Genomic DNA, 70,291 nt, shown 5'->3' with positions numbered 1-70,291 from the left:
CATTATATGGAATAATAATTATAAATATTATTGTCTTATAGTTGGAAACCTTAAATGTATTCTTTTAGTTAAAATATTTATTTGTCCGTATTTTTTTATTAAGTTCTATCATTTAATAGCAATAATATTTGTATATAACATTATTATTTTTAACGAAATAATTTTTAACAAAAACAGTTATTTAGTTTTTGTTACAGAATATATATTTTTCGATAAAAAAAAAACATTTACTTCAAAAACAAATGAAACAAAATTATTGATGTTATGTCTCTACCTAAACTCCAGCGGTGTTTCACCCTTTTAGTGGAATTGTTAAAAATACACATATATATATATAAATTGGCTGAACACTATAGTTATTTTACAAAGCACTAGCATCCGATATTTCACTATTCAATTACTGCATACATTGAATTCATCAACTTCAAATAATTAAAAAGAATTTCCACTCAAACTCTCCAAATTTCTTATATTGATTTATATTTTGTGAATTTCAAAGCGAATTATTTGAGAATATAAGCCTCGCGGCTTATACCCTTTGAGGAGGGGTTCAGAACAGATAAAAAAAAACTATAATTCATATATCGCGAGACATCTGAGCAGATCGCCTCCGGGCTTTTCCCAGAGTAATACCGATATTTATTTATCTTTAAGAAGCATCTTCATTTCCCTAAAGTCGATTCAAATCATAAATCAATCTGAAAATACACATATCTCGCAGTGGTTGAATTTCATTAAAAACATATATAAATAAAAATAAATTAAACTTTGTATTGACAGCAAGTAAATACAAACTATTATATAGCTTCTATGAATTATATAATTATGATTATTTTGTTTTCCGTTTGTATATACACATATATTTAAATATGAACAATAATGATGATGTTTCTTCTAAAAGTATACATTAAATATTTCTTTAGAAAATTATCATGAAACTAACATTAGATTATATAATTTGTATTGCATTTGCTGGTGGTTGTATAAATTTCCTAAGTAAATGAAATTAAATATTTAACCGTAAATAATAATAATGATAAGACTTGGGCAGAAAGACCTATGGTCAATAGCCCTTTGTAGCTATGAACTTTTCGTTTTGTTATTACTATTGCTGTCAATAAAGATTGATATTATTAATAAGACTTGTACTCAATGCATATAAATTTTGAATATATTAGTGCAATTAATTAATTAAATTACGAGTTGTAAATACAAATATTATAACGTTAAATTGCAAGAGTTTTATTTACATTTGTCCCCTAAAAAGTTTGTTGCTTTTGACTAAACTCCAATTAGAGCTAGTGCTGCAGATGTATATATATGTGCCCAGCGAGTATTTACAAGTCGCTTAACATAGCGATTATATATGTGCTTATGAATTACTAGTCTCTACGTTAACGGTTCAGTTGTTCAGAACCAGGAATGACAAGTTTCAGTAAAGGCACCGCACATTTGGGATTAGCAACCGTGAGATGAACGAAACCCGGCGCAAAAAAAAATCTCACGTGAACGTACGGATAAAAGCTCTTTTGGGCACACCACCAACCTTCCAACCTTTAAACATCGTCACGACGGAGCGTTCTCTTTTTAAATGGTGGAACGAATTTAATTAAACTGAAATATGGATTTTTCATGACGAAAAGGTTAGCTTAACATGTCACAGTTCAATATAGAAGGACTGGACGAACGATGTTTTGCAGATTTTAATTTCTCGCCTGAACAATTCACCGCATATCCTGAAATCAATATCAGCAGTACCTTCCTAAACACACACTCACAAACACACAAACGACTGCCAGAACGAATTTACGTAGATACCGTACAAAAACGAAGCCGCAAACAGGAAAACAGGAAAAACGTTCCCTTTTCGCAATAAATGTGTTTAAGTTTAAAACTACCGAAATACGTGCCGTAATACCTACTCAACGTATATCATTTAAATGTCCCCCAGGGCGACTCTAAATTCACCCAATCTCTATAACCAGGTGTTCGGATTAAAATCCAAAACCGTGGTTGGATAACATTCCCATATCCACCCTTAAACCTCTACAACCGACAAGCCTATTTATATTTAATCTCAAATGCGCATTTTAAATTTACTACACGCAAATCGCTATATTTTGTTAAAAAAAAACATAAATAATAACACCTTATATATTTTTTTAAATATGAAATAATCAAATATTTCAATTATAATATTGTATTATTGTATTGTAGTAACCTTACTACATAAGAAATAAGGTTACTACAAATTATTTCCAAAAGCCAAAATATGTTCAAAATAATTCAATGTTTTCTGCAAACCAACAAATTTTTGAATGAAATATTATAATTTATTGATTAAATGTGTAATTTAATTAACTATATTAATAACAAAATTTATAGCGCAATTCAAAATTATATAAATTATCACAGTCAAAACGTGTATGAAATCTAAAAAATACACATGAATAGGTCTACTAAAATATGCTAATAATAATAATTATAATATTACAAGAAACATAATACAAAATAACATAATAAGAAAGATATAACTATACTGACCGTAGGTCTTTATTGATTAAAAAATCCAATAATAAGCTAATAATTATATTTTTTTGCAACAGTAAAACAATTTTTTTCATTCACAGCAATAATAAAAATAAAAAGTTATCTTCTTCTGTTATCGTCTATATGACTATAGGTTCTTCTGTCCGGCAATAATAATAATAAAACATTGCAAAGGGCAATGATACTAATATATTTATTATAACTTCTACTATTTGCAGCGCATGGAGGAAAGAAAAACATTATTTTCAATATATTGAAGATTTTTGTTTTGGTATACAGACTTCCATGATTATATTTAATTAGGAAACCTTTTATACTAATGAATTATCTCACATGTCCCGCCACTTTCATCGTCAAACCAATAATCGTTAATTAAATTAAATAATTAATAGAAGAAAATAATGGATCTTAATAAAAAATGTCACATTGGTTGACTTTAAAAGAGTATTTAGTTTACACTACACATCTTTTAGCCAATTACTACATTTAATTATCGATTCATCAAGCAAGACTGAATAATTAGATAGAGAGTTGCAGCATATACGTAATACCATCAAAGATTTTCTAATTATATATACAAAGTAGCTTATGTATATAGTATATTCATAAATATAAATAAAAAGTATCAAATAAAACAATATATAAAATTAATTAATTAAATTAAGTTAATATTCAGTTTCTTTTAGCAAACAAGTAAAATTTCTGTTTGAAATTCACGATGCACGATTTTATGAACTCTCGCATTTTTTATATTTCTGTTTTTGAGAGAATGGCGCAGAATAGTGTCGCAATGAATTGATGTCAACTAATTACTCAAACCAAATTGGAAAATAATATTTTGCGAATAATAATGTTTCCAATATTTAATGATAGAATATATCTAAAATATATTAAATAATGGTAGATTAGAGTAAGGACAATTGCTGGTCGATAAATTGTATGATTACCGTTGATCAGTTTTGCTGAGGCATATTAAATTGTATGATTAAATAATTTAAAGCAAATATAATAATTGAAGAAAGAGAAAAAGAAATGAATAAATGAAAAGTGTAAGAAAGAATGGTGCAGCAAAGTAAATTCAGTTTGTGCGCGATGGCCGCCGTAAAAGCTGCTTTCTATGCAAATAGGAAGTTTCTTTTGTATTGTTTTAATCCTGGGCCCCAGCGTTGAGAAAACGATATAAGCGCTCCTCCGTTCTGGCTACTCACTTTCTTTTAAAAATTCCTTGAAAATCTTTTAAAATTTGTTGACTTTACGCTAATTTGGAAAACGTCATATAGTTTAATGTACAGTTTAGTTTGTGCGTGTTACCTGGACAAGAAAGTGTAGTTTTATTTTAAGACGAAACTTAAAAGATAAATACATTTAAAGGTAGCAGAATAATAGTAAAAATCCTCGTGTAATTCGTTGGAGCTAACGCTAATATCGGTAATACCTTCTCATCCCGTGTATACGGCAGTCGTCGCCAGCCATTTACACTTGAAACAGTCCGCTTGGAAAGATTTATCTAGATTCTAGAAGCAGGCAAAGGGTCTGCCTTAATACAACCTGATTACCATATTTCCGCTATAAAACGAACGCACTCGAAAATTATGCTGCTGCTTTCTTGAGGTGGTTAACAGAAGTGGGAAGAGAAAATGAGCACCAAGTGGATTTACAAGGGAAATATATATATATATAAGATGGAAAAAATGGACGAGGGAGAGACGTCGTCTGATGGATTTGGCGCCGGGGGCGGTCGTTCAATTTATGCACTCAAAGACCGTCAGATATCTTCATTAATCTGCTACCTAAGATGCCGACCTGTTTGGTAAATCTGGCTATGGCTGTGTGTGTGTATTAACAGAAATGGCTCGCTCTGTACGGTTTGCGTAGAATTAGTCGGTCGTTTCGAAGAAGAGCGCAATTAGTCCTATATATATGGGACACGTTGCTTCCTAATTAAACGCACAACTCCTCTGAATATCCCCAACATTTTTATTTCCTATTTCCATCCCTTTTTTTTAATACAAATGTACGCGTCAGTCTCGTATATATATATATATATTTCATCACTTATGTTTAAATAACATTTGGGTTTATTTATTTTAAAAACATATAACAATTATTTGATGGAAATATTTTGCACTAAATATATATTTATTATTCATAATGTTAATATTAAAAAAAGAACAATCCAAGTAGGTTTTACTTTTCTACTGTTATAGGCTGTATAGTTATTAACCATTTTTGGATGTTGGTACATAAATGTATCTACTTATATACATTTTTAATGGACGTTTTATGCTTTTAAACAAACTCCGACCAATATAAAGGAATAGGGTTCTAAATTGGACGTGACATGGTACTCTATTTAGAGAGGAAAATTCAACATTGTAACTTTGTATTTTTTATGTGCCTTCCAGCAAAGTGTTAATATAAAAATAATTTCGTCTCGGCGAAACCCTTTGTTTGACGCTCGTTCGTTGTATGGAAAACACGGCGTCATCGAATGAACGGAGTTGCGACCAAAAACGATTTCAACTTGAAAATATACTGCAATTTTGAGGAAACTTTAAAATAATACTTTTTACACACGATCATTTCAAATCTCATTTAATCCAATTCAAACCACTTTTCATTTATTTGATGATAATTTTTGAGAAAAAATATTAGTCCACCGACATACACCTGCAGACTTTGAGAGTTTAACATTCTGTATTTTGCGAACAATATGTGCATGTAATATTAGAATAGAATTTCGTGTCGAAACGCTCTTGAATAAACGCTGAAATAAATTGAATTCATCATCGAAAAACAACCCTCTTTCTCGCATAGTCCTCGGAAAAACGACGTTCGTATTTAATAAACGCAAGATAATGATCTACAAACAAGTATGGAAAGCTCAAGTGATATGGAAAAGGAGAAATTAAAACCAGCATATTCGAACGGAGCTGTGTTCTTTCACCACCTCTGGTAGTTTATAGCGCAAGAATTTTAATCATTCCAATAATTGAATGCGACATAACAACGAACGAAACTGATGCTATCATCATTCATGCAGAATCCGATCACGTTTTGTTTCAAGTATTGCGAGAATAATTCATAAATAAAATCAAATTCACGTACTGCACAATTCACCGAGAAACATTTATTCGATAGAACGTTTACCGACGATAGAGTGTTTACAGCAGACTGTGAGTTTTGTAAAATGATGTACGTTACATTTTGAAATATATTGAGACCGTACCCACATGTCATCTTAGATTTGCATTTGCAAATTAAATCATGTTGACTTTTTTAAGTTCAGTTTCTTTTATAATATTTATGTGAATCATATACACTATATAATATTTATAACCGGTAAGTTATGTAAAAAAAAAGTTAGTTATTATGGTGGAAAAATTGTGTTATTTATTTAGTTAGAACACGTTTACTTACTAAATTTCTTATATGAGGAGTACAATCTATGGAAATTACATGTCAAAGGGTATGCTAATGAGGGTATGTCAAATTGGGAACCGCTACAATACACTAATGACGCAGTAGAATTATATATTAATTAGTTTTAGCAGTACAATATTTATTCCTAAAAATAAATAAATTATACGAATATTAATCTCTTAGAATATAGATTTTGTGATTGAATACAAATATGAAGACGGTTACTCATCATCTACTACTTATCAAATTACTTATTAGTAGTTTACAGATTCTTGCATAAGTACTGTAAATAAAAATGATTATTTACTCATGTAAAGTGTGAGTGCTAGTGCGCATATCTCGTGTAAAAAATGTTAATTAAGAATATTAACACTGATAACAGTAATATTTTTTTCGAGAATATTCAAGAAGGGGATTTGTAAAAATGCTATAACCCAACAACAATAACAATACACATCAATTACTATTCAAATTATACGAAAACAAACAAATATATAGAACATATACTGTATGTTGTTACTTATACTGGAACAAAATAACATACATACATAAATGGATATATCTAATAAAATTAAATTAATAATAATGAAAATTTCATGGAACGAACTTTTTAAACAGAATCTAGAATATAATGAAATTAACATTTCTATTATAAATATTAATTAAATGTCAATTAAGAAATACCAAAGAGTTTAAAAAAATAATAAGTTGACTAATTTTCCAAATAATGTTATATAGAGACAACAAATATGCGAGCGGTCGTCTTAAATATCGTCGAATTTTCATGGAGAGAAAGTTTCTAAACGACGCGGCGAACGAGAAACCGCGAGAATTTCGAAATTAATTTATTTCAAAGCATTAATTTTAAAGAAATTAGCGAGGATTCATTCCATTCGAAAAATTCGTCATCCCCCAATTTAATTTATGCAAATGTTCCAATTGTTATCTGCGCCAAACTTATCAACTGTAATTAAATTACCCTGACAAATTCTGCCAAATAATGCTTATGCTATATATAAGATAAGTTGACAAATTTTCGTTACGTAAAGACTGCTGCCGACTCCTCGCCGTTTTGCAATGCGCACGCCTTTAATTACTCTGATTAAAGTATTTCCAACCGGGATGCCATTCAACTGAAAACTCGCTGGTCGACACAACAAGTACCTAGTAATGTATTTCAGATGTGCAAATTAGTAACTTGATAAGTAATACGTGACGAGTAACCGACTTCAAATTTAGAAAAATACAAAATATAATGTCAGAACATTTTAAGGGTCCTATAAAAGGTTTTGTAAGACGCCAGTTTATAAGCACTTTACTAAAACTACTTCTTTTTTTTTCTATACATTCTTCCTCGTCTGCACGTGCTTTTTTATCCTCGACAGCAATCTACAAATAGCTTTAGTGCCGTGAATAAAAATCTGAATAAACATCCTTTTCGGCAGATCTGCGAAGAATCTTGGTGAAAGTTGTTTTCGAGTATAACCAATGCACAGGACATTCCTGACAGAAATAAAAAAAAAAATGTGTAGAAGAAAAAAAGGAAAACTTTCGGTGAAAAGTAAGAATTTTCAGTCAACAAACTCGTAAATATGGCCCTTCCCCACATATAAACACGCACAGTTCGATCGATTTCCTCCTTCCCGAATGTTTTGTCCCATTACTGAAAAATGTTATATATGTTTACCAGGCCCAAAGGCCAAAACAAACATCAACTTAAAGGAAAAACGATAATTTGTTTTTAGAATGTATGCACAGTTTAATATTTTTCTTTAAAAACATCACAACCGCAAATATAAAATTATTGAATTCCTTATGAGCTTGTATGTTTCAAAAATCCGTATGCAGTAAATAAGATTTACAATTAATAGTAATGTGCTCCATAGTTTTGTATGTTTTTTAAATGGTTATGCGAACAAATAAATATATTTTCTCTTCACCAATTTTTTTTATTTTTTTCTTTATTTTACCAATACATTGGATGCTGTATTCTAATATTTTATTTTATTATGTCATAGTATATATATTTTAAATCTATTCCTGCAAACATTATTCTAAAGGCGGTAGACATTTCATTTTTTTTTGGTAATCTTCTCAATTGAAGTTTTTACCATTATTTTCTTCTTTCTATTTTGTTGGTTGGCTTTAGTCTTGTAGGTTAACTTCTCTGTATCTGCTGCTATCCTTAACACTGTCATTGTCCATCGACTTGGCTGAAGGTCCATGTGCTGAACCTCATTCATTTAACTGTCCATTTATGATGAACGATGGTCCTATTGCTGCAAGTACCGAGGGAGCTCACAAAGGGATTAGAACCGGCGTTCACGGAACCGTAGGTAGGCCGACTTAACAATTCGGCTATTAGTCGCTCTTGTATTCTAATATATGGATACAATATTATACAAAGCTTGTACATGAAATTTGTATTTACTTTAAAATATAAAAGACCGTGAAACAATTAGTAGAAAGATGCTTAGCATAATAAAATAAAACCTTTTTTTCCAATTTGCGCTAATAGTCCTGAGTGCTCGCAGGAGTTGAAATAAAATAATTTTATTTGAGAAGTTTTATACAATTAGAGTTAATTTTGCAGCTTAAAATAAATTTTCGTGAAGGGAAAATAAAAGTTCCCATCTGACCCTGCTACCCGTATGAACGCGCGATAAGGTTCCGATTGTTAAATGCAGCATACGGGCAATGCTTTTTATTGCCAACCGAACAAGCGAAAAAAAAGACACAAACACGTCTACAGATAGGGTGGATAATCAGATGAGCGTATTACGTTTCAAGTAATATTTGCAATTGTAAACATTACATTAAGTGCCGGAGTAATATGAAAATGGAAATTAAGGTTTTCCACCACCTAAAATCCAGTTAAAACTTCCATCTACCCGACGCCATCACACATATGCATGGAACTTTTGTTCAAGTTGCTTGTAATACACTTAAATTTTATTAGATAGAAAAGGAGAATGATAGAAATTAATTTTAATATTTGCTCCTCGAATAAATAAAATTTTTGAATAGCAGATAATCTACGTTACCGTTTGAATAATTTGTTATAAATAGAATTCATAGCATTTATGCTCAGCAATTTCAATCTCGAGTCGAGAAATTACAACTACTGAATAATATAAATCTCGTACGGTAAACTCACATTTTAACGTAATAAATTACTTTTATTCGCGCAGGGTTGGAATAAAAATAAATATATATAGAGAGAAAGAATTAATATATATATATAACAACATGAAATATGGACTATTTAAAAATTTAAATGAATAAAAATTAATTTCAAACTCATAAAACAATATTTAAACACCGTTCTGTTTATAATTTATTTTCTTGCGCGATAATAAAACGAGTAATTCCTAGTTGCTTTAAATTTGTTCAGCGTAACCAATAACACGTTTTATAGGTTCTTGATTAACATACGATTTTCGTTTTGCTTTTGAAAAATATGTCAGTATGAAAAATTAATTTTATCCGTTTACTATAAAACTGGTCTACGTAAATAAGAAGCTTAATTGCATGTCCGATGTTTACAAAGCAAGCTGTTCTCTATTTGCAGGTAAATACAAGTGTATTCTTGTATACGTTATTGTAAATAGAAATTATTAAAAAGAAACAGTTAAAATTTATAATTTTTGGAATTATTTATTATTTTCAATGGAAAAGCTTAATAAGTTGTGGCCAGTTTCAAAATCATACATCATCGCGTGGAGGTGTCTAAATCGACACACAAAAAAAAACATGTGTTTAACGAAAATGGCGCTGTGCTTTTGAGGGCACAGAGCAATTCCGATGCAAATCGATCTCATTGAAAAATTGTGCGAAATAATAATAAATAGCGTTCGCATTTCTCACAACTTGTTTACGTCTTGTAAAAGTTTTACCGGCTCGGAAAACAAACCATTAATCATGCGCGGATTCGCCGCCCCATGTCGACATGGCCGACCCTGTTCCTCCTACTCCTTTCGATACGGATCATCTCAAATGGCAAACAAACACAGCATCCGCGCTTCTAAGCTAATTCCAGTTGCAAAACTATAATGGCTTAATGAAATATTGGTTTAATTAAGTGACATGAAATCGACCGAACAGTTCCGACGAAGAAAAAAAAAACATTCCGAAACCCTTTTACGATCGCGTTTGCAATATTCTCCCTGTTATCCTTTATTTTCATTGTGCACGGGCAAACACGATGCAAATTTGTATAAATATTTGACGAATTCATTGTAAGGCAGTTCCAGGAGGACCTACGCAACAAAAAATATTTACCTTCCTAACTCCCTCACCATTCTTTGTGCATGTGTGCCTCTTAGTATTATTTTTGTGTTTTATTTAATATTGCTTCTTTTTTTATTTGCAGCCTCGCTTAATAATATTCCCAAGTTTATTTATATTTACAAACAAAAGGAACAATGCACGAAACTTCCCAACGGCAGTCCTCAAAGGAACAGGATTTTCAGTTAATACCGCACGAGCACGCCATATTAAATAATTTCGTAATCATTATTCAAGGAGATTTATTAAGTTAATTTAAGAGTCCCCATTTTTGGGAATTGGATAATGACAGACATAATGACAGTTTTACCATAAAATTTAAATAAATTCGGAGAGAGTGCGCTAATTCGTCTTCCTTGTAATATATTTATGACCGAAATAATATAAATAAACGACGGCCGAATAAGAGATCCTGTCGTCAAATGGAAAAGGGCCGAAACAATTTTCTCGAACTTTAATCAGGTCGGAATTTAAAAATGCGACAGGGTAAAAATGTCCTTTCCCTGGTGCCGCGATACAACGTCCCCAAGATTTATTCAACTTTTTCCGTATTTTTAATATGATAAATTCTTGCCCTTTAAGCACAACTGCATAGATCTTCCTTAAATTTCCCTATATTGCGTCTTTTTAAATTAACAACGCTTCCTCTATTTTTTGTTTATTATTATCTTACGTAATACAACCCCAATTTGTATTAATGTAGTGCAGCAATAACATACAAAATATATATGTTTTCAAAAATTCAATTGAGTTATTGCCGAAACTTTTGTTGATATCTCAGTTCCAAAAGTTTTCTAATATCTGTTTTATAAAGATTGATTTTCAAAATATTCCAATAAATGGGTTTATTTCTTTTCTCGGAAAGGTCTTCAAATCTGTAAGTTAGATATAGATGACGAAATTGAAATTTTGTCTAGAATATTGATTGCTACAATCTGAACCTTATAAATAAATAAACTTAATAATGGAAGAACCTGCATATAATAAACATTATATGTGCAGATACTTCCATTTCGAAAAGGCTACGAAATTTGAATAAATAATCTACAACTATGTTACATTTTGCTGAATGCATTAGTGATGCTGCTTGAACAGTAACTAATATTAATATTACGAAATATTTGGTTTATACATATTATAGATTTGTTCCTTTTTATTTATTGAATGTACTTCTCTGAATATTTATTGCTATCTTTCGTATGGAATGAGCAGATATATTGAAAAGATTCTGCTGATAGTAAATCGATAATAATATTTATATCATTTATCCTTTTAAGTATTCAATAAGTTATCTGTTGCAATAGAATAAATGGCTTTTGGCAGAAATGGTACAAAATAGGGAGAGTGCATAAATTTGTAAGTTTCAGCCCCCCAAGAATGCGAAAGTAATTCTGCATTACAAATCTCCCGATAATGTATTGTAATGGAATCGATCGCATTTTATATACATTTCGCTCATGGCGAATTCATGAGAGCATCGCCGCCCGAATATATTTGTGATATATGATTTTTTTGCGTCTTAGTAATTTATCTTCCATTGAATTAGAGCAGTCTCAAACTGACCATAACCGGGCTTTTAAACAGATATAACTAACGATGCGCATCCGCAATCTGAATAAATGGATCCGGACGAATAAAGGCAACCGAATGAAGATTGACCACAAACTTTTGGTAGCCTTTGATAAATGTACGGCTTTGATGATCTTCGTTCGATTCTTTGTACAAGTTATGACCCCGCAAATCTCCGCACATTTTCCAGTGGATCCATAAATGTTTGATGAGTCCATGACATATACGAGGAAAACTTTTACGGTGATAATTTTTTCTCTTCATTTCCAATCAAAACTCAGCGAAACTTGCCCGAATTCCGTAATCGATCAACGCATGGATAACATTTGTAATTACTGCAAGGCGAATGATTAAAACGTCTAGCATTCTTTACAACCTAACACAGCAGTACGTGAACAAATGAATGTCATTCTCCTCGATTTAATGAAACAAGCAAAAGACGGCGTTTTCATAAATGAAGGAATATTTCCCTTCTAAAATCTCTAGATGCTTTCAGGTGTATGCATTATAGATTAACCACTTCCTGCTACTCACCTGCTGGCCTGCCGGGACCGGATAGCAGGACCATGTTATCCTTCGGGAACGTCATTAAACACGAAATGAAAATTTCCATTGCAGCAAGATTACATAAACATTACATCAAATATTTCACTAACCAACCTACCTAATAGACAGAGTATATATAATCTAATATTAATCTACAGTTTTATCATTGAGGAGTCTCACTAGTTAGGAATGTAAGTAAATTTACCTGGGCTTACAAAACTTTATTCATTAATTGCGAATGTTCTTCTCTCAACGTTATTTGATACGATGTAGTTACTATGATATTCTATCTGAGACTATTTTCTTCCTTAACATTCTTACTGACACTAATTCTAAAAGACATATTCTACTTACTATGGACATCTATTATACAAAAATGTCACAATTTTCATTTATATTATTACTTATAGACAATATAAATATTTTTATATGATCGTAAATATTCTAAACATTTATTTTCTCTGGTTAGTTTATTATTTATATTTGCACAAATATTAATGTTTCAGCTTTTATTTTATTCCGTTTGTAAGTATCGATCACATGTGACGTATACAAAATGTATGAATGCTACCTTTGTATAGTGAAAGATAGGAAATGTGCAGAACATTCATTAAATTTATATTTTTTAGCGAAAAACATGATTTAAATATAGTACCCATACGCAGTACTTCGAAAATTATAATTATGTCTCTTTCCAAATGTTAAATGTTATAACGACTTTCCTTATAGAATTAATAATGTTATCGTAATAAATACATAGATAATTAATGGTTGCCTACATGTTTTTCATGATACATTAGTAAATAAAGTTGTGCAAGTATAAATGGAATTGCGGGGTGGGACAGTTGGTTTCGTCGTTGACCATATATCCATCATAAATGACCGAGATAAAGTGGACACGCTTTCTCACTGACAGTTATATGAACTGTACTTGTTCCATTCGCGATTTTCAGCTCTCAAATAAGTATATATATTCTCATATAACGTAAAGGCGATTCATTATAGCCACCTAAACCAGAATCCGAATTGATATTAAATCCATCGACTTCATTTCTCTCTTTTCTTCTGCACATCCCTTAAAGCAATAATAAAACAAACATCGTTCCTTCTTTTGAAAAACTTTACGTCGTGTCCCCCATGATTGTTCCACAAGTATGTTTGGAATAGGAAATGAGACGTCCGGGACCGATTCTCCCTTTTTTTATTGTCGAATTATTCCGCAAAACTTTTAAGCAAACACGAACCTTCCAAACCGACATTCGTTTATTATAATATAAAAATAAAAATTGTACCAAATTAGATCGCTGCAGTTTTTCAATATTCTCAATAATCGTAATTGAAGTTTAATTAACAAAATTAAGATAATTACTGAACATACGTCATACGTTTATTGCACCAAACAAAACAACGCAATTTTTCCCAAAACTTTCTTATAAAAAAAAATATATTGAGGTATGTATATTAAAAATATTTATATTAATCTAGTTTCAGTACATTACTATTATTTATATAATTCTACGTAAGGATCACAAACCGTTTTACATTATTTTAGATACATAAAAACTGAAATTCACTGAAACGTGATGGCGTTGTTTTATACTCAATGCTATACTGAAGAAAACAATATATGTTGGAAATAATGCACCAATGCAACTTTTTGATTAAATATTCAGTTTCTGGCGTTGTTGTTTTCCATCCATCAGTTATTATTATTTTTGATTCTCGGCAACTCTGTTGACGCAGAATTTTTAATCTGCATTTAATGAATGTAGGGAAAGAACGCTGGGGAATAAATTAAATTAACGGACGAAGCATAAATAGTAAAACGATTGCATAAGCTCGGTTTGCCCTGGGCTGCCGTCTGATTGTGGTAATACGATTTCGTAAATGCATTGAAATGATGAACTTAACTGGATTGTTTCCGAAAGTTGCAGATACGTTGTTCACCCTGACTTTAGTAATGAAACATTGTCATCTCCAACTCATTTTTATCGTTATTTGTTGCTTAATGTAACAAAATGTTATTTATTGTACGTACGTACGTATTGTACGTACATACACTAGAAATCACGTTGGTGAAGATAGTTGCATGTGACCGTAAATTACTACTTATTTATCTATAAACATCATTCTTCTCTTTCCGCACTCTTTCACCGTCGAGCATCGTAAAGAAAGTAAAACTTTTAAGGCCGGTTCGTCCTCTTTTTTACGATAAAATGAAATTCCGTCTTATTGCCTCATAAAATCGCCCTAATTCAGCGTTAAAGATCGACATATAAAATAAATACTTTGACCCTTTAATTACAACTTTCCTAATTTACCTTTACTTTGACGTTTATTTCTAATCGACGTGATACACTATTCTATAGCACTATATTATAATCATTGGATGAAGTATGCTGAATAGCTATATTTATAAGATTTGGGCGTAGAGCTTTGTTAAAATATTTTTTGGGGACGCAATTTTTTGTACATTTTTACTACGTAATATGATAGCAGTTGATATAGAATCCCTTTGGCATGATCTCATACTTTTTAAGAGCGTATTTTATAGAGAAGATAAGAAAAAGGAACATTACCATATTTTTAGGGCTGATTGATCACACGCCTTTGGACAATAGCCAAGAAATTGATTTTTCATAAAAACCCGACGTCTCGAGTACGTCTGAATCACGCCTATTGCAGACAAAACTGTTTTACATTTTAATACATGAATGTGTTCCACCGCCAACATCATTCTTCTCGTCGAAGTACATATTATTTGAATGACGCAAGAGCCTACAGTAATTTTATATTAAGGGCAATTAGGGAAAGAAATAGTGGCTTAAATTAAAAATTAATAATGTTGTCATAACGTAACTTTGTAAATATATATATAGAGTTCGTAGTCTCATATCTTTCTACAATTAATTAGTAAATCAAGTAAATGAATGATATTATAAATGTCAATTAATAGGAAAATCTACTTACTTAGAATTAAATATAAAATATTCTATCAAATTATATAAAAATAATCAGTATCAAGTGTTTTTACTATAAATAAGTTTATTTATATGAATAAATATAAAAAAATATATATTTACATGTTAATTATTTAAAATATTACTTTAAATAAATTATCGTTATAACTGTAAAGCACAATAACTGGATTCGCACGTTTGCTCTTCTCTTCGAAAATTTCTGGACAGATCTCATGTAAATACTTCTTGTGTCGCAGATGCCTGCAAATGTGAAAATAGCAATTACGAGCACATGATATAAAGTATTTCATTCAACTCACTTTTCCTTGACTTCCTCAACAGATTTGTTGAATACACTTTCCGATTCAAAATCCAAAAACGCTACCATAGTTTTAATTACGGCTATCTCTAGGTTAATTACTAAAACGCAAACAGATCCATTAAGTCGTTTGAACAATGAATCCATTTGCGATCGAATCTACAAGGAAAATCGTTACATCTGTGCATGCTTAAATTGACCATAACCATATAGCGCTACCTGATTTTCCAATCGCTTTCTGTTATTTGCCAGGAGCTTTTCGCTAGTGAGAAAATTTATGTTCACATTGATTTCTTGCTCGTTGTGATATACTCTCGAATCGGGGCAAGTGTCGTTTCCTATTTTTAAAATACGCTGCATATTCTCTACTAAATCGCCGATAGTTGCTTTCTTCTCGAAGAACCTGCAACCGGAAAGGTTTGTGCACTTTGTTTAGAAGCAGATATTTCTTACCGCTCCCTATCCCAACTCTTTATTTTAACCTCGCTATCTTTTAAAATAATCACATGAGGGACTTTTAGCTCGTTGCATTGCTCTTGGATTTCCTCTAGGGTGGAGGCATCTATTAACGTACAACGGATGCCAGCACACCACAAATCTTTCAAAACCTGCAAATAAATATACGTTGGACAGTGACATCAAAGAAAACCTAGTAATTGACCTTGGACTTTTCTTTTATAAAAGCATTGGTTCCCAATGAACAAACAGCAACATCCAAATAAGCGAAATTAGTCATGTCATCCTGATTCTTTTGCATTGCGCTTGTAAGTTTATCCAGGGATATGGAAACACCCACCGCCGATTGTTTAATATCCATACTTGACTCATTATCTTGCACCACGGTATTTCTGTATGTGCGTATCATATTGTCATATCTTCCACCCGCTGCTAGTACATCCATTGCGATCTTTTTCTTCTTCCGCACTTCACAAACCAACTGAAACATCATTCCTGAATACTGCTGAACGTTGTACACTAAACCCAAAGACACGATAATATTGAACTGAAACAATTATTTAAGTTCAGAAAATTGTATCAAATCAAAAATCAAAATTTACCGAAACCCCTAAAGCTTCTGCATTAGTTAGGATAATTTTCAGTTCATGTAGCGCTTGCTTTGCATATGTCGATGCATCGGTGTTCTTCTTTTTCGTGATGGTTTGTAATTGGCTGGTTATTTTGTTAATTGTCCCTTCGCTCTCCATCAAATTGAAAAGCGTACCTATAGAATTATTCGACAGCCCTTTGTTAATCAAATGAGTTCTAACTTCCAACTGGGTAATTTTTCCTTCCTGCAACAATACCAATTCATAATAATGTTAGTTCAATGGACATATATGAACAATTATGCCTACCTTAGCTTCCGATAAAACAGCATATAACTCTTTATGCATATTCTCTTTAATACCGCAATGCATAAATATTGCTTTGAGTAATAACGAATGATTCAGTCTAATCAAGAAGTTACGATTATTAAGCGCCGTAATTTCATTGATTATTTCATTTAAGATATATAACAGTTCTGCGTCAGCCATAAAATTCCCTAAATATAAAATTATTGTATATTCACATAATAATATTGTACTGTAATAATAGCGTACCTGGGCTTGGGCTTACTATGTCAAAAGCACATTCGTATAATTCTCTGGGTAAGAAACCAAATACTTTCTTTTCTCTGTACACCTTTTCAATAGAATAACGTCTGAGTGATGTAATTTCGTTCCACGCAACATATCTGGCAAATGGTACTCTGAAATGCGACAATTAATATGAGCATTCCATGAATGATAGAGAATAATACCGGAGGTCGTAGGGAACTGATACAACGTAACCTGAATGAGTCATCAGCTTCACACAAGTATCTATACTATCGTAATATTTGCTCTTGGGCATTAACAAAGGTGTTGATACGTATTGTCCTCCGTGTAATTTAAATACCTAAAAGCAGTACAAACTTTAAATCATGCAATAATATCAATACATAATAAAAGAGCATTTACCCTGATTATAATTTCCTTTACATAATTGTACAAGGGAATATTCTTCACGGTGTTTGCAAGCGAAACATCCCGATCATATGTAATGTCTTGTGCAGCAGTGAATTGCTGTTTGAAGCAAGACTCTACCAGATATTTATACGCTTTTAATTGAGGATTGCTTAATGTGTGTCTAACTAATTCGCGCAACTCTCTTTCCTCCAGCACAGGTGGAGGAATGTTTTCAGATTCCAATAATTCCTGCGACGTCGGCCGTTGAGATACATTATGATCCAACAACCAGCTAAAGAAAAATGCTGTACATTTCTGTATTATTTAGAATACAGGTCTTACTTTATAATATACTCCTGATTACCAAACACCTTATCAGAAAAGTCGGGTGGAAACGATATTTTCTCTGACCTTAATCCAGAAATAATATTAATTTTCTCCATTCCCGTTTTCAATGGGTTATAACACATTTCGAAGAATATAATCCCTAGGACAAACTGAATTGAACAACTACTTTAAACTTCAGTCACATCTTACCCAAGCTGTATATATCAACTTTTTGATTGTAGACTGCTTTCGCTGTAGACGTTATTTCTGGTGCAACATATAGAGCAGTTCCCACGTGACCAGTCATACTGGGATCAACGGTTTGTTCTTGTGAACTCTGATTATCTTGATAAGAAGGAATGAGAATTAGCAATTAAACAAATTAATTGAAACGTGAACATACCAAGATAACTTTTGTTTGTTGCAAATGTCTCATTGGTTCTAGTTAACAAACTTGTTGTGGCTAAACCAAAATCACCGATTTTCACGTGGTCGTTATAATCGATGAATATATTCATGGGCTTCAAGTCTCTATGAATCATGCCTTGTTGATGAATATGTGCTAAACCTGCAAAGATAATGATGCAGATGATATCGCTTTAGTTAGCTAAGTTATATACAAATACCTTCAACAATTTCTCGAAACAATCGCCATACCCTATTGGTATCTAAATATAGATTGTTATCAATTGCTGTTCTTAAAGTACTTTTATCGCAAAATTCCATTTGGATGTACATATATTGAATTTCCTTTATTCGCGTCTCTACTTTATTCACAACTCCATTATCAACAGATTTATTGCTTTTGGATAAAACGCATTCACTTTCATTTTGGAAAAGTATGCTATCGGAACTATTTTCACTCCTACAAACGGACATTTAATATAATATATTCATATTCATATAGGAAATATATACAAATGTAAACCCCAATTCTCGTTATCGTCATCTTCGTCACTTTCATTGTTTGAATCGTCAAAACATCCATCCTTTGGAATATCATTTCCATAACTAATTGACCAATCCATATCAATGTCAACTGGTGGAGCTAATTTTTCTATTGAGCTACTGTAATTTGCAGAATCCACCTATAACATGAAATTGCTCATTTCAGTTTTCTACTAAACCTTACCTTTTATATATATATATATACCTTTTTATTTAAAGATTCAATAGATAATGTTGTTTTAGATGTTGAATAAGATGTTGCGCTGTCTAGATTGTCAGATTTAAATACAGCAGTTTCTATCCAGGAATTGTAATAACGAACAACATTCTCGTGATTCAATCTCGATAACAGTTTAACCTCCCTTATTATCTTTTTGTTGAGCTGCCTGTTGCGTGGATTTAGCTTGATCCGTTTGAGTGCATAATATCTTTGATCCAAAATATTCCGTACTTTGTACACATCACCGTATGCACCCGAACCTAAATGATCCAACATTTCAAATTCTTTGTCAACTCTTGATTGACCATTGGACATATGATGAGCCAAGATTTGTATATCTGTTTGGACCTCAGGTGAACCTGCCCGTTCAGGAATCTTTTCGTTTCCATTTTTAAACGGTGTAAATCGGACTAAGGGTACTTTCAAAAATTTGTGGTTTAATAATTGAGCTGCCGTATATCTACTTTTATCTTCTAAACATAAACAACTGTAAATAATTGGGTTATTGTAAACTAGAATATTATTACAAATTAAAACTCACTTGGACAAAAAATCATACAATTCAGGAGATATGTTAATGGGAATTTCAAAATGTTCTTCATCAACATTTGCTCCCTTTACCAAACATAACACAAATAACCCAAATCTGTAAATATCCAACTTTTTGCTAAAATTCGATGACTGAGATTGAGACAACAGATCAGAAAGTCTTTTATCCAAACTGTAATTTGATAACTTTATTCTCCCTAAAATGAAGCACATTCGAAAAATTGTTACAAAAAAAAATAATTCTCAAACCTTTTCGGTCTATGTAGACACACGATGATGAAATATTCTTATGTACTACATTATTCCTATGCAGAAAATCTAACGCATTCAAAACACCCTCTGCAATGTGCCTTAGAATATTATTTTCAGCAGGAATGTTTTCCGAAATATAAAGTTGTGAACAATTTAAACCTGAAGTTTGAAGTCATGTACTAACATGAAATACATTCAATTAAAAAGTATTTACCAAAAACGAAGTCCTGCAAGATATGCAAAACCGATTTACTTTCCAAAGCATCTTTTTCGTGAAAACTATTCAAATACCGTGCCAAATTCGGATGCTTCAATTTCACCAAATAATTCAGTTCTTGTTCTATGCTGGAGATTTGCTTATCACAATTAGCAGGTAATTTCCATTCAGATAAAATATACAATTGACCTGTCTTGTTGTCCATACCACTGTATATTATGCACTTCCTATCAGAGTGATCTAAAAATACAATTTATAAATGATATCTTTGAACTTATTTACTGTACATACTAATGCATCTCCCCCGAATTATGCATATTTCTCCATTATTCACAAATAAAATTGATTTGGTGTTTAAATGTGCACACTGCAAAATTTCATCACTAGATTCATTGGAATCGCCGCTATTCCTGACACTAGTTCTTCGATGTAAGGAAACACCATTGTTAGATGTTTCAGAGATCATCTTGGATTCCTTAATTCGTTTATTTTCCATTTTTAATATCTCTTCTCTCTCGAGAATTTCTTCACGAACTTTTTTAGTCTTAAAAACATATATAATTAAAGCATATTGGTTGAAGTTATATGAATGAATTTAAGTACCTGCAAAGCCTCAATCAATTGTTGAGCCTCAATTTCTTTCATTTCCTGTTGATGCTTCCGCAGTACCATTTCTTCATAAAAACTTATTGGAGCTGGTTTGTTGTGCTCATAAAGAAACTCTTTTACCTCTTCACAAAGTTGAAAAATCATAACTTCTCCTAAGAGAATGTCAGCTTTCTTTTCCAATTTAATCTGAAGTTCTGTTAATGTCTCTTTTGACATGCCTGTGGTATTTTCTAAGATTATTTTTGGTGTTCTTAAAAATAACAGTTGTCATCAATGATGTGATTTAAAGATATGTAATTAAAAATGAGTCAATATATTCATAACTATATAAATTGACATGAAATGTATATAAATGATTACAAAAAAAGTTCCTAACGTAAAAATAATGTGATAATAAAACTAACTATTTAAAAAAAGTCCAAATAAAACTATTCTTACTTGTTTGGATAATTTACAGGACATATCAAATGCAGGTTTAATTTGGCATTTTCTTCTGTCAGGCCAGAACTGCCCCTCAAAGGAGTCAATTTGATTAATATATCTAGAGGACTCCATTTATTCCAGGCACTCTGTTTGCTTAAGTCTACCAAATCTTTGTCATATATAGCCTGAAAAAGTTTAAAGAAATGATAGAAACACCATGAAATTACAGCAGCAAAAGATATTACTTTCAACGCTTCCAATTCATTTCGCTGTTGGTCTTCCACACTATCTTGATTCGACATTTTACAAAAAAATAGCTAACATCACATATTTTAACAGTCAAACATCAAAACAATTTCAAATATGTAATGCAAAATATAACCTATATTTTTGACAGCCGATTCCTTGTAGAAAACCTTTGGGTTGTTCTGGGAATAATAGAGAATGGAAATCTATTGTCAGGGATTGGTCAGATACAAGCAGACAGCTGTTGCTCGACTCTATAGCCAACATGAAGATAATAAAAGATTTGTGAAATTTACATTCCATAAAATAATTTGCATAAATTCACATCAAATTATTATTAATATTGTGTATAACGAATATACTTAATAATAATTGCTTTTGTGTTCTTTTGTTGTTTATGATAAACTGTATCGTGTTTGGATTCTAAAGAAACATCTAGATTTACCAGATACGTCTATTTGGAGTTGCTTATAAATAATCTATTATATATGACAATTTTTAATTTTTAATCATATTTGTTATGAATGTTCCTAAAATTTGTAAAATATTTTAAGTGAAGTTGTGTAAAAGAGTAGATAATAAACAAGAGAGATCCGGCGGATTTTTTTTACCCACAGTTTGCAGGCTTGCATAGATTTAAATTAACGACAGAGGATTGCCTAGAAAATAGCGTCAGAGAAACGTGTTGAACGGTAATTTCATAGCCAGTTTTTCAATTAAAAGCATACGAAAATCGTCATTTTGTATTAATTTCAGCGATTTTGAGGAAGAAAGAAAGTGTCTATGTGGTGGGGGATGTTTGGTAGTTTAGTTGACGAAGTGCCCTGCCATTTTGTTTAGTTTGACAGTCTGTAAGTTCGAGTGAGGAGAGGAATAATAAGAAGAGAAAGTTAGCCATAGATTTTTGCGTTTTTTGTCATCATCTTGTTTCGTTTTCGTTGTGAGTCCAGGCGTATCCAAAAGCTGTTGTTGGTGCCTGCGTTCGTTCGAGCTAAGTTTGATGCGCGATTAAAAGACATCAGTGTTTGTGTGTATTTCATTTGAAGGCGACCCGTGTGAAAGGTACCGGCGTCATAATGTCGGAAGAAAGTTGCCCAAAGACACTGTACGTGGGTAATTTGGATCCGAGTGTGTCCGAGGATCTGCTGTGCACGCTCTTCGCTCAGATAGGACCAGTGAAAGGGTGCAAAATAATTAGAGAGCCTGGAAATGATCCATATGCATTTGTGGAATTCACAAATCACCAATCTGCATCCACTGCATTAGCAGCAATGAACAAGAGGCTGTTTCTGAACAAGGAAATGAAAGTTAATTGGGCCACAAGTCCAGGCAATCAGCCCAAAACTGATACTTCGAATCACCACCACATATTTGTTGGGGACTTATCCCCAGAAATTGAGACTGACACATTGAGAGAGGCCTTTGCTCCATTTGGAGAGATTTCTAACTGCAGGATAGTTAGAGACCCTCAGACGCTGAAGTCTAAGGGGTACGCATTTGTTTCCTTTGTGAAGAAAGCAGAAGCAGAGAATGCGATACAGGCAATGAATGGCCAGTGGCTTGGATCTCGTTCCATTCGTACTAACTGGTCAACTCGCAAACCACCTCCACCTCGTACAGATAAACCTGCTCAGAGAGCCAAACAACCCACATTTGAGGAAGTATACAATCAAACTTCACCTACAAACAGCACAGTCTATTGTGGTGGCTTCACAAATGGCATAAATGAGGAGCTGATGCAGAGCACGTTCTCTCAGTTTGGTGTCATTTTAGATATTAGGGTCTTCAAAGATAAAGGTTATGCTTTTATAAGGTTTGCCACAAAGGAGTCTGCCACACATGCAATTGAGAACATCCACAACACAGAGATCAATGGTCAGGTGGTGAAATGCTTCTGGGGCAAAGAAAATGGTGGTCCGGGAGGAGAAGCTGCTGCAACACCAGCTGTGAACAATGCCCAGGGCCAATCTTATTCGTATGGCTATGGACAATACTGGTATCCACAGGGGTACACTACACAGGGTGGTTACATGCAAGGTTACTACCAATATCCATACACAGCAGCACCAGGACAGCAGTACTGTGTAATGCCACAACAAGGCCAGTGGTCTGGACAAGGTGCACAACCTCCAAGCACACAAGTGATGTACACACCTATGCAAAAATATCCAACACAGTGAATTAATTATTGTAAAATATAATATTAATAAAAACACACTTGCTGCAAACTATGATTTTACAAGATATTTTACTTTTTTTTTTATAAATATTTCTAAATATATATAAAAGAGAATAAGTTTATACAGTGTAGTCAAGTGTGATTTTATTACATATATATATACTTATAAATATATATATATATATATCAGGACATTTATGGTGGGCTTAAAAATTACATGTAAATAGTTTTGCAAAATGTGTCTTGAGTTTCAAACTATTATTAATCCTTATTTTTGTTTGATGTTCAAGACCAACGAAATGATGATCGAATGATCAAAAACACTGAATTCTTTTGTTTTAAATAGCATGACACTTTTCCAATTTGTATGATACATGTAATTTAAAATCCAACCAAATTTACTATTAAGTATAGTTTGTTCTTTATGATGGTTATTTTTAAAAAAAGGAATGTGGTGGGAAAAAAACACATTTTTATTTATTAGAGATGTAATTAAATTGAATGGGAATTTAATAAAATATATTATATATGTAAATGATTTTCCTTGATATTAATGTTTGAAGAAAACAATTGTTTATGGACAAACCGTGACATTTTTGTTGAGGCAATTGAAATTTTGATATGTGGCCGAAAATATCAAGTAATTTTACTTATTTATATAGGATCTATTTATTAAATTTATAATTTAATTTGTAAAAAACAACAAACGTTTATACACACTCACACAAACAAACACAATTTACTAAAAATTCAGCGCATATTGTATATTTTTATATATATTTTCATAAAATTTATTTGAATATTCCAAATTTGCAATACTATAACCTGTGTATATATATATTACTATTTTAAATAAATAAAAGTCTCTAATAACTTTATAATCTGTTCTTTCAAATCTTCTGTTATTTTGTTAAATATTCATTGAACAAATTTAAATTTGTAAATATTGAATTTCAGCAAGTATATACATATAGATGATACATTTGTCTATGGATATGTATATTTTTTTGAACAAACTATACATTGTGATAAAACCAGTAACATTTAAGTTTTGTTTTTGATCTTTATTGGTTTGTATCACCAGTCAACGAATGATTGTATGTATGAGTGTGATTGCATTTCGTTCAAATTCCTTTGCATAAAGACGAAAATTCTTCTGTACTCTTTTTGTAAAGATTTGTTTCTGTTGAATCAAGTTATTGTAGTTGCGATGTAATTAGTAAGTAGGATAGGTTATATTGAAATACATAAATAATGAAATTAATCCAAACTATAATAATAACAATAAAAAAACAAACAAATTATGAAACTGATGGAAAGTGAATATACAATAATTTAAATTTAATTCCTATCATTTATGTTCCATGAATTCACCGAGCGGCCGGCCCCAAATATTGAGTTTGTGTTACAGAGTTCTACGGCCTGATCATTTTTTGGCTCCTGCCGTTCGGCGTACCCGAGAAAATGTATATTATAAACTGCTATTATATATATATATATAATTAAAAACTGTGTAAACTACCTGCTCTTAAGATTCAGTTTTATTTTAAAGACAAATTAATAACTGACGACAGGCAGTTTGCAATGTTTATTATTATTATTATATTTTTTTTGTAATAAAATCAAATTGTATATGCTAGTTGTTAATAAAATTCAGGTCTGGGACATTCTTTTCTTTATGCATTATGCTATTCCTTTTATTTTGAAAGTTAAGAAAAACTTTGAAAAAACGTATCTTGATCAAATGACATAATGTAGGACTTATCCATGTATCATGGATTATCTATTGAACTAAGCACTTATAGTCTTAGCATGTATACATAAGAATGTTCGCTAACTTATGTAAATGATGTTTTAGAACTCGTTGCTTAAAAAGATATTTATATTTTGTTTTTTACACAAACATTTAATTTGCGTTATATCCAACTAATTATATTCCAAGATTAGCCAAATCTTCATAAAAAAAAGCCTGGCAATTAATAAATTACAAAAACACAGTGGCCATAAGTCAAAAGCGCAGCCAATAAATTTCAAAAAAGCAATTCTAAAAATAATCGCCCAAAGTAACTATATTTAGTGGAACCTTGTGTTGTGTCCGTTATAAGCTTATTGCATTACATATCGAGTACTAAAATGCAGTGCGTTAATCTTAGTGGAAGCAACGAACAAATGCCCATCGTGGGTTTAGGTACTTGGCAAGCTACTCCTGAAGAAATCGAAAATATTATTGATATTGCATTGGAAAGTGGTTACAGGCATATAGGTAAAATTTGTTCTTAGTATATATGTTTGTTATAATAATTTTATAGACACCGCTTTCGTATATAATAACGAGGAAGCTATTGGAAATGCATTGAAGAGATGGATCGAGGGAGGGAAAATTAAACGCGAAGAACTTTTTGTAACGACCAAGGTATTGTAATATATATATATATATGTATGTTATATAATAATTTTTTATCATAAACAATTCATTTCGAAGCTTCCAGTTTTTGGAAATCGAGCCGCAGATGTAGAAAATTTTTTAAGAATATCTTTGAACCGTTTGAAACTCACGTACGTTGATTTATACCTAATCCATTTACCATTTGCACTTTTCTGTGACAAAGAAATATTACAACCAGCAAAAAATGAAGACGGATCCGTTATAATCGATTTTGAAAATGATAATCTTGCTACTTGGAAGGTTAGCATTCAATACAGTTTGAAGTTGCTTTATAGTTTAACCATCTATCACAATAGGTGATGGAAGAGCAAGTCAGAAAAGGATTGGTTAAAGCAATTGGTTTGTCGAACTTTAACGAGAATCAAGTCAAAGAAATATACGACCTGGCTGCTATTAAACCAGCGGTCTTGCAAATAGAAATGCATGCATATTTGCAACAGCCAAATATCGTAGAAGTCTGTAATAAATTAAATATTGCTATTACAGCATATTCCCCACTTGGTAGTCCTGGGGCTCAACGACATTTCTTAACAAAATACGACTATAAGTAAATTGAAAATAATTGAATTTTCATTTAAAATAATATATTTTATTTTATAGAATTGAAGATTTTCCGGATTTATTGCACGATCCTTTAATCTTGACATTATCAGATAAATACAAGAAGAGCGTAGGCCAGATTCTATTAAAACATTTAGCACAGAAAGGCATCATTGTTATTCCAAAGAGCAGCAATCCTCAGAGAATCAAAGACAATATCGATGTATTTGGTTTTATGCTGGAAGACGAGGACATTGCGAAGATAGACAAATTAGATAAAGGAGAAAAGGGGAGGATTTTCAATTTCTTGTTCTTCAAGGATGTTGATAAACATCCACAATATCCATTCAAATATTAAGCAAACGATGTATTTAAAAAAGATACAAAAAATAAAGTTACAGTTATTATAATCGAATTAACTCAATCGATACAGCATCCTTCTCTGCATTCTATGTTGCAATTGTCCTCTTCTGATCATAGTATGGATAACTTTCTGGACTGCACGTTCCGGGTACTGCTGTTGCGTGAAGTCTTGGATTATATTCATCTGCGATACTTGGGTACCTATGGCGAATCTTCTCTTCAACTGCTTCTCGATCCTAGACAACATGTCGTGTTCTTCGTCGGTGGTAAAACCCTCGGCTCCTATTTAAAATTATTTATAGAATATTAGTTTTTAATAAAAATCATTTCAATTACCAGACAACGTTCCACTCATGGCTGCATCAAGAGTAGACACTTGGAAAAGACGCAGGGCTTCATTGATATGAACCTCCGTTGCAAATGGGAGTAACTGCATTTTAGCTAAGCTCTCGGACATACGAATTATCGCTTCCAATTGACGAACTGTGATGGGAATGGCACTCTTTTTATCCACCGACTTTTCGTGTTGTAATGTACCTGACCGCATTAAAACATATCGTCTTTTCAATTTGTCACCAGCTTCATTATTTAAGCGAGGTCCACATCTCCTAAGAACAATAATCATTTTATTTTTCGTATTTCTTTTTAATTCATATACGTACGTGCGGCAATAATTTATATACTTCTTAATTAATTCCAAAGACAGCTCTCCTTCCTTAGGTTCACTATTGGTTTGACCAGCGTTCATATGTACGCTCATAATATGCCTCGCTAAAGTCTAAATCACGACCACTTCCAATTAGTATATGCAATATTATGTATGCAAAATAGTTTACCTTATCTCGATTTTGGTCGTGTTCGTCTTTAACAATGAAGATCATATCAAAACGGGATAAAATCGTCGGTAGAAAGTCGATATTCTCCTCACCCTTAAAATGAAAATGTATGTAACTTTAAATACATTATACCATAAATATACTCACTTTCGTTTCATCCCATCTACCAAAGATACTATTTGCAGCAGCTAACACTGAACAACGAGAATTCAAAGTGGTAGTGATCCCAGCTTTCGCTATGGAAATTGTTTGTTGTTCCATGGCTTCGTGAATAGCTACTCGATCGTCCTCTCGCATTTTATCGAACTCGTCTATGCAAACGACACCACCATCTGCAAGTACCATAGCTCCGCCTTCCATTACAAAGTTCCTCTAAAAGTTGGTGATAAGTAGTTGTATATTTAAATAAATACAAATAAAGTCTTACGGAAGAAGGATCTCTCATTACAGAGGCAGTTAAACCTGCTGCGGAACTTCCTTTTCCCGAGGTATAAACAGCTATAGGGGCCACACGTTCGACAAATTTCAAAAGCTGAGACTTGGCTGTACCAGGATCGCCAAGAAGTAATATGTTAATGTCTCCTCTCCTCGTCAAACCGTCTGGTAACTTCTTGCGAGATCCTCCCATTAACAAACAAGCAATTGCTTTCTTAATATCAACTGCTCCGAAAATGGAAGGAGCAATGCTCATCGCCAGCCTCTCGTATATATTCGACGAAGCAGCCATCCTCCTAAAAAGATCTTCTTCTTCTGCAGATACCACTGAGGTCCCCTTGCCGCCTACGCCCTCAGTGTCAATTTGTATTCCGACAACTCTCATGTAAGGAGCTCGTACGCCGGTAATTGCTTTTTCTCGATGATCTCTCTAATAACATTATTATTATTATTTGTGAATGAGATAAACAATATTTATCAGTTTCATATTTACTCTTGAAGGCCGTCCCACTTTCTTGATTGAATAAATACCAAGGATGAATACTCTATTCCCTGGTACCACTCTTTCACATAGATATCTGTCACAGTAAAGTGTAAGATGTCTTGGCATCTCACCTTGAGGAATTCCATCTGGAAGTTCTTGTAATTTCAGAACTTGGAAATCAACACAATTGCATTTATCTGGTATAATAAAGTATGGATCCAATGGGCATTTTGGTCTACCAGCTTGCTCTCTAAAATGATTTTTTTTATAACATTAAATAAGAATAGTTCAAATATCATACGTATTGCATTTCCTGGGCATAACATATCCTTCTAAGCCAGGTTTCACAGCTAAATTGGAAATTACATTACTACAGGATCTGCATTGAATTGCAATTTTTGTAGCTTTAGCTTTAATGCCAGATGCACTAACTATGATCCCTGGTATTTTAACCAACTTGGATACTACATCTGACTGCAACAACAGAAATTACTAAGGAACTAAATAAAGGATTTACAATTATACATTCATAGCTCTCAAATTTGCTGGGTTTCCATCAGAAGTAAGCATGATTTGAACATCTTGAATCTCCTCATCTCCTTCTGGTCTTGGTGCAGTGAGCTCATCAGCCACCTCCTTGGTGGCCTCTTCAAAAATTGGCAAATGTTCAGAAGGCAGTTTGTTGATTTTTTCTGCCAACGCTTCATCAAAACTAGCAACATCTTCTATATTTACCTCTAAGTAATAGTTTCCTAATGTGTAATTTCGTTTCAATGTATCTCTGTAAAAATCTACCATTAATTCTATATATTAGTTAATTAAGACTATCCTTGCCTGTATTTGTAATTAAAGTTATCCACATGAAACTGCCTAAGAAATTCCTTAAATTTTTTCTTAACGCCTTGAAGATTAACTTGATTATCATTCTGATTGTCCTCTCCGCCAAAATTATCACTAAAGAAAACACCGGCATCATCAAAGCCTTCCATCCTGTTCTATTGGAATTTAAAACTGATTTAAACCACAACAACAAAAGACAGATTTATAACCACTTTCTTTGAATAATACCAGTAGGAATTTTAACAATTTGGCGCCAAATTTACCAATGGCAGGAGTACCAATATAAATTTTATATACGTGGGAACCTAAACTAGAGGGGTCGACCCAAACTTTTTCGGTTTATAGCGCTTTTAATATATCAGAATTTTTCCGGGGCGCCCCAAGTCGAAACGTTGGTCTATCCAAGGGCGAACTTTTGTATCGGTATTTTGTGATACATGCAACTAGTAATACTATATTATAATCTAATTAATATACATATGATTCATAAATTTAATTTGTTATCTAATAGTTGGTTGGTATCATTTGGTTATCACTAATATTTATTTTAATGTTGGTATACCTACGAATAGTATTGGAAGGAAAACTGAGGAAAACAAATATGGCCGTGGTATAACCGTGTGTAATTGATTGTAATAAACGTAATTCTTTATAAATATTGATTAATATTTATTTGTTATAACGCTAATGGACACCATGGATGAAATTGATGATAGAGGTAATTAGTACAAACAAGTCTGCTGATCATTTCGTGTTTATTTTGTAGATTACAATAGAACATGTTTTTTTATCCTTATTAAATAGATTATGTGCTGTGCACAAGTAATGATTAATATTTAAACATTCAAAGCTGTTCATAATATATCTTCAAATTTAGGTAGTTAAATTGTGTTAATATATTATTTTGAAAAAAGGATGTTTGTTATATAATTTGTTTATTTATCAATGTGATCAAGAATCATGGCTGCTTATTTAATATAATGAATATATTTTTTATTTTTTTAGTTGAAATGGAACCAAGAAAGACAAGATCAGGCAGAAAAACCCCTGCTGTTGAAACAAAGAAGACACCAAGAAAATCTAGGAAAAAAGTCGAACTTGAATTGTCAGATGATGATAGTAAAATGATGACTATTTCACCAAAGCCTATTGCAGATTCATCTGATAATGCAGTTGAGGCAGAAGACATTCAAGATAATGTTAATCAAACATTTGAAGATTCAAATAGTGCCACAAATGATTTCAATTCATTCCAGGCAACTGAGAGTTATCTGAATTCTGAAAATGACTCAAATAGTGGATTAAACATTGTACAGGTATATTTACTTGACACATAAATTACATTATTGTTACATATTAATGTATAACTTATTCAATTATTCTAGAATGAAAATGGGCAAGAAGAAATAGAAGATCTTATGGCTTCAGACACAAATGACAGTGAAAAAATGCAAAGTATAGAGAAAATGGACACTGATTCAGAAGAATCAAATATGGTTAATATGTTGGAGGCAGACATGCAAGAATCAACAATGACAGATGTAAATGATCAAAGTTTAGAAAAAAGGGAAGACATAAAGCAAATTGTAGTTGACCCAGATGCAGAAAATATTTCTGAAGATGAACTACCTACTGTACAAGCTGTGAAAGTTCCAGAAACAGAGGAAGTTTCTGATGAAGAGTTGCCTGGTCCAAAAAGAGCTGAACTTCCAGCAGATACTGAAGTGAGTACAATTATGTTAACCAAACTATATAATCTAAATTGTTTTATTTATTACCTTTAGGTTGTTTCTGAAGAAGAATTGGAGTCTGTGAAGAAAGAGAACAATAAAAGAAAAATACAAGAGGACAATTATGATCCGGGTTCTCCAACTTCTGAGTGCGAGTCTGCGCCCAAAAAGCCAGCACTTGAAAGTTCGGAAGAGACAGATGACAAAGATAAAGCTAAAAAATTACCTGAGCTGGATAAGTATTGGAAGGCTGTTAATGACGATCCTGCTGACTTCACTGGCTGGACATACTTACTTCAATATGTTGACCAAGAGGTATTTTACAATGGAATATTTAAAGATAAGTTTTTAATCACTGTCTGTTCACATTTGTTTAGAATGATATGGAAGCAGCGAGAGAAGCTTATGATGCGTTCCTTTCACATTACCCATACTGTTATGGATATTGGAGGAAGTACGCGGATTATGAAAAGCGCAAAGGCAACAAGAAAAAATGCGAGGAGGTATGTACAGTGATTTATTTGAGTTAGGGAATCGTGTATGTACGATACATATAAATAAAATATTTAGTAATTATTTTGCAATCCCCACAGCTCTACGGCGACTGCACTACTAACTACTATTATACAATAATAATAAGAAACATAAATATATTAAATTACTATATTGTTAATATTACTTAAGACTGTACTATGTTAGGATGTTTTATACTTAAATCATATATATTTATTTTATCACTGTGATGTGTATTTATAACTCTTCTTGTACATATATATACGTATTTTGAGAATATATAGCCAGATGTCAATATAAGGCAAGGGCTCTTTGGTATTGGAGATTTTGGCGCCAACGATGGAAACCTCCAGTTTACTAGAGCAATGTAAGGAACATTCTATAATGTTGTACGAATACATATATATACATAATATATAATCGGTTTAATAATAGGCGATTTACTTAATCAGACTTTCCTTCCAGATTAAAACATTGATGCGCTCTTCTGGTGGACAAAACAACCACCCGAAGCGCGCATCAATTATAATTGTTGATCTCTTTATTCAAACATGCATTTAATTTTTTGCCAAGGTATTTGAGCGGGGCCTGAAAGCCATCCCTTTGTCAGTGGATCTTTGGATTCATTATTTAACATATGTGCGAACTGCTAAAATTGACGACGAAGACTTCGTCAGGGCACAGTTTGAGAGGTCTTTGAAGGCATGCGGTTTAGAATTTCGTTCCGATCGTCTTTGGGAAAACTATATCAAGTGGGAAATTGAAGGGAAACGTTTACAGTTCGCAACACTCGTTTATGAAAGGCTTCTGGCGACACCAACGCAAGGTTATCTACAGCATTTCGACAAGTACAGTAGAATTTTTTTTAAATTTTTAATAGCAATTGCAAAATTTTCAATTTTTTTTTTGCACTAGCTTTCAAGAACACGTTGCATCGAATCCAGCCAATAAGATTTTAGAGGTGGATGAGTTTCTTGCACTACGGAAGGAAGTTAAGAATTTATTAAAACAAGATGCCGCCGACATTGCTGATAATCCTGATATTCCTCCTGGCGAAGATACCGAGGAGGTAAATATATATTTATTCTAATTATTAACAAAAAAAATATATGCTTATATTTTAGAATACGGATGAAGAAACAAAAGCAATAAGGGAGAGAATAGTTTCAATCAGGAGAAAAATCCACAAAAACACATCAACTGCCGTTACTAACAGATGGAACTTTGAAGAAGGAGTAAGGAAAAGCTTAATATACATTTTTTCTAATAACTAATTATTTGTAATGATGATTCTGTTGATGATCAAGACAAGGCGTCGACCTGTATTGATCCTTGAAGCAATTTTATTGTTCCTGAAGAAATTGCAGAGGCCATCTGAACTTAAGCCTAATTGACATTTAAATGTTTACATTGTTCACGATCTAGATAATCTTATACTGAATGTTTATTGCAGATAAAAAGGCCCTATTTCCATGTAAAACCTTTGGAGAGGTGCCAATTGAAAAATTGGCAAGAGTATTTGGATTATGAAATAGCACAAGGGGATGAAGCTCGGATCATAGTACTTTTCGAGAGGTGCCTTATTGCTTGTGCGTTATACGAGGAATTTTGGTTGAGGGTACGTAAATTAAATAGAATTAAAAAATAATATAAAACTTTTTAAAATTTTTAGTTTGTGCACTATTTGCAAAGCCTAAAAAAAGATGAGTTTCTTGGCAAAATTAAAGATATTTTTGAAAGAGCTTGCACGATTCATCATTTAAAGAAACCTAACATTCATATGCAGTGGGCCATGTTTGAAGAGTCAATTAAAAATTTCAACAAGGCTGCGGAAATCCTACAGAACTTGGATAAAACAGTGCCGAATTTATTGCAAGTAAGTAATTCATTATTAAATCACATTTTATTTATCAATTCCTATTTTATGATGATTTTGCTATTCGACCAAAACTTGCGTTGTCTTGCTTTGGTTCTCTAAGTTTTTGCTAATGTAGACGATTCGCAAGGGCCAACTGATTATGTTAAGGAAATTGATTTAATAATACTAAGGTTCAATATTATTACTATATTTTATGTTTTTGTTACAGGTTGCTTACCGTCGTATCAATTTGGAGAGAAGAAGGGGTGATAATGATAAATGTTGTCAATTGTATGAGCATTACATAAATAATTCTAAAAACAAAGTGATTTCGACAAACCTAGCAATCAAATATTCTAGATTTATACTGAAGATTTTATGTGACATAGAAAAATCCATTGAGGTGATTAAGAATGCTATCACTAAAGACGCCAACAATCCTCGTCTGTATTTGCAATTAATTGATGTAACTATACATAAGGAAGGACTATGCGAGGAAGAAATTCTAAAAATAATCGATTCCTTCCTGACAAAGGACTCGACGGACGTTGATCAAAAAGTAATGTTTGCTCAAAGGAAGTTTGAATTTTTGGAAGATTTCGGGTCGAATATAGAGTGTGTGCAGAAGGCTTACGAAGAGTATCAGAAGCTGGCCACTAGAAGTAAAGAAAATAAGAAGAAAGGAGAAAACAAGTATGTTGATATATCGATAAGTTATGTTAGTGGTGGTAATATTATCTTTATTTTTTTTTTCAGGGATGTTTCGAAGAAAGACAAGAATGCAGCATCTACAACATCTTCAGCGTCATACAACAACTACGGAAATTATTCGAATTCAACCAACTCATATCAGTATGGCAATTCGCAGCAAGGAACATATGGACAATATCCTCAGTACAATCAGGGCGATCAATATCAGTACGGCAATTGGCAATATCAAGGCAATTACAGTGGTTACAGCCAGTGGGGAGGTTATGGTAGCGGTTATAGTTATTAAAGTTAACTATGTTTTATTATATTACATACAATTTCTTTATTTTGTAAAAAAAGAAACGCCGTATTATGTTGATTAATCCTTTCGTACAAATTGTATATTGAATTGGATAAACAATTTTTTCATCTTTACGTTCGACAGAATTTCTAAGAAACGAAATTCTAATTCTGTTATATATATAATTCAATATCCTTCGATAATTCATAATAAATAATTTTATAAATATTCTAAATTTGCTACTACCATTTTACCAGAAGTATATCGACATGCGAAAAAGCACTTAGAAATGCAATATTTGACTTTCATGAACTTCTTGTGTATTCGGTAATGAGTTTGCGATTTTAAATTTGATTTCTACATTTACTATCATTTAAAATTATAATATATATAATATTACTACTCTAGTTTTTTTTTGTTCAGTTTTAAATTGTCATCATTGTTTTCTCCAAGAATTCTCATATTTACAGACTTTCAATATTGTTATGTAAATATTTCAAGTACAATACAATAAAATTTAATGTTGTATTTTTTTTTATAAATACCTTTAATAACTTTAAGCATCTTGAGCAGGACATTGGTATTTGATTTGTATTTTGCAAACAAGTATTCGTGTTTCATCGAAATATGCTTTCTCTAATAAATTAATATGTAAGTTAATGTTAATTATATTTTGGATATATTAAAATTGTCTTTGAAACCTGGTTTGTTCCATTCAACTCTTCCCTAATTATTTCTTAAATATTGAAACTATTTAATATTTAAAAAATTTATAATATATTTTTTTTATATCGTTTCCTAAGTAACAAGTAAATTGGCAATGATTATTATAGGCGCGTTATAATTTGAAAGAAATCAACAGATAGAAAATGGAAGGTTCGATTAACCTCAAAATTGAAATTTCGAAGAACTCGACGGTATTTCGAGATTTTAATGAAGAAATATCTTTTCAAAATGGTTTAGTTGGATACAGGGATATCTTAAAGAAAATACAAACGGAGACCAACAGCGCATTAACGGAGTTGGTGAACCAAGAACATTCTGCGGATGTATCGGTATCAGGTGAGCTGCCATCGAATAATTTATTATTTGTTTTGTTTCATATAAATTCATAATGTATTACGTTTAGATAACGATGACGAGGAGGAAGACCAAGATGAACCACCTTTAACGCCAAAAAGGAAAAGCAGCTATGACACTAGGAACAATGTAAAAATATCCAAGTGTTAATATCTTCATTTATATTATTATAGTGACCAAATATATCTATTAAAAATAAAATAATTGTCAGATAAAAACCATAGACTAAGTATCTATGAACCAGTTTAAAACCGGCAAATGTAGTTAGTTTATATAATAGCAATACATACAGTGGCGTACCCATGGTGTATTAGTTAAGTTAGTTATATATATTTTTTTAGGTAAAAACATGTTAAACCATGATACAAATATATGTATATTTAAATCATATTACTACACATTATATGATTTACTAAAAGGTACAAATTGCATCAAGTAATGTACATGACAAGATCCACGTCTAAAGACTTTTTTCGACAATAAGCAAAACTTTTCTACAAATATAGTTGTGATAAGAATTAATATTACCAAAATTTTAACTTATTTTGCAAACAACTAAATATATATTGTTTGAATTTTAATAGTTAAATATTTTGAAATATTTCAAGATATTAAAGATATAACTAAATAGCTGTAACTCATAATAAAATTATACAAAAGCCGTTCAATTTTCGTCATCTTTCGTACATACTAGTGTCAGATTGACAAAGATAAAGAGTATGTATTTCAATATTATATTTTCTTAGTCTTAAGATTTGCTTACTTATTACTTCTCTCATTTACGGCCTTGGTGATAGTTAATATGCTCTCTGTTGTACCTTGTATAATGGGTGATATATTTCAAGATATTTCAAAATTCTAACAACAGTGAATTTAATCAAGGATTATATTAAGTTTATTAATACAGTCGAACCTCGCTTAATGAGTTTAATTTCCGGATTTTTACTCAAATAGTGAACACACGTTTTAAAAATGATGTAGAAGGCGCGTAATCCGGTACTTCATTTTTCTTACAATTCATTTTGCTCGTTAAGAGAAATGCTCGTTATGCGAGGTTCCACTTTATTTTACTTTATTAGCATATTTTTCAAAAAAATAAGCCTTTGAAAATATTTTATACTACGCCCATGGTAGACAATTTCATTTCCTCTTTAAGATGCCTAGAAGTTTTTATCTTGATTCTATTAATCAATTGATTTGAATTCCAACTTCAATTAGAAAAATGAAATTTGTGTAGGTGGTTAAAATTCAAATTGTATTTTATAGAGTAAAATTTTGACCATTTGATCGCAGCTTTTGTGTAGTGAACGGTTAAAAACCCCACTCATGCGCTTGGTGTGTATGGTTAGATAGACGATGGTAGGCGCCATTGTTATTCAGCTCTCCTTGCTGCTCCTTGCTCCCAGTTTAGTGGAGGTATCAAGATTTGCCTGGAACTGAACGTGCTTGTTTACTGCTGTTCGTGCACGTTTTGGGCCAATCTTTGAAAAAGCTATATTTTTAGTAATCACATGCCAAGCCCCTCAACAGTGCTCCGATAGCACCGAAAGTGTTCTCTGCAGTGTATGTGATAAATAACATGAAGCTATCTTGTAAACAAGCCTGTGTAGAAACCAAATTTATAAAGTGATTGTGTGCAAACTCCATTTAGCAAGGAGAAATAAGGAAGAAGGAAAACGTGTGCTTCAAATTTTTCCTCGCCAGCATTTTCCGAAAATCTGTTAAAAACGGCTTCAGAAATGGTAAAAAGGTAAGACACATCTCCATCAATAACTGGAGACAACACATCCATCGACAAATCACATAACTAAATGACAATAATCATGGTTTTACCATCGATTATTGTTGAAATGCGTTCTAATAATTAATAAAAGACAATTCATTACAGTCGATTTCATAGCATAAACACACGCTGATTCCCATTTGCTGTGAAGTCAACATGTATTTCGACCCCTATGATATAAATTAATCCAGGGGCGAATGGCTATTATTTTAATAGCTTCAGTGACTCAGCATTCCAAATACAGTCATTGTTTATGTTTTATAGTTTTATAAATCCAAAATTTTCTATATTTTTTTTTCTGACAGCATTACAGATTTTTTCATATTATAATAACAGATAAAGAGCTTGTGCTCAATTTTGATAGAATTATTATAACAGAGAATTCTCTAAATTCAGCTATTTGTATTTGTTAGAAGGTTTCACTCTTATTTGGCGATTGATGAATGATTGAATTTAATTCACTTGATAATAAAATCTGTTAATATTGTTAAATTACTTCTGTACAGAGATTTGTTTTCTATTTGTAAAGGAAACAAATATATTGTTTATATAGTAAATATTATTTCTATTTGTTTATTAACTATTGTCCTGTGTTTTGAACAAAGCGAACCATCTGATTTATTGATCTGTCTGTGCCATTCAGTCAGTCATAAGCAGAATCAGAATACATCGCGTGTATACATCGCAGGATTAAACAGAAATCAGCTCTCTTGATATTTACAATTATTTTTAATTATTATAGAAATTGAGCGATAATAAGATTTAAACATTTATAGCAGTAGGACATATAAAATTGTAATTGGTATTTTTATAAAATACTCGAAATTTATGTTGATTATGCGGTTTTGGAAAATTATAAATTTCTGCTACTTTGTTTAGTCTATTTAACAATCAGCTATAGACATCGTTACGGGAAAGAAGTTATAAAAACTATTTTAATTCGTAGCTAAGACGTTGTTTTGTTGAAAAGTAGGTTTTTCAGTTTACATGAATTTAGGCAGTAACTATGGTTGGCGTTCAATGTTAAAATTCTTAGAAAGGTTACCGTTTTAGTCACCGAAAGAGGACATTCTTCTTTTCTTATTCTAAAAAGAGACCAATTTGAAAAAGTATGTTTGTTTGTATGATTTATAATAAAATGTCATTTAACTAAGTTTGCGTTTATAAATGTTAAATTTTCAATGACAGTAAGATGATGTTATCTTACTCTGATACGTATTTTAATCATTATTGAGTAAATATTTTGGTCGTAGAAATAGCAAGGTGAGATATACGAAAATATACTTCCTACATTTGTGTTTTTACAAACAGTATAAAAATTGTGTCGCATTCTCCATAACTTTGAGCACCTCTAATTTGCATGATATGCGATGTTTGAAAAGTTAGCGCGTATTGTTTACAGCCATCAACAAAGATGACTGTCTGGTCATCAATTGCTTGGTGAACTTGAACTTTGAGTATTTATAGTTGCTCGAACAATTTATTGATGTATCAAACAACTAATATGCATATTTTTTCTTGTAAACTATAATAAAATAGTTTAATACATAAAGATTTGTCATTAATGGGTAGAGCAGTGTCTGGGCTTTGAGGCCTAAATATTATTAAATTACAAGAGAGGAACTGAAATTTAAAAATGTAATATTACTAGTAAGTTGGTAAATATAGTTAATCGTATGTATTTATTAAATAATAATAAAAAAAAGTCATAATCAATGAGCTGGTTTAATGAACTTACAACCTTCGTTTCAGTTAACATATTTTGATGCACATTCTCAACTTGTGATGAGTATAAACGCAGGACAATAAGTGGAATGCGTTTATTATTTATAGATTTTTATTTACAAATTGAATCACGTATAGCCACATAACCTTCGTTAATCCTCGTCTGAAAGTGTTTACTTTGTTTTATTTACATTTTTAATATCCTATATTTCTTTTGTTGGACGTAATTCATAATTTGATGACGAAAATAATGCATTGTGTAGTTGTACTTTTTGAGTATGCAACACAAGTGCAAGGGATTCGTCCGCATTATAAGATTCCTAGAAGATGTTCGCATATTTTGATTTAAAGAGTTTTAGATATAAAAAACAATATACGTTGCGCATGGATGGTAAATAATGCGATTCCATTGTGCACGATTTCTTAAGTAAATTATTTATAATAAGTCGGTCGTGTCAGATGAAGATACTAGGTTATCGACCCACCATATTTTAATAGACTGCAAATGGGCCAAACATAGTTATAAATGAGTGACTTGTGCACACACTTCTCTTGCTTAATCGATCGAATTTCCTACGCACCACATTTCCCTTATTCCAAGTATATATCACATGTGTTTTATCAAAGAAACTTTAAACATTCTTAAGTTCGATATAGTCGTACTTCAACATAAACGCATTTTTGGATTTCGCCACCGTTTGCGGTGGCTTTGTTGGAAAGCAAAAATTGTCTAGTAACATTTTTAACAGCCGACACCATCGGTTAACATGTACTGTTTCATGTTGTGATGTGTGCAATGGCTGTATATAGAAGCCCTTTTCACCATCCAACAATGAATACACAGGGAGAAGACATACATTAACACGATCTCCTTTACGTTGAAAACTCACATTACCAGTTACTAAGTGAAAGCAATCTTTCAATTCAAGATCATTAACAAGGACTTCTTTTTACAGATTGAGCGGTTTGCACAAAACAACTTCTTCTTTTTCTCCTTTTTGACTTCAACCTAGATTTTGCAGATATTTCTTGACGAGGAAGAAGTATTTTCTAATGTTTTACTTTTAATTATTTCGAGCTTACATTCGAAACTCTTTGTTTTTCATCTCATCTAGATGAGATAAAATTATGCTAAATATTTATATATATATTTATATTTAATTTAGAAAATACCGTCAAGAGAAGGAAAATAAAATAAATGTAATAAAAATGTGTATAATTTACTGCCTCGATTTCCAAGAAAACGATCGATTGGAATTGATTATGTTGAAGTACGCTCAATAAACATGAAATGACGTATTACAAAACCTAAAGAATAGTCTAATTATTATTATGTAATCCAATTGACCGATCGGTAGTAAAAAGACATGCTTCTCGTATGTTTGTCTTTTAGATAATTCTTTTGATTTTCTTTAAACGCTTGAAACCATTAATGAAATTTGTCTAAAACGTAATATAAGTAGTGCCTTTTTATGAATTGAAGCCATTCACTGTGACATATTTCAAAAGTCAATGACCTTTTCGTTACACTGTTTCATTAAAATGAACTGAAGCAAGAAGTCTGTAAATTAATGCCTAGTATAGGGCATTTCCAATGATACGAGTATGAATATTTATTTTTATATACATACATAGTCCGATTTGAACTTTATGTTTTATATGATATCAAATAACGTAAACCATTTAATGAATCACATTAAAACGAAATAATTCAAAATCGAAGCAATTTAAGTCCGGTCAAGTTATTAGGAATAGCTAAAAAAGTACACTAATATAGATGACCAGGGATTATTTGTGCAATGATGACATATGTTACATTTGCAATTTATCAGTTGTATTCGTTCTCAACGAGCGAATCAATAACTATGAAATTAGCCGTTTCATTAATGGAATGCAGATTACAATTATTATGCAATTAAAAATGCTTTCTAAATGAACCACCTTTCCATGATAATTCATTAATTAATCATCTGCTATTAACCTAGTTTTTTAAATCTTGATTTATTAATTCGAATAAATATTGGAATTAATTTCAATTCGATTAAATTTCTTTCTTCTACTTCGTTAATTTTAATATAAGAGAAATTTAATGGTTTAATATAATTACAATGTATTATAGTATATCGAAAGTATTTGAGAAATCATCTTAATATTTATTTTTAATAATTTTTTAGTTTGATTTAATGTTTATGGTCGTGAGCATAATATTTGTTAAGGAATTTTACAGTAAACTGAAATTTATACCTATACATGACTTCTTGACCAACTGCTGTATCCAATGGTTTCATTTGATGTAACTATCGAGCAAGAAAGGTTTTAATCGATGAAAGATCGGTTGTTTAAAATTATTGAAAAACATAGGATGTGTGTGACTAAAATTATTTATAATTCCGTGCAGACACTGTGGTTGATGTCTCAGGTGATTTAAGCGGTGTGCAAGGCACCGGACATTCTCTGTATATCCCTAAATAGTACGCTTTATTGCAAAGGGCGAAAATGACGGAACGACATTTGCTTCTAGTTTAGAGATACATTGCTTTTCGTAGGTCGTTCTAGGTACAATTTTAGGTACAGTGCACTACAATTGATAGAAGAAGGACGTTAGGGATTTAGAATAATTTGTTTGAAAGATATATATTTAATATTTTAAGATATCCATAATTGGAAAACAAGCAAATCTTATCATTAAATTAAAAAAAAACATAGTAAGAATGATGTTAATTTATCTATTATTGTTCTTTATATGAGATTTTGATTGCACTAGAAACGTATCAGGCTATAAATTAATCCGTGATTGGAAACGACACTAACGTATATTTATAATTGAGATCGTTGTCCTGTTGAAGGATATGAATACTTTATGGAGCGTTTTTATAAAAAAAAAACAATACTCGGCAGTGAGAGATCCTTTTGAAATAGTAATCTTGTGTATCGATCGATGTCCGCATACGTGCGAGGACGGCCAGAAGACGCCGGTTGCACTGAGTACATCTACCTTGACCTAACGCAAGAATAGATTTTAGGAACTTCGTTTACGATTCAATTATATCAACACAAATTCAATAATGTCCGGCGTTGTTCTTAACTATTAATAATTGATGGATATCGAATCTGGAATAACAGGGTAATTGCAGGACTTCCGTCGCCGCCCACCGCGAATAATTCTCTCTACCAAGCGTTCTGCAATCCAAGGACAATTACATAACTGCAATACGATGCCAAATGGCGTTATTTGTCAGTGGCGTGTTTGTCAATAGTTGCAATGATTCAATTAGTATTTCTGCAAACTTTCAAACTGTACTAATACGATTTTGCTGTGCTTATTCGTTTTTTTTTAAATTGGAGAACCTTGATGCAATAGATTTGAATGAGAACACATCTCTTAAAGATGGATCTGGTAATTTGCCTACAGTATTCCAATTGCGTTAATTCCTATAATGCTGAATTCGTTAGATATGTAAGTCGCTGTTTTCACGAAATTATGCATTCGTCTTAATTCAATGTAATGATGAGCCTTTGAAAATAAAATCAAGTTTAATTATTCATTATCTGAATGGGGGAAATAAAATGTAGTTCAAAGTAATTTCCATGTGGAAATTGTAGTATCGTGTAGGTAATGTTGTGACCTCACGTGTATACAATATAGGTAATTACGAATAAATAGGAAGGCAGAAGAAGAATAAGAATGTTTAGATAATTGCAAATAGCCTGAAGGAAACACTAGACAGTTATATTCTGCACGTATGAAACTCACGCAAGACGGCATAATAACGGTGTCAACCTGGACGTTATTTAAGTGCTTTTAATCGAATTATGTAGTTTGAGTGTAGGTTCTATACATTTTATTTTTCTTGTTGATGTATAGTAATGCGATGCCGGACGAGCGCTAGAACATGAGCTCGGGTTTACAGTTACTGTTAGTATGATTTGTATGTTTGGAAATATTTTGTATGGCCTTTTAATGCTAATAATGATACAGGCTATAGGTAATTACAAATATCAGTATCTATCCTATATTGATCTTGCAACTGGGATATTCATGGTACTGTCATTGTTCGGAGATACTATAAAATTGTTTAAGTAAAAGAAAATGTTATATTATTTTTTTAAGGGAATCTATGTAGACAAATATCTAATTTGCGCCACTTCTCAAGAAATCGAAGAGGACAAATATTTTATTTGCCTATTACCATTATGTTTAGAGCCCTTATGTAGTAATAATGTTCGGAAACCATGGTCTAAACTTACAAATCCAAATTGGAGTGAATGACATTAGCTCTTCACTGTATGTTGGAAGACATCTAATAGTAGACATTTCTTATACGACGACAGATATTTTTGTGAAAAAGGTACTGGCAGAGAATATATAGAGTAGTCTCGCCGCTGGCCTAGTTCTTAAATATATATACAAACATAGATGAACGAGGAAGGATTCATTGTTGAACTCTCCATAGATAAATGCTTTGTTTGTGGTTTGAATATCCAGTTTCTCAAACACATCTTATTTTTCCTATTCTTCGTTGACCGACTTAGATACGGCGAAATAGTTCGCAATTATTTAACGAAATTCATTATTTTCAGGACCGATGGCACAGAGTCGCCAATTCTCGAGGAAAGGGAGGGTACGAACTCAGACAAGCCGAAACAACAAATCAAGTATGGAGAACTAGTCATTTTAGGGTGAGTACATTTCCACAAATGGTTAATCTAAATATTGTCATATCTATTCTTGAAATCATTTTATTTTTTCGTTGGATTTCCCGAAAGGAAAGAAAGGAAAGGAAAAGAAGGAAAACATGGTTTGTAAATATTTTCATTAGAATATTCCAGAATAAATATACATGACTAAACATAGCTATGTGACGTTTTTTTCCTTTCCAGATCACTTTTGTTCTTACTGTAATTACGTACATTGCCACATTGTTCACATTATGAAAAGAGCAGAAAATCCCAGAATTGTGTTTACTTATATAATCTATAAGAATTGGGATTAAAGGCAAATGCTGAGGTCATTAGTTCCGAACAGTAATTAAGATTGAGTAACAGTTATTTGAAAATGCCACGAAGTTTTACATTCCTTTTTCTCTTAAGTAACAAAATATTTTTAGTTAAGTTTCATTCCTAAATATTACTGAATTTTTGAAAAATTTAATATTATTTAACGTAGTACATATTTCTTATCTCTTAATATTAATTCTTCAATATTTTCTAATTTCTATGTACACTTTTCAAAACCTACGCACAGGATGTGACGACCGCAATACCATAAAATGATTCAAACTAAACCCCGCAGTTCCGCATGTATTTCTTTAAGATTCCTTATTAAAGAATCTTTGGTTCTGTCGGTCGGTCCACATTACTCATCTTTGCTGCGGCAACCTTATTGACAATAGTTGGTAAAAGAAAATAGAATCCCATAATAAACTGCTCCTGGTTATTCAAAAGCATCCTGTCTGGTTTTGACGACAATATTATTGTGATGTAAATTTTGTGTAGCAGATGTTCTTTACAAGTAATAATGCATTATCTATTTAGATATGACGCACAACCGGGAACCATTGATAAAATTAACACAAAAGAATGAAATATAAAAATTGAATATGGTCGTTGTTGGTGCTTCTAATTAAGGCTTTATAATATTTAATTATGGATTCAACTAAATTAAAAATTATTTTTTTAGACTATATCGAAAGGGACAACGAATGGTTTTCCAACAGGCGATTTAAATAAGTTGTGTTTTGCTTGTCTATTCAGGAAATTTAATGTAAACAACATTCTTTACATTATTTGATAAATAAATGTGAAATTTTTAAGAATAAATTATTTGCTACAGCTATAACTAAAATTGCTATTAGAGAGAAAAAGAAGAATAAAAAAAAACAACCTAAATTTTATTGAAGTATTAAACTTGAATGCATATGCTTAATTGTAATATTTTTAATTTGAAGGTACAATGGATTTTTGCCACAAGGTGATCGTGGCAGAAGACGTAGCAAGTTTATGTTGCACAAGAGGCAAGATCCGAACGGTGTTAAGAGATCTAAGCATTATGTGGTTAAGACTCCTCATTCGTCCCAAGCGATACTAGATGCTAGACAGCATTCGATCTCATACACATTGTCCAGAAATCATGCGGTCATCGTGGAGTACACAGCAGACGATGACACCGATATGTTCCAGGTAAATAAACCCTAGCTAGTCTAGACAGCCGCAAAGCCAATTTAGCTTACGCTTAATTAGTTTTAATACAATAATGACACTGGTTCTCCCAGATCGGCAGATCCTCCGAATCCCCCATCGATTTCGTGGTCATGGACACTATACCAGGCGACAAATGCGGCGAGAATAAAGTGATGCAAAGCACCATATCTCGTTTTGCTTGCAGAATTCTCTCGGATCGGAATTGCCCGAAAGTATGCAGGATATATGCAGCTGGATTTGATACATCCAGAAATATATTTCTTGGCGTAAGTTTGTTTTAAAATATTTACTCTTCTTCCCTATTTGCAAGCTAAGAAAATGTACTTAATGGTTGATATAACGTGTGAGTTTAGTAATTCAATATGCGTAGATTGGAAAATCACTAAACCTGTAATGAAACAACATGTGCAAGCGGCGTACTTTAGTAATTAGATGAAGCCGCATGGTACAATTAAAAGCGGTTGCAAATGCTCCGACTCCATCCGACAATTGAATTAGAAGCTTACTTGGTTGGTTCGATTACGTAACATACATTCATTGATTTAGGAAAAAGCGACGAAATGGCACGATAATGGCAGGGAAATCGATGGTCTTACGACAAACGGCGTTCTGATCATGCATCCGAAGGGCACTTTCTGCGGCGGGGAAGGAAAATGTGGTTTCTGGTTGGAGGCGTCAGTCGGTGGAGGTGTTTTTTCGCTTAGAGAATCTAGGTCCGCCCAGCAGAAAGGTCAAGTGGTAAGAAGCTCATATTTGTATGATCGACGGGTTTATTTAAAAAAATATTCTTTTTGATTACAGATAGAAGAAGAGACTAACGTATTGCAAGATGGTACTTTGATTGATCTGTGCGGAGCCACACTGCTGTGGAGATCAGCCGAAGGATTAGAGAAATCACCTGTAAGTACAACGCGAAATAAAAACTAACGGTGCATTAATTACCTTACATTAATTCCATGTTCAGAGTAAACGAGATTTAGAAAGGGAAATTGATGAAATAAATGCCGGACGGCCGCAATGTCCGGTTGGCTTAAACACTTTAGTTATACCGAGAAAAGTCACGCCCAACGAGAACCAACAGCAGCCCTACGTATATTTAAACTGCGGTCACGTTCAAGGACTGCACGATTGGGGACAGGATAAGGATTCGGGTGATAGGAAATGTCCTATTTGCTTAGAGGTTGGATCATTTCATATTCATCGAAACATTAATCAATTCTATTTGCATTTATGTTTTATAGTTAGGACCAGTCGTCAAAGTGTGTATGGGTCTGGAACCATCATTTTATGTAGATTCTGGACCACCTACTTTTGCTTTTAACCCATGTGGTCACATGGCAACCGAAAAAACTGTGAAGTATGTATATATATATATAATAACTATGCAACATATTTTAAATATTTAAATACGTAAAACTATGGACATAAATGTTTAATTTATACATTCTTTTCAAAATAAAACCTTTTTTATTGCCAATATTAATATTTATATGATTTTCAGATATTGGGCTAACGTGGCTATACCACATGGCACCAATGGCTTCCACGCCGTTTGTCCGTTCTGTGCGTCTCCCTTGGCCGGCGTTCCGGGTTATATCAGACTTATATTCCAAGACAACGTTGACTAAAAGATACACTTACGATGACTTACACATTTATTGTTTGTTCGTTTTTTTTCCTCAATCTCTCTAATTTTTATATTAATTAATTTTAAAGAATTGTTATATAAATGTGTTCTCTGGGTGTGAGCGCGTAGAGTGATTTTGATTTCCTCTTTTCCTTCTTAGTGTAGACCACCAAAGCTTTATTTATGTTGCTAGGAAACCAATTTTATTATTCGCTTCCATTATATTATATTGATATATTATTTTTTTTACTATAATTTAATTAATCAATTATTAATATTAATTGTAAATCACTAATTTGCATTTCTGATTTTAATTCAATTGTAATATATTTTAATTTTGTCAGAACTTTGTAAAGTTAGATGTAATTAATGTAAATAACATAAACTGCACTGATGGTTTAATATCATATAAGAAGAAAATGGAATATTAAATATGCGAAATGGATTCCGGACTCAAACAGACAAAACACTTGTTTTTTTTTTCTCATTTGATTCATATTTTCTTTTTGTTTATTGTGTATTTTATTAATTAATTAACTACTATTATAATAATTTTTTATTTATCTATATATTTGTTTCGTTTGGGGAAAAGATCGAAATAATTTGCTTAAGAATTTGAAAAGATTTAAGTGCAAATGTGTGACTTGTAAGACTGGTTAGAATGTAGTTTAATTGATAAGATTATATTTATATATGATTACCAAGTTATAGATTTAATTGATTTGGTGGGTGGAATGATTTGAGAGTTCTATAATATTTTACTTAAGACAACAAAATAACCAGAAACGATGAAGACAATAGCTAATTTATTATGAAAAATTAATTAAATTGGGTGCGCGTAGTCTGAATGAGTTAAGTCAAGTATATTTTGTCCATGTATCTGTATTAAAGAAGATTACAATTAAAAAGAAAATATATTTTTAAAAGTACACGAATATAATACAAATAAAAATAGTGGTGCAAGTAGTTTGTATCTCCATTGATTACAGTATTTGTTTCTTTGTCACATATTTTCTTTTCATGTACCACTATGTATATATATATAGAATAACAACAAAAAAAATAAAAGATTGCTGTAGCCTTAGATAATAAGCTATATTGTTCCACCGATGAATTTTATCTGTGCCTGGATCACCAATAAAATCGATAAACTGTACACTAGCTCTTCTCTTTGTATTTTAAAATCCTTAAGTAAAGTTTGTTTCAGGCATTGTTAACTTGAAAACTTTCTCCTCCAACTTCCGTTGAACGTCAATTTCGTTGTGCTATAATATTATATTTAAATATTAATTTTGTAATGTAACATATGTAATGAAAAGTAAAATGATTTTCTAAGTAAATTAATCAGTACCTGTAGCACATACAATCCTTTCATTGTTAATACGATCAATTCTTTAACGCCATCTCCGATAATATCGAAATATTGAATGTTAAATATTGGACTGACAATCTTCTTAATTTCTTTTAATACCGTCGTACCGTTCACCAATTTGTACAGCTTAATTTCCTGTGAAAAGCGCCAATGTTAAACTAAGGTTAGATCAAAAAAAAATTCCTACTTCTGCACTGCTCCCGATTAAAATTTCATCCACTCCATCGAAATCTACATCTCCTATTTCCAAACATGAAGTAACGCTAGAATGGTCGGTTCTTTTCAAAGTTGTATATGCCGTTAATCCGTTGTGTACAATATCACTGCAATTAAGTTTTTTATAGTTTTAGTCACGTAAATAGTATTCCTCTCTATTTAGCTAAATTTGATTAATTAATTTCAATATATCTCTGAAATTATAAATACCATAATTACCAGAAACAAACAGATGGCAATGTGGCATTAACCACGACTAAATTTAAGTTTGGAATATCATCAAACTTTTCGACACGTTCCTTAAATGTGTAACCTTTAGAATCCGGACATACATCCTCAGATATCGGCGATTCCATATCAGCAATATTCTCAATCGACATAGATAAATTATCATTTTTCCTTATATAATTAATGTTATCATCAACATCTGGCGTTTCTGTAGAATTCTTTTCTATAACGGTATTGGTTTGAGATGAACTATCATCGGTCAACTCTTCATCGTGTATATCACACATCCCCTCATTTATATTCAAATTAATGATGTCTACTAATTCATCTTCATCTTTATGACTGGTAATAAATGTAGGCTTCGTCCATGTTTTGTTAAAAGGATATATCCGAAGCTGCGTTATAGGACTTATGAAAGATGTTGAATAGTTGAATAGCACACTATTAGTTTTCATGCATAGTTTCATTAGTTTCAGGTAACCGCATTCTGTGCCATACGCAGAAATTCGTCTAAAATAAGAACAATAGTTACAGGGGATTATATTTGACCAAAAATAGAGTCACTCTGAACAGTTTTTGTAGTAATGCACGTCCATCCACAGGGCAACGCTTGGAAGATTATTAAACTCTGGAAATAAATCATCAGCTTCTATCTCTTTGTAAAAGTGATTCATAATGTTCTCTTTGTAGACATGGATTCTTTTGTCGCTTCCTGATAGCAGGAAAACCATCTGAAAATCAATACAATTTCTAAAGATATTTAAAACAATTAAAATACGAACCTCTTTCTTTATCAATGAACCATCTTGCCAAGTAACAAGATAAGTGTGTGTTAGATGATATGGTGTAAAATTTAATTCCAAAGTTAAACAATTCTGAGCGATATTTTCAATATTGAAAACTTTCGACTCAGATTCCGAGTATATATTCAGATATGTTTCATGAACTCCAGTATCCACGATGGTTTTAATTATGGCTATGCCGATAACGAAATCGTTGCCCTTTTCAGATTTATTAAATACGTCCAACGATATAATTTCAGTACCACCTGAAACAAATATTATTAAATTAAAAATAAATAAATGTACACAACTGTTTCCAGCTACAAGTAATTTTAACGATTAAAAAACTTACTTGGAATATACGTAAAAGATACTTCTTTTGATAAAGGGATCAATTCACCAGAAGAATTCTCTGTGTATTCAAAGAAGTAAATCTGCCTTTTGAGAGTGGCTATAAGTAATTTGTTTGATTTGTCTGCTAGTTCCAGACGTTTCACTGTATAAACATTTCCTTGGGTCGGAATAGCGAAAAAATGAGCTTGTTTCATACGGTTCATCTTCACCACATATCAAATTTCTAAAACACCACATTTGTTAATTGTTAACAACAAATGCTTAACTAATGGCTTAAATTGCATTTCGTTTAAATAAAAATTATATTCATGTTTCTACAGATTTTTTTTGGTAATTCGAATTAATTAGTTCGTAAAATAACTAATTCTCTATAAATAAAGAACATAATAGATAATTATTAAAAATATGGAAATATTGACACTGTAAGAACAATAGTAACTTATCAATAAAAATGTATGCATAAGGTCAAGTTTCAAAGTATTTAAAGAAGAATAATTTACGATTAAATTATTATGGCGGTAAACTGAGTGGACGCCCATTGGTCGGTCACATGTTCATCATCAACCAATTAAATGAGATACTTCTGGCAAATTAATATTTCTAACCTCAGCAAAACCAAATTTAGCACAAAAGATATTGTTGTGTGATGTGTTTACGTATTTAATTATTATAATATGTGATCTAAATAGTAAACAACATAAGATTAAGTTAAGTCTTACCAACTGTGTACAAAGAACATTTACGACGTTGCATATACAAAACAAATCAAACAAACACTGGGACCGCACACTGTAGTAGACTAGCAAACAACTAAATGTTTTAGGTTATGTTAAAGGTTCCATCAAAATGTGATTAACTTATCTGCAGAATAATCAAACTTTATTCAATATTTGATTATTTCAGCTCAATAATAAAAACAAACGACAAAGGTGAGTTCAAAAATTGAATCCTATGGAATGTTGTGCAACTGTTTTTTATTTGTATGACTCATCTGTCATTCTTTAAATTCTTTATTCAATTTTCTTTTGTTTATTATTTTAGATGAACCTGTTGCAGGAAGATTCTCACTGCAGGACAATTATCCATATAGATATGGATTGTTTCTATGCACAGGTTGAGATGATAAAAAATCCTCAATTAGTTAATGTACCATTTGGAGTTTATCAGAAGAACATTGTTGTTACCAGTAATTACATTGCCAGAGAATATGGTATAAAGAAGTGCATGTTAATTTCGGATGCTCAGAAGTTGTGCTCAAACCTGGTGTTAGTCAAAGGTGAAGATCTACATGACTATCGGCAATTATCATACAAAGTTACCACTCATCTACAAAGTTATTCTCGCCTAGTGGAACGTTTAGGGTTAGACGAAAATTTTGTGGATGTTACACAATTAGTAAGTGAAAAACTTAATAGTGAAGATACAGTTTTGGGTCATATTTTTGGAGATAATTTAGAATATTGTGAATGTGGTTGTAAAAAGAGGTTAACAATAGGATCAAGAATAGCTCAAGACATTAGAGACTCTATAAACAAAGAATTTAAGTTGACTTGCTGTGCTGGTGTTGCTCATAACAAGTTGATGGCAAAACTTGTGGGTGCTACTCACAAACCAAACCAACAGACAATTATTTTTCCAAACAATGCTATGGACCTAGTAAGCAGTTTAAATGAATTATCTAGTATACCTGGCATAGGTAAGTCTTTAAAATATACTGCAATATAAATATGATCTTATTAGTACATTTCCAGGAAAGTCCATATGCGAATGTTTGGGCTCGATCGGTATTAAATCTATTGAAGACATGCAGAATAGCACACCAGACAAATTGAAGACCTTATTTCCACCTGATAAAGCAAAATACCTTTATAATTTATCATACGGGGTAGACGAGGCTCCTGTGAAAGCGACGGGTAAACCACAGGTTATTGGATTGGAGGATGCATGCAGGCCCATGACGGTAGAGCGGGAAATCAAGGATAAAATTGAGCAATTGTTAAAGCGGCTAATGATACTGTTAAATGAGGATGGAAGAGTTCCGCGGACGATAAAATTGGTTGTAAGAAAATTTGATAAATCTAGCAAAATGAGTCACAGGGAAACAAAGCAGTGCAACGTCAATCAATCAATATTCTCAGGTGTAAATGGGAAAATGCTTCCAGAGGCATCAGAAAAAAGATTGGTAAAAGTAATAATGGATCTGTTCATAAGGATAGTGGATATTAAAAAGCCGTATCACATAACGCTACTGGGTTTGTCGTTTACGAAGTTCCTGGAACGGGCGACAGGAAAGCATTCCATAGCCGCGTTCCTCAAGAAAGATCTTGAAGTGCAGGCAATCACAAGTATAGAAAACATGAAAGACTTGTCGCAATCAACTGGCATGGATCTCTCAAATTCATCCACGGATCTCAACACCGATGGTTCGGAATCGGAGCTGGAACCTTCGCCGAAGAAGAAGAAGTTAAGCACCTTCATCGCTCGAAGATATCTAAATACCGATTGCCCCTCACCTTCGAAGCTGAACGTGGCAGAGCTACGTATCAACTGCGAGAAAATATCTGATGACAGTTTCCATTGTCCTCCCAATGCCGATATCGAAGTGTTTAGAGAATTACCTAAAGACATGCAGAGAGAGCTGTGGCAGAATTACGTCAGAGAACGAGATCGTGAAGAGAGGTTGCAAGTGAAAAAGCCCAGACTGAACACGTTGTTAAATTATTTTGTAAAAAACTAACCTTCCTAATGTATTAAATAAAAAGATAATGTGATTGTGGGATAATTGTTAATTTAAATTAAGTACTTTTATGTTAGCTCTTATGATAACCAAAGACACTATTGTTATTTTTATTTACTTTTTTTTTATATAAACTAATTTTTATGAATCTTGTTTTGATATTATTAAAGGATATGAATTATAAGCTTCACATTTTTCTGAATGCCCTATCACTACTGATTACCACTGATCATCAGCATCAGCGGAATTCACAAAGAATTCTGCGCTTGCTTTCCCGCCTTTTTAAAATATGTTTCCATTTGTCAAACTCAAAATCTTAACCTCAATCTGTACGAGCATAGTTATCGCGTAAATATTATTGTTGTATAGAAAATATTGGCAAGACAACATGGATATTAATAAGGCAAGGAATGAACTAAATGGTAAAGTCCTGATATATAATTTTATAAATTAATGTAATTACTTTTGTTGATAATTCATATTTATTTATTTTTTAAGGTAACAATATAGATGGATTGAAAACTGAAGATATGTTCATGGATGAATCTGATAATGATGAATTCTTCGATTCCTCTAAAATCAATTTAACCACCAAATTCTGGTCACAACGGAAGCTAAATACAGAATTTTCAACATCAACACCAAACAAATCATGTCAAATAATGCAAAATTTAAACATTTATAATGCCAAATCAACAGATTACGACCCTTTGGAAATTGTATGCCATGCTCCAAAGTATAATGGACCATTTTACACAGAGTCTAAATTGAAATCATTAACTGTTTCTGAACAAATTGAGAGAATTATGAATTTCCATTGCAAGCAATCACAAAATTTTCAATCGTACCAGAGGAAATCACTAGTTTTTGCTAAATGGGGAAAGGCAATATATCCATCAAATAAAGTTGAGGAATCAAATGAAAATATGGATGAATCAGCAGGAGAAGTAGAGGAAGAAACATATATATCTAGAGGTGGAAGGCACATGAAAAGAAAAATTTACACTGAAGATGACGAATTTCAATTGTTAAAAAAGAAGAAAGGTAAAGTTGAATCTCCCAAGCCAAAAACCAAAAAAATGTCCAATGAAGAAATCATGAACAAATCGTCATTGTTCACAGATACTCCAATGAAAAATTCTTCAGCCACAAAAACTATCGAAATCAATACACCTACTTCTAAAAGTAATACTGTCAATGCAAATTGCAGTGCTTTAAACTTAAAAAAATCTTCCAAAATTGTGGACCAAAGAAAGAGATGTGAAATATTGTTCGACAAATGTATAGAGGAAACTAACAAAAGTAAAAAACAAGAAGCAGAGATGAATATATTTGAAGAATCATTAAAAGAAATAAGTGATGATGATATGGACTATGATTTAAAAATAACTTCTTCAAGAATTCCTAGGCCCTCAGAACCATCATTTCCTGATAATAATTCATCCACATCTGGTATTAAAAAGAGAGTTATCCCACCTGTTGCTGGTCGCAGGGGGTACAGAAGGAAGCAAGCTTATCAATTGAGTAAGTTGCTTTAGAATAATTAATTCAAAAATTGTAATTGTGTTTATTTTTAAGTTGATGAGCCACCACAAGATAATTCTGATATAAATAATACTATTGAGAGTATTGATTTTGTTAAAAGAAATGGAAGGCAAAACAAAAAAACAACAGTTTGTCCTATTTGTGGTAAAAGTTTTCCTCAAAAGGAAATTGAGGTATTTAAAATTATCAATATTATGTGTATCTAATGTTCAATAATTATGTTAATTTATAGGAACACGCTTCTACGTGCGGAATAACTGCAGAACTTGAAATTGAAAATAATTTACCAAACAAAGATCAAGCAGTATCCATTGTTGACTCATTAATATGTGCTAATTGTGAACAGATGTTTTCTGTAAACACTGACTATGAAGTACATGTCACAGAATGTTTCAGAAATAAAAAATAATTTGTATACAAACAAATGTAAACTATAATTGTACATACATTCGTTAGCATTATGTTTGTTCTAGTTTCTTATTACTGTTTCTTTATTTACTCTTTAATGAATTTACTTTTCAGTAAAATATATTTTCATATTTTGTTTGTATAATCTCATTCCTCCTAATATTTATAAGTCGATGAATCGTGAAATATCATTGTATTTGATTGCGATTGAGTGCGGGCAAAGGTCGATTCTTGTGGCTGCATACAGTGTGTGTTGTTATTAATCAGCTGATCTGACAGTCACTAAAATGGTTAAATTCTGTGCGCTTATTCTTAACACTCTATTACAAATTTCATATATTAATAGTCTCCAAAGATTAATTTTAAATGGTTATTGGAATTTAGAAGATTCTAATGCAAGTAAGTAGTTGTTGTAGTGCTATATTATTTATAAATTTAGCCAATTGTTGCAGAATATACAAACCTGACTGGGACTATTCCTGGAGGAATTTACACAGATTTACAAAATAGTAATGTCATAAATAATATATTTGTTGGATCTAATGATGTTGATACTAGATGGGTTTCAAAATTGAATTGGAATTACTCAAGGTGTTTTGAAGGTAACAATTATATATCTTGCATCAATTCTGTACTAGTATTATATATTTACAGTGAATGAGAAATTGTTCTATCATGATCAGATCTACTTGGTATTCGAAGGTATTGATACATTTGCTGAAGTATTGGTGAATGGCCAGACTGTAGGCACTACAAACAATATGTTTGTTAGGTATGAATTTGATGTGAAAGATCAGATTGAAGTAAGTTAAATAAGATAAAAAAAAAATCAATTAATAATGATTACTTTAGTTTGGCAAAAATTGCATATTAGTGCACTTTAAATCTCCGGTAGAACGTGCAGATTTCTTCGCCAAAAGACAAGATAAATATTATAGCGTTCTACCTAAATGTGTGCCAAACGAATATCATGGAGAATGTCATGTGAATCACATCCGAAAAATGCAGGCATCATTTTCTTGGGATTGGGGTCCTGCTTTTCCATCCATGGGAATTTGGTTGGTATAGTCCACCTTAGTCTCTATTAATTTGTTTGAAATTGTTTCATTATAGGAAAATGGTATACTTAGAAGCTTACAATCACACTATAATAAAAGATGTTACAGTTAAAATAGAGGATCTAGGTGATAAATGGATGTTCAATCTAAAGACTTACATGCAATTGAATAAGTTGAAATGTTTAAGTGGAAGTTTATTAATTAAATTGAGCACTGACTTTGAAACTATAGAATATATGCATGAGATAAACCAGAAAGACAAGATACAAGAATTTGAGGATCACAGGCAATTTCAAATAAGAAAGGTTGATAATGATGACATAATTGTTTAATGAAATTTTGTTAATTAATGTATTTGTCCTAAATAGGAGAAGTTTACGTTATGGTGGCCTAATGGTTATGGCGAGCAAAAATTGTACAAATTAAAAGTGCAATTTGTGAGTTCAGATAATCAAGAAACTACCATTAAGCGTCTGCGAGTTGGTATAAGAAAAATAGAGCTTGTACAGGAACGTTTAGGTAAATTAACATTACTATTTGATGTGATAATTATAATATGTTACTGTAATTACAGAAGAGGGTTTCAATTTCTTCTTCAAAGTGAATGATATACCGATTTTTGCTAAAGGAACAAACATGATTCCTATAAGTATTTTGCCTGAACTTGGACAGGATATTAAAAAAATTAGGTATTTATTGCAATCATGTAAAGATGTCCATATGAATATGATCAGAATATGGGGAGGAGGCGTATACGAATCAGACGAGTTGTACAGTGTCGCAGATGAGATGGGTATACTGATTTGGCAGGACTTTATGTTTGCATGTTCAATGTACCCAACAAATGAGGAATTCTTAAAGTACGTATTCAAGATTTATATTTCAGTAATTTTAATGAATTATTGTAGTACGGTTAAAATGGAAGTGCAGCAGCAAATTCGCAGATTACAACATCACGCTTCCATAGCAATTTGGGCTGGAAATAATGAAAATGAAGCTGCCCTAGTACAAAATTGGTAACTTTCGAAATCCACGATTTCAAATATTATGCATGTGTCGTTTACAAATGTTTGTTAGGTATGGAACTGACGCAAATTTTACTCTCTATAAAAAGGATTACATCAAGTTGTATGTAGACACGGTAAGAAGTGTGGCCTTAATGAATGATGATTCAAGACCGTTCTTGGTGTCCAGTCCGACAAATGGTATAAAATCTGAAGAGAGTGGATTTATTGCTAAGAATCCGCAGGATCAACTCAACGGCGATGGTAATATTTTAAACATGCTGAATTTGTGATGAGTATGAAACAACATTTGCAGTACACTACTATAATTACGTAATGGATGGTTGGGATCAGAACATTTATCCCGTTGCCCGTTTTGTTTCCGAATACGGCTATCAATCGATGCCATTTCTAGAATCTTTATTGAAGGCTACCAACGACAATACCGACATAATCATTGGTAGCAAGTTCATGGAACATAGGCAGCATAGTCCTGGAGGTTTTGCTACAATGCAAACACTTATATCAAAAAGATTACAGTTGCCTGACCAAAACAGTGCGAATTTCACAAAGGCCTTCATTTTTTACTCTCAAGTATATTACAATAATCGCAATAAAAAATCTATTTACCTATTTTCATTATTTTCAATTAGATCTCGCAAGCAATGTCAATTAAGATTGAAACTGAATACTACAGGCAATGGCAGAACAAAACAAACAGCGTAGGTAAAGGTAACACCATGGGTGCTCTGTATTGGCAGTTAAATGATGTATGGGCGGCTCCTTCCTGGTCTGGAATTGGTAATTAATATTAGGATACAGTATTGTAATATACTTAAATATATAACTTAATTGTTATATCGTTACAGATTTTTATGGCAATTGGAAAATGTTACATTATTATGCGAAAGATTTTTTCGCACCAGTTATTGTGACCGCTCATGTGCTGGTAAACCGAGAAATCAACGTTTACATAATTTCTGATTTGCTGCATCCTGTCTACGATGCAAAATTAACAATGTATACATACAATTGGAACAGCTTTAATCCAATTGCCTCCGTTTCAAGATCCGTAGATGTGGTACACACTTATAGAATTAACGAATGTTTCTTGCAGTAACAGTTTTGTTGCAGTTGCACGGATCTCAATTAGTCTACAGCTTCTGGTATGACAAATCTAAATTGCAGTGCGACGCGCGTACGAATTGTTTCATCTATTTCATTTTGAAAAATAACAAGGATGAGCTTATTGCACCAGTTAATTTTGTATTACCTGACGCATTGAAGACCTCGAACATTGAACATGCTAATGTCCGAGTAAGTAATCGCATTAATATGTTTAAATTGTTTATAATGTTCTTGTTACTGTTTACAGATTCGATCTATTAATCAGGTTACCGCTGAAAAGTTCTCAATACAGATTGAAACGAACGCAATAGCAGCATTTGTTTGGTTGCAAACGGATATCCAAGGATCGTTTTCTCGCAATGGTTTTATTATGGTTGATAAAATTTGTGAGGTTTTCTTCATTGGATCAACAACAGTACATGAATTAAAAACATCCATAAACATTACGCATTTGAAGCATTTGGATTATGCTTAGTGAGATATATTCGAATTGTATAATTTATATAATAAAATAAGAAATATTTTAAACTAGCGCTTTGCGTGTTTATAATTAGTGACATTGATTTTGTTAGCTCAATTAACCGTATATAAAACATTATTTATTACCTGAATTCCCATAGATGGCGCGACATAATGTGATACTTAATTGATTATGCTTTTAATTTACTTGCGCTACTGCAGATTATTTTGTTGATTATACTCGTAATATTTGTGTTAGTTATGTTATGAATAGTAATAACAATACATATTGCAATAATTATTCAATTGCATAAATTATTAGAATCAGAAAAGTTGTGAAATAAAAATTACATATCTATCACTGCACTAGCGAGTATAGTTTTCTAAATGTATAGTTTACAATTTAATATTTTGTTTCCACATTCTGCATTAAATTTAATTGAAAAATAAAATTTAAACGTACAATTCATTGTTTTGATTTCGAACTACTTTTAGAAATGTATTCTTCGAAATTTAAAGAAAGATTTTCGGTATATAATATTATTTTTGACTGAAATCTAAAATACATTGTAGATACTGCAATTGTTTGTTTTGATATACTCGTTATTTTATGTTCATATTTGTACATGTCTGTCTTGTTGATGGGTTTTTATTAATATGTACTGTTAAAAAAGTGTAAATAGTGCTTTTGAATATATGTCTTATGACAAAACGTAAAAATAAAGATTGCTTGGAGATACATACACTCAGATTTAAATTTTAGGTAAATACGTCGTTTGAGATTTGGATTTATAAAACATAGATTAATGCTGGAGTGAAAAGTTTGATTATCTGCTCGCAGTGATGGTTATCCCTCCGATGGCTTAGGTGTACCTTTGTACGAATATTTGGACGACAGAGGGGTCTTTGTGTAATACGTGCATGCAGTTTGATCGGTGTCGCAATCAGGGCTTATTTAATTAGCGTTCCCTTGTTAATTAGGGCACCTATGTAATGAGGTGAGCCCAAACCGCACAGACCCTAATTATAACCGAAGGTATAGAGTTCCAGCGGCAAACAACAAGATTACGTGTGCGGCCGTATGCGCACCGGATTGATTACTAGCCAAGTCCTTTCTGCGTAATTGAAATCTGATAGAAATAAAATACAAGTACAAACAAGTTGTTGATGAATATCTTGTATCGCGCTTCGTTTTGTGATCCGTCCGTTGGATGTTGATGAAAATCTTTAATTTCTCATCCCACCGAACGCCGGCTAATATGTTTCGGTGCCAGCTCGTGTACAGCGACCAATCGATACGGTGATGTAATGCTTCAATTATCGAACGTTCCATATACCGCATGGCTAAATGTAACCGTAATTATCCAGCCTTAATTTAATGCACGCCAATGTGATCGTTTTAATGATGATGCAGGAAGACCGCGATGAAAGAGACCGTTCCGGCTGCGATGGAGGCGGTGTCGATGAGAAATAGGGTGCACTTTATAATGAACAAATCTTCGTTTTAACGCCGGGGTGGCCATCCCCTTTTCTTTTTCTTCTTCCCCAACTCCACCCCAGTTCTGAATGCATGCAACGTCAAGGAATACATAAATAGGGGGCCTAGTTAGGTAATCGCAAAATTACCGACCAGACAGCTCTTATTTATTTATGAAATTAAAGAGGATGTTTCCTTCTTTAATAAACAATTTACACCTTGCGCACAGTCGTCTCATTTCTGTTTCATCTCTATACTGCAAGCAACGTTAAATTATTTACGTCTACATATACATATCTAAATATATTTAATTATTTAACGTGCTTTAAACCAAGTATTCATTTATTCTTTAATATTGAATTTTTAAGAATTATATACACATTTTAATTTTGTTTAAGTAATCTAAAATCAAAATATCAACAGACTTTTCTTAATCATATTATCTCTAAGTAACTAATTTTGAAGTGAGATAATCAAAATCGTAAATTTTATTCAAAATAAATATTAATAATTAGGCATATTTTATTTATGTTTTATGTTTATGTTTTATAGAAGATAGAATTGGTTTCATATTGTCTGGAAGATATTGGTAGTTTTAAATGCAGTTAATTTAAGATAAGCATAATTTTGATATATACATATATATAAATCACAATAATACAGATTTGTTTCAAGTTATAATGTTAATAAATATATTTTTGCTATTTTTTTAATAAATTTATATTAATTCCGGAAAATAATTTTGAAATGTTAATCTTTAATAAATAGTAATGAGTAAAGGGAGTTTGGAGTGTTTATACAAATGGAGTATGAGCGGAGTTGGTATGTTGTAAATAATAGTAATAGCATTACATGTTGCAAGTGGTAATAAATAATCATGAAGGTAAATATTAAATCAAGTAATTGTAAATCAAAGAGCGTGAATAATAAATGACACAATTAAAGAAGTGAGCGCTTAGCGTATTTGCTTTTATAAATTCTAAAGTATTATAAATAATCTGTGTAATGCGTTTCGCTGAAATTACTTCCTTTCCTCACTTTCAACCCTCCGGCCCGTACCTAACTTCTCAAGGACCCGCCTGTAAATCCTTCAATCACGAGCGCTGACTTCGTACACCGTTCAGTATATACAGGCTTAATAAAATATCAGGACGATTTTTCTCTGCAAATTTGACTTTCGGAACTGTCGCATCGATTCTCGTATTTTAATTAGTTCAAACCGTGCAATTTAATTTTCAGATTGCATCAAATATATTGCTGCTAATGATTAAAAATTGCGACTATAAAACTTCCGGTTCCACGGGAACTGCTTGCATTTTTCACGTGCAGATTCTATCAGTTATATACAGCACAGCACTGCCTCTATACCATTACAACGTAATACCTAACATTTAGTAATTCTTTATTATAAATATCCTCATTATACATTTTCCGTGTATTATCGCCGATTGCGATTATATAGGAAGACGGTGCTTTATTATAAATTATTGTTTGATAAATAAGGTTTTATTGCATAGGATCATGTGTGAATTATTATTTAAGGAGGGGAAACGACGAAAAGAAGACCCGAGGCTCTTATATTAATTGTGGCGCGTAAGTTTCTATCAGTGTGTCCATTTCTCTTGCTTTCGTTAAGCTAACCCTGATACGATTATCTGGTTATAATTTGAAGTTCCGCTTCGCTGGTTCCGGAAGTAGAATTGATTGCTCCCTTTATATTTGGCGACATTCATTCACTGTATTCTATTTAATTTGATTTATGCCCCGGATTGTCTTCGTCGTAGAACTGAAAGAAAGAAACAATGTAGGTGTGTGTGTTTTCCGCATCGAGGAGATATAACACTTCAATCTCTTAATTCGCACGCCCTCAGAACCTCAATGTTATCTGTAAGCCTCAACTTCTTATGCTCCGGCACGTCTTCGGCCGCTGTTATTTCTTCTGGCATACCTGTGGATGCTAAATAACATACCTTAATCGAGTTTCTCGGAAGTGGGAATGTATGTGCCAGAGAGAGAGAGAGAGAGAGAGAGACAGAGAGAAAGGAAGACCGAATACATCAGCCCGACCAAAAATCAATCAGCGGAGGCGCACATACAATCTTATTAAATAGTTAAGGTCCTGTCTTATCTGGTGCTTGGATCTTAACCGCACCGCCTTGGGCATGTCGAAGGTCCCTTATAGTTTCCAACACAGATGTAAATGCAAATGGGGGTCACTGGGGGCATCCCCCTCTTACTGTAGACCGCTTTCCATGCATCCATTTCAAATTACACCTTAGTATCAATTCAAATTGAGCAGCCATCTAAATGTATTCCGATTTTACGTTACAGACGCATTCAGATTTTGTATTTGCTATTGTGTTTGACTTTCCATGCAATCCATTTCATGTAGATCTGTGGGTTGCATATATTCTACATCCAGCTAATTCATTTGTGAATTTTGTTCATTCGATTATAATGCAATTAAACAATTCTTCTTAAACAAAAATTAGATTTAAATCCTGTATACACCAATAACTCGCGTAGTGCGACATCGATCAATATTTACTTAACTTAAAAGACATAACATACGTTATAACATACCTAAAAGTGATCAATAACTTGTATTTCTTTTATATATAGTATGTGAGAGTAAGAATTAAATATTTTTGTTTGTTTATAATTGTAATAAATGCATGCCACGATCCAAACATTTTCTGAGTATATGCACTTGCCCTTGTTTCCATTCGTAATCGATATAACAAATTTATATTTAACTACGTATGGCTTTTATATTGACATGGTTTTTGAATACCTACGTTATGCAAATACTGGATTTCAGATAGCTATACGTATATGTACGTACATATTTTGCCAGAATTGGATAGATTGTAAAGGTGGACAGGGAATTCCATACATACAATTTTGATTTTAAATAACACGGTCGGATGTCCGCAATGAATTTGAAGTAATCACTCAGATATCGTATATAGGTATATATAATAATAATGCATATTGTTACGGACGATATAACTACATCGATATTGCATTATTCATTGGTAAATGCATCGGCATATAATTGAATACGATTAATTATTATAATTATCGGTATCAAAAATAATGCTCAATTCTGAAATCGATCTGTTTTAATTTCGCATAAAGAGGAAACAAAAATGATGTTGCGAGTGATCCATTAATTCGTTTGTAATAAAAAAAAAAACAATACAAGTACATAATCATTCATTCAAATTTGATTATATTTTCAAAATTACATATCTAAATATATCTGTACAATTTTTCATTATAATTAATATGAATAATGCTATATAGAATTCTGCAGATTTAGAATTAATTATAATAAAAAAAACTTTACATGAATTTGATATTTATTATTTATTATTATAATAAATGATTTATGTCGACCTATAATGTTTGATAAATGATCACACGTTTGATAACTAGCTTGAAAGTGGTAACTGGATTAGTATTGGTACTGCTACAATTACATACACATATGTTGTTTGATTTCTTTACTATTGTCATTTGGAGGTTTGTTGTATTTCCGTTTATTTTTATGTAAACATTTTATTGGCCTCAAATTGGAAAGTGTTATCGAACGAGGTATTTCTACCCTATTTCTATATTTAATAGTTATGATGAAACAAATACATTTTTATATATGACCCTTTCATATTAATCTTTTAGTTTTAGTTTTATTATATGCTAATGATTTAGTTTCATTCATTTAATTGTAGAATTTTTTTTATGATTGTTATTATACACAGTTTGTGGAGTAGTTACGTAATCTAACTTTAATTTATCTGGTTAATGAATTTGGTTATAATTAGATAGAAAAGTTTAAAGAATAAGTTGATTTATAGTGCAGTTGTATATATCACACTTTGTTGAATGTAACGTTGATAATTCAATTCAATCCGTTAATGTGGATTATTCTGCTCCCAAAACATACATAATTCAGAGCATTTTATTGAGTCTCATTAAAATTTACATAATGCACATTATTAATATAATGATCATTGTGAGTCTAATTCATTACCCCACATTATAGACAATGGACCAGGCATGATAATATGGCTAATACGTCTTGTTTCTTTATATTCTTGTTTGCTGACTTCATAATGTGATTGTAATTGCAATGGATATCAACGTTTCGTGCACGAAAGTAATTTGGTTCTAGATAACCTGATTATCAATTACACACACAATGTTATTATAATTTAAATTAAGATAAGTTGGTTCAAATTAATTAAAATTTTCTATTCTAAATATACCATTTATTTGCTTTTTCATTTTTAAATCTAATTTTTAGTTAGTTACGTACTTTTGTTTTTTGCTGTTGTTAAGGAATTGAGGAATTTGATTTGCATATGTCTAATTAATGAATATTTATAAATAGAAATTTAAAAAAAAAAATACCAACAATTGTTACTTTATAACTCAGAGATGGATATTGTTTTGCCAAAAAAATTCTGCAGACCAGCATCGGATTTTTTTATTTTTAAAATAATTGCGTAAAGGTATGATTAATTGATTACAACTTATTAATATATTTGTAAGATAAAATAAGGTATTCTATATATGGTGTCTGTATATTCACAAGCGGATAACTGTTAGCCGAGATCTGATAGGAAAGAAGGCATTTTACATATACATCATTTTAGAGTTCAAGAGGTTAAATTATTCAATACATAATATGTAAAAATATTATTGTTTACTTTATAATGATGTAGGTATTAATAATACTTAAATGGTGTTATATAATAGTAGTAATATAATTTTTTTTTCTTCCATTTCTAATGGATTTATTTATTAGTATCATATACCGATTTATAGCTGTTTTATTTGTGGTTTGATAAATAAATTTCTTCGTTGAATATTAGTTGAGATAATATAAAAAGAGAGAAAGGGACGTTTCGTAATTACTGATTTATTGTAATCCTGATTAAGTACGGACTTTGTACATCCTTCTATAGTGGAATTACTTGATCAATGCTGGTATAATAACGGATAATTAATAATAATAATCGAGATATGAAATAATATAGGAATAGAATGAAATACAATAAAATAATTGATATGAATTTTCACCAGTGGGAGGTAAATAATCGAGATAAATTTGAATGGGGTTTGAGTATCGTAAATTAGCAATATAAATTTAGTATGGGAATCATAGGTCCGTATTTATGTAAGCCGCTGTTAACCTGAGGCTGGGTATAATTTCTATGAGAGGGCAAGAGGTCGGGGGTTATGATGGTACGGTATTAAGCGGCGACTGCAACGGTCGGAACCGTCTTGTTCCTCGCCGGAACATGGAACTTTCTTATCTCTCTTCCTATTGTTCTCCTAATGAATTCAAATCCAGGAGGGCGGATCCGCGAAAACGTCAGCTTTGCATCAATTTGCATAATTGTATATATTGATGTTCGTTAACGAATGTTGTTCGACCGCGCCGTTCCCCTCTGCCACCATCTAAAAAGTTCCGCAAGTATTCGCCGTCCGATTTGAAATTCATTGGATGTTGCAGGATTTCAATCGCGACGGATTACATGGTGAAACGCCCTTAATTTCTCATCGCTTTACTCTACTTCCAACATAACAATGCATATTAAAAAATGTACAAAATAAAAATTTAACTAATAAGAACAATGTTATAATTTTCGTCGATTTTGTGTACTTTTGAGAAACGTAACATATTCTTTTTTCATTTAATTATTTTATTTGATTACTTGTCACTTATTTTCAATTTCATGACTAATTTACAATTTAGAAATTAATTCAATTTCAATGTTAAAGTTTCAAGAGAATTTGCTTAAAATTACAAAGTCCCGTCTCTCTTTCATTCCCCGCTCGACGTTAAGTAGGTTGTTTTCCCTAATGTTATAAATGAATAATTCCCCGCATAACAGGCCCGAATTATCCCTTATTATTTCTACCCGAAAAGCAAATTGCTTTTCTCTTGAACGTCCAAACATGTTTGCTTCTTCTTCTCTGTCTTTCTCTTGTTAATATTCTTAGAGCATTGCCTCCCCGGATTCATTTTAATTATTGGTATCAGATTGTGGCGATATCAGGTAGTTGTTATCTATCTCCTCCGCGGGATAAAATTAACTGAAATATGTCAGAAACGGGAAGAAAAAACGGATACATGATAGACCGTGGCGAGTTGTAATCAATTATGTGGCAGACGGCCACCCACGAAACATATAATTACCTGCGAAAGCCGCAGACACGACTACGGCATAGACTTCCTTGCCTCTTAATTTATGGAAAAAGGCTAATACAGTCTCAAAATTAACACTGGTCCAATGCTTACATGTTATTTTCTTCGAATTAACTATCATTCAAAGTGGAATAACATGATAATGCTAATATATAATTTATTTGTCCTTTCGATGCAAAGCTTTTGCAATATTTTTATATTTTTGGAGTTTGTAGTCTTTATATTTCGGAATGGTACTATATTAAGGTAGATTTTTATTTTAGGGCGTTTATCCGTGGTAATTCGGGAACGTTAAATACAAACATCGCGTTTATTTGCTTTAAAAACTTACTAATTTTTTATTATTTTTCTTGTAAAATTATTTATTAAACGGCAGATTTGCAGAGAGAATTTTATTGATTAGCTTATAAAATAAGTAAACACTAAGCCAGCCGCGACCACGGTAAATTAATACATGGATAATCAGCGTTCTACTTTATATCCTTAGTTTAAAATCTATCTGTATATACTCATATATATGTTACAGCAGATTTTTGTATATATTCTATGATACTTCTTAATTCATTATAGAAATATATGACTCTTCAATAGATTAAAGTATATGTATAGTTAATTTATTTTGTTTCTCGAATCAATAGTTATTTACCTCTAATGGTCCATTATGTTATGAAATAATATCACTTTTTATTGACATATCGATGTATTGAATGCCAGTCTTCATTTATGAATTAAAATTTTCATAATATAAAATAGATTATTTTTTTATTATTATTACAGTTACAATATGCAGTTGACAATATATCCAAGTGAATATAATCGAAACAGATATATGTAGATCTCAATAATATGCATAATTAGTATTCAAAAAGTAATGAATGCTATATCATTAATGATTTGTAAAAATATTCTTTAGCCAAATTAAAATTGGGATTGGGATAAAAGGATTCTAGAAGAAAGGCTAGAGAATATTAGAGATAAGTATGAAGAGTATAAATTGTTCGTGTAAAGAAACTAAATTACCTGTGTAGTCGTGTTGATAGATTTAATCTATTTTGAGCTTGTTTTAATGTATAAACATGTTATTAAGAAATAATTAAGAGGTGTTTCAATTTTCTTTGCTGATAACTTACAAAGTTCAAACTTGAAATGGTGAATCGTTAAAGTTATCATTTAAATAATAAATGCTTTTTATATAGACTTTGGGATGTATATTGATTTTGCAAGATATTAAGTATTCTAAATCATTAATGTTTTCAAACTTTTGCGTCACCATAATTTTATTTTATAATTGTTGGATACAAAAATAAATATATGTAATACTTATTTTCATTAATATAATTTAATAAACTATTAAAATAAATAAAAGTTCCAACACGTTTGACATGTTTATTCATATGCGATTTGCGTGTAATACGTACAGCAATAACAACAAAAAAAGAGGAGGACAGGTCCCATGGACAATATGTAGAATGAAACACCGCACTGGTGCTACAAATACCAGTGAGATATTCATCACACCGCATAGATTTAAATGCATCTGCACGCGCCAATAAACTGTATATCATTACGAACATCGGCTTATTGAAAACGCAATCCGCATAATGGCAAAAATACAATATTGTATCATAACTCAAACTAGTTAATTTAACATATTGCCGTTGCGTATTGTAGCACTCTTATCGTGTTACAATAATTCATACGTGTTTGTCTCTCGGCGTGTGTAAATGTATATTCGTATTTAATGTTGGTGGATGATAGCGCCGGTTGGGCAGCACCGTTGAAATCAGTGCTGCTACAGCTGTTAGCGAGATTAACAATAAAATAATACAGTGGATCACAAATCACCCACTAATTTGACTGTGACCTATCCATCGACCCTCTCCTACCCTTCCGCCCATCGTCGAAGCGCCATTCCACAGCGGAAGTTGCCTGTAAATTTTGGAAGTTGGAAATGTCCGGCCTGCGAATTATATCGTGGCTCGGGCTTTATATCAACATTTCTCTGCGTCCATAGGAGATGTTTACTTTGGAATGTGTTATCTTCACGAAACTGCCCACGGTGTATTAACCTCACCCCGGATGGTCATAGAAAGGCAAGAAGAAATTAAAAAAAAAATACATGGCCGGTGGATATAAAATGCAGAAGATGTGCCCCCGCTCATTATCAACTAGATAGCTTCTATCGATTAGCGGAGGTGTTAAGCCTATGAATTATAAGTGGCAGGAAATAAGCCGGCGCAGTTTAAGCTATACCTGTAATTTGGGCCAATATATCTTCGCTAAACCGATCGGCCACATACATATTAACTGGTAGTAGTCCGGTTTATAGAAAAGGTGTTAAAATGAAATTGTTTTCTCCTTCACTCGCCGCCGTTTGAATCTCGGAATCAGAACCGCCTTCGATATCACATATTATTAACGGGTGGCGTGTGTAGGCGTCATTTTTCCAACTCTTATCTGCTTAGGTGAATCTTAAAGGCTCGTTTTAATATGTTAAACGAATTCATTCATAATTCGGTATACGGATGAGTATCTACTATATACAAGGTGATTACAACTTGGAAAAGGATTTTTTTTATTATAAATCATTCAAGGTCCTTGAACTTATTATTTTTTATTTCAGAGGTTGTTAAATAATATGTCCGAACGTCATATTTACACTACAGATATGTCTTAAACTTATTTCATTTCAATGAACATTTTTAAATTGTGTATAAAATATCCATTATGTATCATAGTTATATGTGCGGTTTATACAATTTGTAAATTAAGCTAATTTATATGAATTCACTTTTATGAAATTTTTGCGTATATTCTTCATAATTGAAGAAGTATTAGAAATCCATTATTTTCCAGCGTTCGTGATACATGCATTTTATTATTATTATTAAAAAATAATTGAGTTATAAATATTCAAACGATAGATTTGCGTTGGTTGTATAATAACTGTAGGCAATAGGTTAAAAATAATTAGTAATTGCGTTTAATCTTTGAAATCGTGTGGAACGTTAGAAAGTGTATATTTACAGATGATTCGTAGGCCGCTAAAGCAAATTTTGATAATTAAGATAAGAGGAAAATATGAATACAATTTTAATACACTGCTCGATTTATATTCCTTGTTTAGTATCTGCAAAATGAGATTAGAATTTACATTGATTGTCAGGCTGTGATATAGGAAAATTATATAAAATTTTCTGGAAGTTACTTAATAGTGATATAACGCGAGAAATAAAGTTAGGATATTTATAGAAATCGCATTTATAATACTTGTCAAGTTACTTTGCTGTTATTGAGTATTGACTTTCTTGCTTTGTACGTGTTTTAGAACAGTAGAATAGTTATTGACACTCGATTTAAAACCGATCTGTCATTTAGTGTATGCTAATTCGAATTTAATGAGGGCATAATCCATACTTCGCTGAAAATCAGATTACAGTTTTTTTTTAAATTGGTTGATTATGAATGCACAATGTTACGTGCTGAAGCCAGTTAATGATGGCACGTAAAAATGTGTTCGGCCTTAATGAAGTTAGCTTACGATAAATTACACGTCTAGATTCAATTCGGAGTCAATCGACGGAGTCGGAATTAACTCGAACTTTCAGGATTCCTTCTCCCTGGATAAATATAAAATGGAACCCCTCGCTTTTGTACGCTAAGAATCGGTTAACCTTTAGACGTGTTGGTTTGTCGGATACACATTCGATCAATGATCTTATGAAAGGAAAATCGCCTATTATTACTAATAATACCCTGTTGCAATTTATTTGTAATTCCGTGCCAACATGAAGCTAAATCTAATGAGAACATTATTATCACGTCACTAGTGGTAATTGGTTCCATAGTTCAACAGGCGGAAGCAGATGGCACCAATATATAATTACATTCTGTACTAATTATATACATTTTACATTCATAATTTTATTATTACTTATCTATATTACAACATATCTCTCATCATATTATCATCATACATATAAATATTTGAAAACTATAAATTTTTTTAGATAATATAACAATAAGGAAAAACTGAGGTCAATGGACATTTGTATATAATAATAATAAAATAACATAATAAGAAAGTTCAAACCAAATTGATTAGCTGTTACTGACCATATGTCTTTTTCCCCTAATTATATAAATGTAAATGCAATCTGAATGTAAGTTAAAAATAGATAGTTTATTATTCACGTTTAATATTGAACTTAAATCTAATTATTTCTATTTAAATAAATG

At 31.9% G+C, this 70,291-nt stretch overlaps 10 protein-coding genes across 12 annotated transcripts; 7 read left to right on the top strand and 3 right to left on the bottom strand.

The window, feature by feature from the left end:
• Positions 1 to 15,045: 15,045 nt before the first annotated feature.
• LOC108567811 (eIF-2-alpha kinase GCN2) lies at positions 15,046 to 21,610 on the bottom strand. Its single transcript, XM_017928503.1, has 24 exons — positions 21,433 to 21,610; positions 21,203 to 21,372; positions 20,759 to 21,014; positions 20,447 to 20,699; positions 20,153 to 20,395; positions 19,936 to 20,097; positions 19,679 to 19,883; positions 19,123 to 19,624; positions 18,888 to 19,057; positions 18,596 to 18,834; positions 18,373 to 18,537; positions 18,180 to 18,314; positions 17,985 to 18,129; positions 17,655 to 17,934; positions 17,456 to 17,592; positions 17,256 to 17,404; positions 17,010 to 17,197; positions 16,713 to 16,946; positions 16,316 to 16,657; positions 16,108 to 16,262; positions 15,874 to 16,057; positions 15,656 to 15,813; positions 15,482 to 15,596; positions 15,046 to 15,051 (listed from the first exon to the last, which is right to left on the bottom strand). Exons 1-24 carry the CDS (start codon positions 21,487 to 21,489, stop codon positions 15,046 to 15,048), a joined length of 4,650 nt encoding a protein of 1,549 aa, XP_017783992.1. The 5' UTR covers positions 21,490 to 21,610.
• Positions 21,611 to 22,048: 438 nt separating this feature from the next.
• Positions 22,049 to 23,690, top strand: LOC108567879 (nucleolysin TIAR). Its single transcript, XM_017928593.1, has 2 exons — positions 22,049 to 22,125; positions 22,190 to 23,690. The coding sequence occupies exon 2, from the start codon at positions 22,510 to 22,512 to the stop codon at positions 23,611 to 23,613; it is 1,104 nt and encodes a 367-aa protein (XP_017784082.1). The 5' UTR covers positions 22,049 to 22,125; positions 22,190 to 22,509; the 3' UTR covers positions 23,614 to 23,690.
• A 2,015-nt stretch (positions 23,691 to 25,705) lies between these two features.
• LOC108567875 (alcohol dehydrogenase [NADP(+)]-like) lies at positions 25,706 to 27,013 on the top strand. Its single transcript, XM_017928588.1, has 5 exons — positions 25,706 to 25,875; positions 25,922 to 26,025; positions 26,095 to 26,298; positions 26,355 to 26,605; positions 26,659 to 27,013. The coding sequence occupies exons 1-5, from the start codon at positions 25,746 to 25,748 to the stop codon at positions 26,954 to 26,956; spliced, it is 987 nt and encodes a 328-aa protein (XP_017784077.1). The 5' UTR covers positions 25,706 to 25,745; the 3' UTR covers positions 26,957 to 27,013.
• LOC108567874 (DNA replication licensing factor Mcm5) lies at positions 26,951 to 29,770 on the bottom strand. Its single transcript, XM_017928587.1, has 10 exons — positions 29,551 to 29,770; positions 29,242 to 29,497; positions 29,018 to 29,190; positions 28,726 to 28,966; positions 28,225 to 28,662; positions 27,945 to 28,169; positions 27,798 to 27,890; positions 27,624 to 27,739; positions 27,298 to 27,569; positions 26,951 to 27,243 (listed from the first exon to the last, which is right to left on the bottom strand). The coding sequence occupies exons 1-10, from the start codon at positions 29,703 to 29,705 to the stop codon at positions 27,014 to 27,016; spliced, it is 2,199 nt and encodes a 732-aa protein (XP_017784076.1). The 5' UTR covers positions 29,706 to 29,770; the 3' UTR covers positions 26,951 to 27,013.
• A 332-nt stretch (positions 29,771 to 30,102) lies between these two features.
• Positions 30,103 to 35,050, top strand: LOC108567868 (pre-mRNA-processing factor 39). The gene is made up of 12 exons (XM_017928578.1): positions 30,103 to 30,274; positions 30,562 to 30,872; positions 30,942 to 31,280; positions 31,341 to 31,601; positions 31,664 to 31,789; positions 32,373 to 32,647; positions 32,715 to 32,868; positions 32,924 to 33,034; positions 33,253 to 33,417; positions 33,472 to 33,675; positions 33,887 to 34,350; positions 34,414 to 35,050. Exons 1-12 carry the CDS (start codon positions 30,244 to 30,246, stop codon positions 34,652 to 34,654), a joined length of 2,682 nt encoding a protein of 893 aa, XP_017784067.1. The 5' UTR covers positions 30,103 to 30,243; the 3' UTR covers positions 34,655 to 35,050.
• A 1,956-nt stretch (positions 35,051 to 37,006) lies between these two features.
• Positions 37,007 to 47,288, top strand: LOC108567880 (protein pellino). Its single transcript, XM_017928594.1, has 9 exons — positions 37,007 to 37,478; positions 43,818 to 43,916; positions 45,185 to 45,416; positions 45,509 to 45,703; positions 45,984 to 46,175; positions 46,239 to 46,337; positions 46,402 to 46,617; positions 46,679 to 46,794; positions 46,939 to 47,288. The coding sequence occupies exons 1-9, from the start codon at positions 37,468 to 37,470 to the stop codon at positions 47,063 to 47,065; spliced, it is 1,287 nt and encodes a 428-aa protein (XP_017784083.1). The 5' UTR covers positions 37,007 to 37,467; the 3' UTR covers positions 47,066 to 47,288.
• A 470-nt stretch (positions 47,289 to 47,758) lies between these two features.
• LOC108567863 (kaptin-like) lies at positions 47,759 to 50,815 on the bottom strand. 2 transcript variants are annotated; one of them, XM_017928572.1, is made up of 8 exons: positions 50,736 to 50,815; positions 50,015 to 50,239; positions 49,663 to 49,928; positions 49,445 to 49,611; positions 48,872 to 49,390; positions 48,624 to 48,759; positions 48,416 to 48,571; positions 47,759 to 48,329 (listed from the first exon to the last, which is right to left on the bottom strand). In XM_017928572.1, exons 2-8 carry the CDS (start codon positions 50,217 to 50,219, stop codon positions 48,252 to 48,254), a joined length of 1,527 nt encoding a protein of 508 aa, XP_017784061.1. In that variant the 5' UTR covers positions 50,220 to 50,239; positions 50,736 to 50,815; the 3' UTR covers positions 47,759 to 48,251. The 2 variants fall into 2 exon arrangements, with proteins under 2 accessions (XP_017784061.1, XP_017784062.1); XM_017928573.1 differs by lacking the exon at positions 50,736 to 50,815 and adding an exon at positions 50,517 to 50,591.
• On the top strand, positions 50,619 to 52,889 carry LOC108567862 (DNA polymerase iota). The gene is made up of 3 exons (XM_017928571.1): positions 50,619 to 50,945; positions 51,058 to 51,712; positions 51,768 to 52,889. The coding sequence occupies exons 2-3, from the start codon at positions 51,058 to 51,060 to the stop codon at positions 52,751 to 52,753; spliced, it is 1,641 nt and encodes a 546-aa protein (XP_017784060.1). The 5' UTR covers positions 50,619 to 50,945; the 3' UTR covers positions 52,754 to 52,889.
• A 150-nt stretch (positions 52,890 to 53,039) lies between these two features.
• LOC108567864 lies at positions 53,040 to 54,734 on the top strand. The gene is made up of 4 exons (XM_017928574.1): positions 53,040 to 53,175; positions 53,252 to 54,277; positions 54,332 to 54,471; positions 54,531 to 54,734. The coding sequence occupies exons 1-4, from the start codon at positions 53,142 to 53,144 to the stop codon at positions 54,705 to 54,707; spliced, it is 1,377 nt and encodes a 458-aa protein (XP_017784063.1). The 5' UTR covers positions 53,040 to 53,141; the 3' UTR covers positions 54,708 to 54,734.
• Positions 54,735 to 54,923: 189 nt separating this feature from the next.
• Positions 54,924 to 58,417, top strand: LOC108567820 (beta-mannosidase). Of its 2 annotated transcripts, none has more exons than XM_017928515.1 (14): positions 54,924 to 55,105; positions 55,159 to 55,308; positions 55,361 to 55,509; positions 55,559 to 55,764; positions 55,820 to 56,069; positions 56,133 to 56,283; positions 56,339 to 56,624; positions 56,673 to 56,780; positions 56,842 to 57,032; positions 57,085 to 57,362; positions 57,422 to 57,569; positions 57,638 to 57,849; positions 57,903 to 58,085; positions 58,144 to 58,417. In XM_017928515.1, the coding sequence occupies exons 1-14, from the start codon at positions 54,994 to 54,996 to the stop codon at positions 58,369 to 58,371; spliced, it is 2,652 nt and encodes an 883-aa protein (XP_017784004.1). In that variant the 5' UTR covers positions 54,924 to 54,993; the 3' UTR covers positions 58,372 to 58,417. The 2 variants fall into 2 exon arrangements, with proteins under 2 accessions (XP_017784004.1, XP_017784003.1); XM_017928514.1 differs by having other exon boundaries at positions 56,336 to 56,624.
• The last annotated feature ends 11,874 nt before the right edge of the window (positions 58,418 to 70,291 follow it).

Source organism: Nicrophorus vespilloides, unplaced genomic scaffold, assembly GCF_001412225.1.
Source record: "Nicrophorus vespilloides isolate i.1.1-1 unplaced genomic scaffold, Nicve_v1.0, whole genome shotgun sequence".
NCBI lineage: Eukaryota > Metazoa > Arthropoda > Insecta > Coleoptera > Silphidae > Nicrophorus > Nicrophorus vespilloides.
Note: the sequence above shows the minus strand (reverse complement) of the source record. Positions and strands in the feature narration are given on the sequence as shown.

Bases quoted from the DNA above. Each gene is read 5' to 3' on its own strand.
- LOC108567863 (XM_017928572.1), bottom strand. From the start codon at position 50,219: ATGAACCGTATGAAACAAGCTCATTTTTTCGCTATTCCGACCCAAGGA. The intron at 49,612-49,662 runs GTTCGTATTTTA...ATTGATTTTCAG, and splicing joins GTTCATTGATAAAGAAAGAG to ATGGTTTTCCTGCTATCAGG. The intron at 48,572-48,623 runs GTAGGAATTTTT...CGCTTTTCACAG, and splicing joins TAATCGGGAGCAGTGCAGAA to GAAATTAAGCTGTACAAATT.
- LOC108567875 (XM_017928588.1), top strand. From the start codon at position 25,746: ATGCAGTGCGTTAATCTTAGTGGAAGCAACGAACAAATGCCCATCGTG. The intron at 26,026-26,094 runs GTATTGTAATAT...TTCATTTCGAAG, and splicing joins AACTTTTTGTAACGACCAAG to CTTCCAGTTTTTGGAAATCG. The intron at 26,606-26,658 runs GTAAATTGAAAA...TTTATTTTATAG, and splicing joins TTAACAAAATACGACTATAA to AATTGAAGATTTTCCGGATT.
- LOC108567811 (XM_017928503.1), bottom strand. From the start codon at position 21,489: ATGTCGAATCAAGATAGTGTGGAAGACCAACAGCGAAATGAATTGGAA. The intron at 20,396-20,446 runs GTATGTACAGTA...TTGTATTTTTAG, and splicing joins AATTCGGGGGAGATGCATTA to ATCACTCTGATAGGAAGTGC. The intron at 18,315-18,372 runs GTATGTTCACGT...CTTCTTATCAAG, and splicing joins AACAAACAAAAGTTATCTTG to ATAATCAGAGTTCACAAGAA.
- LOC108567862 (XM_017928571.1), top strand. From the start codon at position 51,058: ATGAACCTGTTGCAGGAAGATTCTCACTGCAGGACAATTATCCATATA. The intron at 51,713-51,767 runs GTAAGTCTTTAA...GTACATTTCCAG, and splicing joins ATCTAGTATACCTGGCATAG to GAAAGTCCATATGCGAATGT.
- LOC108567879 (XM_017928593.1), top strand. From the start codon at position 22,510: ATGTCGGAAGAAAGTTGCCCAAAGACACTGTACGTGGGTAATTTGGAT.
- LOC108567880 (XM_017928594.1), top strand. The intron at 45,704-45,983 runs GTAAGTTTGTTT...TCATTGATTTAG, and splicing joins CCAGAAATATATTTCTTGGC to GAAAAAGCGACGAAATGGCA. The intron at 46,338-46,401 runs GTAAGTACAACG...TTCCATGTTCAG, and splicing joins AAGGATTAGAGAAATCACCT to AGTAAACGAGATTTAGAAAG.
- LOC108567820 (XM_017928514.1), top strand. From the start codon at position 54,994: ATGGTTAAATTCTGTGCGCTTATTCTTAACACTCTATTACAAATTTCA. The intron at 57,363-57,421 runs GTATATTACAAT...ATTTTCAATTAG, and splicing joins CCTTCATTTTTTACTCTCAA to ATCTCGCAAGCAATGTCAAT. The intron at 57,850-57,902 runs GTACACACTTAT...GTTTTGTTGCAG, and splicing joins TTTCAAGATCCGTAGATGTG to TTGCACGGATCTCAATTAGT.
- LOC108567874 (XM_017928587.1), bottom strand. From the start codon at position 29,705: ATGGAAGGCTTTGATGATGCCGGTGTTTTCTTTAGTGATAATTTTGGC. The intron at 29,498-29,550 runs GCAAGGATAGTC...AGATTTTTACAG, and splicing joins AACTTTAATTACAAATACAG to AGATACATTGAAACGAAATT. The intron at 29,191-29,241 runs GTATAATTGTAA...CTGTTGTTGCAG, and splicing joins CAAATTTGAGAGCTATGAAT to TCAGATGTAGTATCCAAGTT.
- LOC108567868 (XM_017928578.1), top strand. From the start codon at position 30,244: ATGGACACCATGGATGAAATTGATGATAGAG. The intron at 31,602-31,663 runs GTATTTTACAAT...ACATTTGTTTAG, and splicing joins TTCAATATGTTGACCAAGAG to AATGATATGGAAGCAGCGAG. The intron at 33,418-33,471 runs GTACGTAAATTA...TAAAATTTTTAG, and splicing joins ACGAGGAATTTTGGTTGAGG to TTTGTGCACTATTTGCAAAG.
- LOC108567864 (XM_017928574.1), top strand. From the start codon at position 53,142: ATGGATATTAATAAGGCAAGGAATGAACTAAATG. The intron at 53,176-53,251 runs GTAAAGTCCTGA...TTATTTTTTAAG, and splicing joins GGCAAGGAATGAACTAAATG to GTAACAATATAGATGGATTG. The intron at 54,472-54,530 runs GTATTTAAAATT...GTTAATTTATAG, and splicing joins TTCCTCAAAAGGAAATTGAG to GAACACGCTTCTACGTGCGG.